This window comes from Lolium rigidum, chromosome 3, assembly GCF_022539505.1.
Source record: "Lolium rigidum isolate FL_2022 chromosome 3, APGP_CSIRO_Lrig_0.1, whole genome shotgun sequence".
Classification (NCBI taxonomy): Eukaryota; Viridiplantae; Streptophyta; class Magnoliopsida; order Poales; family Poaceae; genus Lolium; species Lolium rigidum.
The window spans coordinates 65,362,572-65,431,147 of NC_061510.1; the positions used below are offsets into that span (position 1 = coordinate 65,362,572).

General features: G+C 46.5%; 3 protein-coding genes and 2 long non-coding RNA genes across 5 annotated transcripts; all 5 read right to left on the reverse strand.

The window, feature by feature from the left end:
• Nucleotides 1-31,546: 31,546 nt before the first annotated feature.
• Nucleotides 31,547-32,920, reverse strand: LOC124701723. Its single transcript, XR_007002185.1, has 4 exons — nucleotides 32,903-32,920; nucleotides 32,672-32,792; nucleotides 32,403-32,572; nucleotides 31,547-32,312 (listed from the first exon to the last, which is right to left on the reverse strand). It is a non-coding gene; the product is annotated as an uncharacterized LOC124701723 (long non-coding RNA).
• A 150-nt stretch (nucleotides 32,921-33,070) lies between these two features.
• Nucleotides 33,071-33,796, reverse strand: LOC124701725. The gene is made up of 3 exons (XR_007002186.1): nucleotides 33,626-33,796; nucleotides 33,362-33,520; nucleotides 33,071-33,187 (listed from the first exon to the last, which is right to left on the reverse strand). It is a non-coding gene; the product is annotated as an uncharacterized LOC124701725 (long non-coding RNA).
• Nucleotides 33,797-33,811: 15 nt separating this feature from the next.
• LOC124701724 (putative disease resistance protein RGA3) lies at nucleotides 33,812-37,968 on the reverse strand. The gene is made up of 2 exons (XM_047233814.1): nucleotides 34,183-37,968; nucleotides 33,812-34,094 (listed from the first exon to the last, which is right to left on the reverse strand). The coding sequence occupies exon 1, from the start codon at nucleotides 37,966-37,968 to the stop codon at nucleotides 34,189-34,191; it is 3,780 nt and encodes a 1,259-aa protein (XP_047089770.1). The 3' UTR covers nucleotides 33,812-34,094; nucleotides 34,183-34,188.
• A 5,450-nt stretch (nucleotides 37,969-43,418) lies between these two features.
• Nucleotides 43,419-45,770, reverse strand: LOC124694940 (cyclin-A3-1-like). Its single transcript, XM_047227860.1, has 7 exons — nucleotides 45,591-45,770; nucleotides 44,776-44,993; nucleotides 44,606-44,681; nucleotides 44,436-44,512; nucleotides 43,788-43,962; nucleotides 43,570-43,710; nucleotides 43,419-43,490 (listed from the first exon to the last, which is right to left on the reverse strand). The coding sequence occupies exons 1-7, from the start codon at nucleotides 45,768-45,770 to the stop codon at nucleotides 43,419-43,421; spliced, it is 939 nt and encodes a 312-aa protein (XP_047083816.1).
• Nucleotides 45,771-58,161: 12,391 nt separating this feature from the next.
• On the reverse strand, nucleotides 58,162-60,624 carry LOC124696500 (cyclin-A3-1-like). The gene is made up of 8 exons (XM_047229223.1): nucleotides 60,241-60,624; nucleotides 59,303-59,535; nucleotides 59,144-59,219; nucleotides 58,967-59,043; nucleotides 58,762-58,792; nucleotides 58,525-58,677; nucleotides 58,314-58,448; nucleotides 58,162-58,233 (listed from the first exon to the last, which is right to left on the reverse strand). The coding sequence occupies exons 1-8, from the start codon at nucleotides 60,622-60,624 to the stop codon at nucleotides 58,162-58,164; spliced, it is 1,161 nt and encodes a 386-aa protein (XP_047085179.1).
• Between the last annotated feature and the right edge of the window lie 7,952 nt (nucleotides 60,625-68,576).

Below are 68,576 nucleotides of genomic sequence, written 5' to 3' on the forward strand. Positions count from 1 at the left end.
TTGCATTAAGTATGGTGCGTAATGTAATCAACAACTACATCCTTAGACATAGCATCAATGTTTTATCCCTAGTGGCAACAGCACAACACAACCTTAGAACTTTCTGTCACTGTCCCAGGTGTCAATGCAGGCATGAACCCACTATCGAGCATAAGTACTCCCTCTTGGAGTTACAAGCATCTACTTGGCCAGAGCATCTACTAGTAACCATCTACAATGGGGAGAAGACAACCATCTAGCTACTGCTATGGACCCATAGTCCAGGGGTAGACTACTCACACATCACACCGGAGGCGACCATGGCGGCGTAGAGTCCTCCGGGAGATGATTCCCCTCTCCGGCAGGGTGCCGGAGGCGATCTCCTGGATCCCCCGAGATGGGATCGGCGTTGGCGGCGTCTCTGGAAGGTTTTCCGTATCGTGGCTCTCGGTACCGGGGGTTTCGTCACGGAGGCTTTAAGTAGGCGGAAGGGCAAGTCAAGAGGCGGCACGGGGGGCCCAAACCATAGGCCGGCGCGGCCAGGGGTGGGGCCGCGCCGCCCTTGGGTTTGGCCACCCCGTGGCCCCTCTTTGTTTCGTCTTCGGACTTCTGGAAGCTTCGTGGAAAAATAGGCCCCTGGGCTTTGATTTCGTCCAATTCCGAGAATATTTCCTTACTAGGATTTCTGAAACCAAAAACAGCAGAAAACAACGAATCGGCACTTCGGCATCTTGTTAATAGGTTAGTTCCAGAAAATGCACGAATAGGACATTAAGTGTGCATAAAACATGTAGATAACATCAATAATGTGGCATGGAACATAAGAAATTATCGATACGTCGGAGACGTATCAGCATCCCCAAGCTTAGTTCTGCTCGTCCCGAGCAGGTAAAACGATAACACAGATAATTTACGGAGTGACATGCCATCATAATCTTGATCATACTATTTGTAAAGCATATGTAGTGAATGCAGTGATCAAAACAATGTATATGACATGAGTAAACAAGTGAATCATAAAGCAAAGACTTTTCATGAATAGCACTTCAAGACAAGCATCAATAAGTCTTGCATAAGAGTTAACTCATAAAGCAATAATTCAAAGTAAAGGCATTGAAGCAACACAAAAGAAGATTAAGTTTCAGCGGTTGCTTTCAACTTGTAACATGTATATCTCATGGATATTGTCAACATAGAGTAATATAATAAGTGCAATAAGCAAATATGTAGGAATCAATGCACAGTTCACACAAGTGTTTGCTTCTTGAGGTGGAGAGAAATAGGTGAACCGACTCAACATTGAAAGTAAAAGAATGGTCCTCCATAGAGGAAAAGCATCGATTGCTATATTTGTGCTAGAGCTTTGATTTTGAAAACATGAAACAATTTTGTCAACGGTAGTAATAAAGCATATGCATCATGTAAATTATATCTTATAAGTTGCAAGCCTCATGCATAGTGTACTAATAGTGCCCGCACCTTGTCCTAATTAGCTTGGACTACCGGATCATCACAATGCACATGTTTTTACCAAGTGTCACAAAGGGGTACCTCTATGCCGCATGTACAAAGGTCTAAGGAGAAAGCTCGCATTGGATTTCTCGCTATTGATTATTCTTCAACTTAGACATCCATACCGGGACAACATAGACAACAGATAATGGACTCCTCTTTTATGCATAAGCATGTAACAACAATTAATAATTTTCTCATTTGAGATTGAGGATATATGTCCAAAACTGAAACTTCCACCATGGATCATGGCTTTAGTTAGCGGCCCAATGTTCTTCTCTAACATTATGCATGCTTAACCATAGGGTGGTAGATCTCTCTTACTTCAGACAAGACGGACATGCATAGCAACTCACATGAAATTCAACAATGAATAGTTGATGGCGTCCCCAGTGAACATGGTTATGGCACAACAAGCAACTTAATAAGAGATAAAGTGCATAATTACATATTCAATACCACAATAGTTTTTAAGCTATTTGTCCCATGAGCTATATATTGCAAAGGTGAATGATGGAATTTTAAAGGTAGCACTCAAGCAATTTACTTTGGAATGGCGGAAAATACCATGTAGTAGGTAGGTATGGTGGACACAAATGGCATAGTGATTGGCTCAAGTATTTTGGATGCATGAGAAGTATTCCCTCTCGATACAAGGTTTAGGCTAGCAAGGCTTATTTGAAACAAACACAAGGATGAACCGGTGCAGCAAAACTCACATAAAAGACATATTGAAAACATTATAAGACTCTACACCGTCTTCCTTGTTGTTCAAACTCAATACTAGAAATTATCTAGACCTTAGAGAAACCAAATATGCAAACCAAATTTTAGCATGCTCTATGTATTTCTTCATTAATGGGTGCAAAGCATATGATGCAAGAGCTTAATCATGAGCACAACAATTTCCAAGTATCACATTACCCAAGACATTTATAGCAATTACTACATGTATCATTTTCCAATTCCAACCATATAACAATTTAACGAAGAAGAAACTTCGCCATGAATACTATGAGTAGAAACCAAGGACATACTTGTCCATATGCTACAGCGGAGCGTGTCTCTGTCCCATAAAGTGAATGCTAGGATCCATTTTATTCAAACAAAACAAAAAACAAAAACAAACCGACGCTCCAAGCAAAACACATAAGATGTGATGGAATAAAAATATAGTTTCAGGGGAGGAACCTGATAATGTTGTCGATGAAGAAGGGGATGCCTTGGGCATCCCCAAGCTTAGACGCTTGAATCTTCTTAATATATGCAGGGGTGCACCACCGGGGCATCCCCAAGCTTAGAGCTTTCACTCTCCTTGATCATGTTGCATCATACTCCTCTCTTGATCCTTGAAAACTTCCTCCACACCAAACTCGAAACAACTCATTAGAGGGTTAGTGCACAATAAAAATTAACATATTCAGAGGTGACACAATCATTCTTAACACTTCTGGACATTGCATAATGCTACTGGACATTAGTGGATCAAAGAAATTCATCCAACATAGCAAAAGAGGCAATGCGAAATAAAAGGCAGAATCTGTCAAAACAGAACAGTTCGTATTGACGAATTTTAAAATGGCACCAGACTTGCTCAAATGAAAATGCTCAAATTGAATGAAAGTTGCGTACATATCTGAGGATCATGCACGCAAATTGGCTTAATTTTATGAGCTACCTACAGGGAGGTGGACCCAGATTCGTGACAGCAAAGAAATCTGGAACTGCGCAGTAATCCAAATCTAGTACTTACTTTTCTATCAACGGCTTAACTTGGCACAACAAAACACAAAACTAAGATAAGGAGAGGTTGCTACAGTAGTAAACAACTTCCAAGACACAAAATAAAAACAAAGTACTGTAGGTAAAAACATGGGTTGTCTCCCATAAGCGCTTTTCTTTAACGCCTTTCAGCTAGGCGCAGAAAGTGTGTATCAAGTATTATCGAAAGGTGGTGCATCGTTATTATGAGCTCCCCCATCTGTAGTGGTACTAAGGGCTTTGTCAATTTTAGGCCTATAATAATACTTCTTCGGTTTAGGCACTTTAGAGTCATACATAAACTTTTGCTCCTTACCCACATAAGCTTTCTCCTTATATTTAAGAGAAGAAAATGTTGAACCCAAGGTTCCCATAGCCTTTTCAAGTTCATCAATCCTATCGATTTGATCATCATGGACAACACAAGTTCCTAGGACACTAATTCTTTCATCAATTCCTCCTAAGGATTTATCAAGTTCATCAGTTTTATCAAGTAACATTTCCAATTTAGCTTCAATACTTGGAAAATTTTTCTCTATGGTTTCCAACTTTTTCATAACATCTTCAAGAGAGATTTCAGTTTTAACTTTATCAACAGGGGTATTCCAAATAAACTCTCAATAATGCAACTAGCTTCTAATGCAGGAGTACTTAGGAAGTCACCTTTTGCGAGACTATCAAGAACATATCTATTCCAGCTAGAGATACCAACATAAAAATTCCTGAGTAAAATAATGGTGGAGTGTTTCTTAGTGCATCTATTATGGGCATCGCTAATTCTATACCAAGCATCTCTCAAACATTCTCCCCCTCGTTGCTTAAACGTACGAACTTCAACCTCGGGATTACTCATTTTAGTAGTAGTAAATAAAGCAAACTAGATAAAGTAAATGCAAGTAAACTAATTTTTTTGTATTTTTGATATAGCAAACAAGATAGCAAATAAAGTAAAACTAGCAACTAATTTTTTTGTATTTTGATTTAGTGCAGCAAACAAAGTAGTAAATAAAACTAAGCAAGACAAAAACAAAGTAAAGAGATTGAGAAGTGGAGACTCCCCTTGCAGCGTGTCTTGATCTCCCCGGCAACGGCGCCAGAAATTTGCTTGATGTGTGTGGTTGGCACGTCCGTTGGGAACCCCAAGAGGAAGGTGTGATGCGCACAGCGGCAAGTTTCCCTCGCAAGAAACCAAGGTTTAATCGGACCAGTAGGAGTCAAGAAGCACGTTGAAGGTTGATGGCGGCGAGATGTAGTGCGGCGCAACACCAGGGATTCCGGCGCCAACGTGGAACCTGCACAACACAACCAAAGTACTTTGCCCCAACGAAACAGTGAGGTTGTCAATCTCACCGGCTTGCTGTAACAAAGGATTAACCGTATTGTGTGGAAGATGATTGTTTGCAGAAAACAGTAAAACAAGTATTGCAGTAGATTGTATTTCAGTAAAGAGAATTGGACCGGGGTCCACAGTTCACTAGAGGTGTCTCTCCCATAAGACGAACAGCATGTTGGGTGAACAAATTACAGTTGGGCAATTGACAAATAAAGAGGGCATGACCATGCACATACATATCATGATGAGTATAGTGAGATTTAATTGGGCATTACGACAAAGTACATAGACCGCCATCCAACCGCATCTATGCCTAAAAAGTCCACCTTCGAGGTTATCATCCGAACCCCCTCCGGTATTAAGTTGCAAAGCAACGAGACAATTGCATTAAGTATGGTGCGTAATGTAATCAACAACTACATCCTTAGACATAGCATCAATGTTTTATCCCTAGTGGCAACAAGCACAACACAACCTTAGAACTTTCTGTCCATCGTCCCGGTGTCAATGCGGGCATGAACCCACTATCGAGCATAAGTACTCCCTCTTGGAGTTACAAGCATCTACTTGGCCGGAGCATCTACTAGTAACGGAAAGCATGCAAGATCATAAACAACACGTAGATATAACTTTGATAATCAACATAACAAGTATTCTCTATTCATTGGATCCCAACAAACGCAACATATAGAATTACGGATAGATGATCTTGATCATGTTAGGCAGCTCACAAGATCCGACAATGATAGCACAATGGGGAGAAGACAACCATCTAGCTACCGCTATGGACCCATAGTCCAGGGGTAGACTACTCACACATCACACCGGAGGCGACCATGGCGGCGTAGAGTCCTCCGGGAGATGATTCCCCTCTCCGGCGGGGTGCCGGAGGCGATCTCTCGGATCCCCCGAGATGGGATCGGCGTTGGCGGCGTCTCTGGAAGGTTTTCCGTATCGTGGCTCTCGGTACTGGGGGTTTCGTCACGGAGGCTTTAAGTAGACGGAAGGGCAAGTCAAGAGGCGGCACGGGGGGCCCAAACCATAGGCCGGCGCGGCCAGGGGTGGGGCCGCGCCGCCCTAGGGTTTGGCCACCCCGTGGCCCCTCTTCGTTTCGTCTTCGGACTTCTGGAAGCTTCGTGGAAAAATAGGCCCCTGGGCTTTGAGTTCGTCCAATTCCGAGAATATTTCCTTACTAGGATTTCTGAAACCAAAAACAGCAGAAAACAGCAACTGGCACTTCGGCATCTTGTTAATAGGTTAGTTCCAGAAAATGCACGAATAGGACATAAAGTGTGCATAAAACATGTAGATAACATCAATAATGTGGCATGGAACATAAGAAATTATCGATACGTCGGAGACGTATCAGGCGCCCCAAGCAGACAAAAGCTGATGCAAAGGTATCGGCTGATACAAACATGGTGTTCATACTCCCGTCAGAGTTTCATGCTCCGGGAACTGAAGAAGTGCCAGTGGCACAGTTTGACTGCGGTCCACGGCCAGTTATCTTTGAAAACCGCGAGAGAGGAGCTACAGGCACTTGAAGGCCCTGTACCTAAAAGGTTATATCAATGGGCAGCCTGTCAACAAGATGTTGGTTGACACGGGAGCGGCAGTCAATATAATGCCATACTCCATGCTACGGCGTTTGGGACGCTCTAACGAAGATCCGATCGGGACCAACGTCACACTAAGCGATTTCAACGGCCAAGCATCAGAAGCACAAGGCGTTCTGAACGTAGATCTAACCGTAGGCCGGAAAACCATCCCTACGTCGTTCTTCATCGTCGACAGCAAGAGCACTTACGCTATCCTGCTAGGGAGGGATTGGATTCACGCCAACTGCTGCATTCCATCTACAATGCACCAATGCCTGATACAGTGGGATGGAGATGAAGTGGAGGTCGTGCATGCAGATGATTCGGTCGAGGTCTCCATAGCCGGCATGAATATTTGGGACTCGGAAGACCAAGAGCCGCTCTCTGGAATCAGTTTGGACGGCTGTGATCACATCGAGGTTTCAAAAAACGGGGTGAGGCTGGTCTTATCCACCGGCCTGATGGAGTAGTAAGAGCAACACCAATCGACGCATGTGGCAAGGCCGATCCCTGCGATCGGCCCCAAAAAATAAAAAGCAATGACCTCATCTCAAGCATGTCACGTAGTCGTCGTAAAGCACAAAGAAGTTGTAAACCCTCATTGAGTAATGCAATGGAAAAGGAGGCCGATTCAGGCAATCGGCCCATATTATCCTCACCATATGTTTTGCCTGTGTTCAGCATTGATCTAGCAGGCGACGGAAAGCTAGGGTATGGGTTTACATCAGCTGATGAGCTAGAAGAGATTGACATTGGTCCTGGGGATAAGCCACGACCAACATTTATCAGCAAAAAATTAGATCCGCATCTGAGGAGCCTGATGATAGCTTTGTTGAAAGAATACCCAGATTGTTTTGCATGGGATTACACAGAGATGCCAGGGTTAGACAGGAGCATCATTGAGCATCGGCTCCCTCTGAAGAAAGGATTTCGGCCATTCCAGCAGCGAGCACGACAGATGAAGGCCGAAATTCTGGTAGAAGTCAAGAAAGAGATCGAGAAAATGCTGAACGCCGGATTCATCAGGCCATGCAGGTATGCTGAGTGGATTTCTAACGTCGTACCTGTAGAGAAAAAGGACGGCCGATGGCGTGTCGCCATAGATTTTTGGGATCTCAACAGAGCCACTCCAAAGGATGAGTACCCAATGCCGGTAGCAGAGACATTGATCAATGCAGCTGCTGGTCATAAGGTTCTAAGTTTCATGGATGGCAATGCCGGCTACAACCAAATTTTCATGGCTCCAGAAGATATACACAAGACTGCATTTAGAGTACCAGGCTCGGTGGGCTTGTGTGAGTATGTAGTCATGACATTTGGGCTGAAAAATGCCGGCGCAACGTACCAAAGAGCCATGAATTACATCTTTCATGATCTGATAGGCAAATTGGTGGAGATTTACATTGATGACGTGGTGGTCAAGTCTGTTGCAGTGGAAGGACACTTGGAGGATTTGCGGCACGTCCTGGACCGAACTAGAAAGTTCGGACTAAGAATGAATCCAAAGAAGTGTGCTTTTGGTGTAACGGCCGGTCAATTCTTGGGTTTCTTGGTTCATGAACGCGGAATTGAGATCGGCCTGAAAAGCCAAGAGGCAGTGCGAACAATGAAGCCACCTACCACGAAGAAAGAACTCCAGTGTCTCATCGGCAAAATCAACTTCGTCAGAAGATTCATCTCCAATCTGTCAGGGCGAATCGAGCCATTCATGGGCTTGGTGAAAATTAAATCTGATGAGGAGTTTCACTGGGGGGCATAGCAACAGCAAGCATTTGACGAGATTAAGGAGTATCTAATGAAGCCACCTGTGTTGGTTCCGCCACAGCAAGACAGACCATTCTACATTTACTTGTCGGTAGCTGACACCTCCATCGCCTCAGTGGTGGTGCAAGTCTATGATGGGCTGGAGAGAGTGGTTTTCTACCTCAGCAGAAGGATGTTGGATGCAGAAACAAGGTACCCTGAGATCGAGAAGTTGTGCCTCTGTTTATTTTTCACCTGCACCAAGATTCAGCACATCTTGCTGTCAGCAGAGATTATCGTCATATGCAAATCGGATGTCATCAAGCATATGTTATCGGCTCCTGTATTGAAAGGCCGACTCGGTAAATGGATGTTTGCATTATCGGAATTTGATATCCGGTATCAACCTGCGAAAGCAGTCAAGGGACAGGCATTGGCCGATCTTATTGCTGAACGAATAAACACTGATATAGCAGCACTGACTGTGCGTGCATGGGCCATGTTCTTCGATGGATCGGCATGTGAGGATGGTTGCGGCATCGGTATTCTACTCGTGTCGCCTCGGGGGGCAACATATTCCTTCTCCATCAGGTTACCTACCCCTTGCACCAACAATGTCGCTGAGTATGAAGCAATATGCAAGGGAATGGAGTTGCTATTCGAAGCTGGGGCAGAAGCAGTGGAAATTTTTGGAGACTCCAAATTGGTGATTTCCCAACTCACGGAGGAATACAAATGTGAGAGCGAGTCGCTCTTCCCATTATGGATGCAATGCCGTGAGCTGATGACACAGTTCAGGTATATAAATTTCAATTGGATCCCAAGGTCGCAGAATACCGAGGCGAACGATCTCGCACAGATGGCATCAGGATACAAGGATGTAGCAGATGGAACCGATGTCCAGGGCGGTTCATGGAACCAGATGATTGGAGAGCCGATATTTTCAATTACTTGAAAGATTCGGCTCGGGGGGCACCTAAACGGATAAGATACAAGGCCATGAAGTACGTCCTAATTGGGGATGACATGTTCTACAGGACATTGGAAGGGTTACTTCTCAAATGTTTGGGACCAGCCGAGTCCAATCGGCTCGTACATGAGGTACATGAAGGTGCATGTGGAACGCATCAATCGGCTCATAAGATGAAATGGCTGATCAGGCGATCGGGATTTTATTGGCCCACCATGCTTGAGGATTGTTTTAAGTACTATAAAGGGTGTCAAGCATGTCGAAGTTTGGGAGTATTCGGATGGTACCTGCATCGGCGATGAATCCCATCATCAAACCTTGGCCATTTCGAGGTTGGGGCATGGATATGATCGGCAAAATTCATCCTCCATCGAGCAAAGGCCATGAGTGGGTTCTGGCCATTACAGATTATTTCACTAAATGGGTGGAGGCCGTCCCTATGAAGTCGGTAGCATCCAAAGATGTCATCAGTTTCGTGAAAGAGCATGTCATTCATAGATTCGGGATTCCCCAGACTATCACGACCGATGGAGGTTCGGTTTTCGTTTCTAAGGAATTTAGAAAGTTCTGCGAGGACATAGGAATTAAGCTGATCCGATCATCTCCATACTATGCTCAAGCGAATGGGCAGGCTGAAGCGTCCAACAAGAGCCTTATCAAGTTGATTAAGAGAAAAATCGATGAACATCCTAGGCGTTGGCACGAGGTATTGTCAGAGGCTTTGTGGGCTTATCGCATGTCGTGTCATGGAGCAATAAAGACCTCGCCATACCATCTGGTCTACGGAAAAGAAGCTGTGTTGCCCTGGGAAATTACGGCTGGTTCAAGACGGACTACGTTTCAGAATGATTTAACCATTGAAGAATATGCAGCCCTGATGAGTGACAGCATTGAGGATGTAACGGAACTCAGATTATGGTCGCTTGAGAAAATCAAGGAGAACAAAGCCAAGGTAGCTCGCGCATATAATAAGAAAGTGAGACCAAAGGAGTTCCACGTTGGTGATCTGGTATGGGAAGCTGTGTTGCCGTTGGGGACTATGGATAAAGTGTATGGTAAATGGTCTCCAAATTGGCACGGGCCGTACAGAGTCGACCAAGTTTTGAAGGACAATGCATACATGCTCGAGCAGTTGGATGGGGTGAAGTTCCCAGTGGCCGTCAATGGCCAGCATCTCAAGAAGTATTTCCCAAGTATGTGGGATGATGGGCAGTAAAATATGGAGGCCGATGCACGAAATCGGCCAGTAAAAACAGTAAAATATGGAGGCCGATGCATGAAATTGGCCAGTAAAAAAAATTTTAATTTTCTTCCCAAGTATGGGGATGGTGAACGGTGGAATATGGGGGCCGATGCATGAAATCGGCCGATAAAAGAAATATACGTGCAAAGCAAGAGCCGATGCACAGTCATCGACTTAAGAATAAAACAGCCGATGCGCAGCCATCGACTCTAGAGATACAAAATATTATGAGCAGGTATCAAGTTATCATCTGAATTTTGGGAATGTCTGCTTGAACCTGTCTAATTTGGTTATCGGGTTAGCCTTATGGGCGTTTGATGGTGAAAGACCGATACGCTGTTATCGGTTCTTGGTGCGTTGACCTACTTTGACAATCGGAAGATTAGAATTGGACAAATTGGAAAATCAAATTGGAGGAACATTCTTCATTGATTAACAGAAAGATTTTACAAGGAAGAGCCGAGGGCTCTCAAAAGGATCATCCGATGCCTAATGCACTACCACTACTAGCCCTGCACTACTCCCTAATCTAAGGGCCCTCACTGCCCTCGTCGTCGCCGTCCTCGCCGTTGTCGGCGCTGCTGCCGGCGGCATCCTCGTCGCTGCTGATGAAGCCGTCGGCAGGGGCTTCATCCTCTTCGTCGTCGTCGTCATCGTCATCCGACCCGGTGCGGAAGCGCTTGGCCGGTGGGTACTCCGCGGAGGAGGAGTCCTCCTCCGCTTCTTCTTCCTCTTCGTCGGAGGAGAGGTCCGCCTCCCATGAGAAGAGGTCGTCGTCGCTTGCCGCCTCCAGCTCCCCGTCAACGAGGAACTGGAGGTCTTCTTCCCCGTCGGTGAGGGGCTCGTCGCCCTCTGACTCGATGGAGGAGTCCCAATCCCTCGCGTCCCAATACTCGGGGGCGAGAGCCTCGTATATGGCCATCAGATTGACTTCCGGCTCTAGCTCGCTGGAGGAGGAGGAGCGGAAGGAAAGGCCGGAAGAGGCAGAGGAGGAAGAGGAAGACATGGCTGCAGAGGGGGGTTTTTTGCCGATGGCTAGTACGGAGCAGGGGAGTGAAGAGATGAACTGCTCGATTCGGTTAAATAAAGGGGATATAGTGGAGATTTAAGGCTACGGCGGTTTTCGAGGACATGGTGCCAAAACTGTCAAGTCATGCAGAGAAGTTGAGAAGGCAAGGCATCATGATGAAAGGATACTGTGACGGTTCTGCTCTGCCACGACGTGACCCTACGAAGAAAAAACAGAGTGGTTTTGAAATTATCATTACCAAAACCAGGGGGCATGTGTTATCACCGGATTTTGGTCAAATCAGGAGATGGGCCGTAATTGAGATGGGCTTGGAGGATATACACGTGGAGTGTCTCTAAATCGGCCTTGCACGAGAGTTTGGGCTAGATTGCCCGTGTATCTGTATATTATAGTAGATTGCATCTTAGTTTAGAATTAAGAGATAGAGTTTAGCTCGTACACGGTTAGGTGTATTCCAAAGATAGAAAGTCTACGGTCTATAAATATGTACCTAGGGTTATTGAGAAAGGAGGACGACCACGTTCACAACAAACACAATCTAGGCGCATCGCCACCCCTTGTTTCGAGGGTTTCTTCCGGGTAAGCATCATGCTGCCTAGATCGCATCTTGCGATCTAGGCAGTATAGGTTTATTCGTTATCTGGTGTTGCTCGTACTGAAGCCTTGTTGATGGCGAGTAACACTACTTATCGTAGATGTTTTGGGGCATGCATCGTTGTTCTTCTGATATGCTTGCTTAGCTATGCTGCCCCTCGATATCTAGCCGCCCTTACACCTATCTTAGGTGTAAGGGTGGCATCTTGCTTCATCTTTATTTAGTAGATTTGATCTGTTATAGTTGCTCCTTGTTCTGCAAGGATTAGTTTGATATCCGTATGGTTAGGCCTTGCAAACGGGTTGAACGATCCGGTAGTGCGCTAGGTATGGCTTACCGATCCTAGAAGGGATGTTCCGGGAATCGACTCTACGTTGGTTTTTAGGCCTCTTTTAGGGTTAGTTTTCCACCATCTTTCGTATCTGCTAGGCTCAACTACGTGTAGGATGTTCCGGTTATACGGTGAAAACCCTAAACTGTCGTAGATCAATTTAGCTTAGTTTTAATGAAGCAGGACACCCATGTTATTGCAAGATCTAACATGAACCATGGGTCAATCGGCTCTTTGAGCCAATGAGCAAGGTAACCTGAGAGCCGATCGAGGCTCATTTAATGTTTACGTGTCTACCATGCAGGAAACTAATCGAAGCGATCCAACACCTCCCTGACCAGGTATAGGTCAGGTGGCACGCCCTTGCAACCGCCAGGACGTGTGCCAGAGCATTGCGGGCCGTCGACCGAGGGACCAGGGCCCACCAGCCGTCTTGGAAGCCTCCCGGCTCTTCGTGTTGCTCGTCGCTGCTCGCCGGTGGGTTTTGGCGGCAACAGCTACCTTCCAATATAATTGCTGACAAGCTTGAAGAGGATTCGAAGGTACCTGAAGAAAGAGAAACTCCACAAGAGTAATTCAGGATTAAGTTCTTATTGTAAATAGGCCACTTTATCCAAGCGTTTGGATTGCATGGTTGAAAATTTAAGTTCGGTAGATACATGTATATGTACTTTTACCGTATCGATGCCGTTGGCAAATTTTTTTTTAAGGAGCAAATCTTAATTGCCCGTTTGAACGTATGTGTACTTGTTGGTCAGCAAATTGTTTGAGTGATCAGCTCGTGTTGCAGGTCTTGCTAAACCCGTTGTATGCGCAACTTTGCTTTCAACCGATGTATGTTCTGACAGCAGCTCCCGAACATATCGGGAGCATTAACTCTGCCGATGAGACCGTTGTCCTTTGATATTTCCATAAGTAAAATATCGAACGTGGGTTGTATGATATATAATTCTAGAATCTTGCTATTTACGGCGCTCGTAGAGGCATCTATAGCAGAGGGAAAGATCATCATCCTTGTTTATTTTTGCATCCTTTAGCACTCGTAGAGGCTTTTTCGGAGCACAATCTTTAGCCGCGTACTACATTGCACCATCGTTCACCGAGGGGTGTAAGCAAAGGTTACGATGATGCGGATTAGGTGCTCCGAATTAAAATGCTTATCAAGGAATCAAAACTGAAGTTCTCATTAATAAGGTAAACACGGGAATAAAGGGCGAAAAAAGGGGGGAGCCCTGTTGAAAATAAAAGGGAGAGCTAAACATTATTCGACTATTCTAAGCAAGGAAAAGGTTCTTCTTATCTTCTTTCTTGTCCACCACGTTAGCGGTTTTCGAAGCATCGTTGATTGCAGTGGGGGTCTCGACAGCGATTGCCAATGTCTTGCTGTCTCCTAAGACTGTTGTGCCATCATCTGCCGAAATTTTTGCTGCTGAAGCTTCTGGAGCAAGGTCGGCTGGCTTCTTCTTGGTTTCCCTGACATGTTTCTCCTCCTTAATTTCACGTATCGATAACTTGGGCGGAGGATCGACAATTTCTTGTTTTAACCCAAACTTCGCAGCAATCCTCTGAAAGTCGCGATCACAATTGTCCGAGCATGAAAAATTTCCATAAACTGTGATGTTTGTCCAGTTGTTCCCAGGCATTTTCAGCTTGAGGTATGCGTAGTGCGGTACAGCCATGAACTTGGCATAAGCTGGTCTCCCGAGTATAGCGTGATACTGTGATTCCCAGTTCACTACTTCAAACTCAATCTTTTCCTTCCCGAAGTTGTCGGTTTGCCAAAGACGACGTTCAGGTAAACTTTGCCAAGAGAGTACGCCGGTGAAGTTGGGAGAATCCCATGGAAGCAAGTGTCTGTTTCTTCTAGCATCCTCATGGTGATCCCCATACTTTTGATTGTGTCGACGAATATCAGGTTTAGCCCGCTTCCACCATCCATGAAGACTTTGCTCATCTTGAACCCCCCGATTTGTGCCTCGACTACTAAGGCAGCGTGTCCTGGTTTTGGTATGGTCATCGGGTGATCTGCTCGACTGAACGTAATGTTCTGAGACGACCACTCGACATACTCAGGGATGTTCGCCATGATACTTTCTGCCAGATTAATTTCTCGGGTGAGCTTCTTCATTTCTCTTCTTGAGACACCTGTCCTATGGATCATGCTCATCTGCCCACGTGGTGGTGGAAACGCCTCACTGGGTTGATGAGGCTGAGCCTGCTGGACCTAGTGCTGGGGTGGTGGTGGTGGTGGAGGTGGTGGTTGCTGTTGCTTCTGCCGGATGAGTTTCTCCATGTCAAGGAACTGCCTACAATCTCTGAGCAGGTGGCTTGACTTTGTTTTGTTGTCCTTGGAATCAATGTAAGAGTGCAAGTAGCAAGGAGCGTTGATCTGCTCGGCGAAAGGTAGCTCGGGAGTCCTCTGTGGTCGCGGTTTGTAGTCGCCGCGGTTTCCAGAATTATTCCGGTTACCATCCCGCCGATCGTCTCGTCTGTCGTCATCTCGATCGTCCTGCCGATCAGAGTATCCTGCGGCTACCAGGTTACTGTCGTCATAGCTGCGGTTTTTTCCTTTTCTTGTGACGATCCCTTCGTCCACCCGAATCATGCTTTGGCTGGTCGTCATCTTCGTCATCACTGCGCTGTCGTGGCATTCGTACGTTGTCCTCGCCATCAGCCCAGTGCGTTGGCGATTTCCATTAACTTGGTTATTGTTTTTGGTTTTTTACGCCCGAGTTCCTCTATGTAGCTTTCACGTCGGATGCCGTCGCTGAAGGCATCAATTGCTCTGTCGACAGAAACGTCTTCGGCAGCGTTTAAGAGCTTGGTGAATCTCCCGATGTATGCACGCATCGATTCCTTCTGCTTTTGCTGGCAATGCCGTAATTCCTCAATCCCGACGGGCCTTTTGTATGTTGCTTGGAAATTGGCAACAAAAGCGTCTACTAGGTCGTCCCATGATTTGATGGAACCCTTCGGCAGACCTCTTAACCAAGCTCGTGCTGAGTCCTTTAGGTAAAGCTGCAAGCATTGCATTGCTGTTATCTGATTTCCTTTGTGCAGAATCACTGTCTGCAAGTAGTCGTCTATCCAGGACCTCGGCTCCTGCTGTCCATCGTATTTGGCGGCGTCAGTAGGAGTAGGTTTGAACTTTCTGGGGGGCATCGCCTCGCGGATTTTGTAGCTTAAACAATCGGCCCCCTTAGCTCGCCATCGTTCTCCCGGCTTTCATCCGAAGAATCACTGTCATATTCCTCCCTAGCGGCGCGTCGTCGCCTTGCTTTGTCGATTTTGCTCTAAGTGATTTCATCTTGAGCGTCTCTCGCATGATGCTTTGAGCCACTGGCCTGTAGCGTGGTCTTTTCCTTCCGCGGGACCAAGTTGTCCCCCAGTATCGCGAGACTTTCTAGGGCACCTCGATGGGCTTGGGCCATAGAACCTTCAGGGCGCTGATTGATGAGGTATGCCGCGAGATTGGCAGTTGCTCCTACAACGGTTTTTGGCCGTGGCATGCCCGCGGTGTCCGTGGTCATAAAAGACTTGGTCAGGTTCGATGTTATCTCCCTGGCGTCATCTTCCGAGAGTCTGGACAATCTTGATCGGTGCTTGCCCGCCCCTTGAGTGCTTCGAGAGGCGCTTCCTCGCGAGCCTCTCCTAGATTGTTCTGCAGCAGTTAAGCGTCTCTCGAGGGCGGCTTGCTCTTTCGATAGGTGTTCCCGATTTTTCTCTAGTATAGAGCGATAAGCGTTGAGGGTTCCAATCGAGGTTCCTGCGGGGAGCGGCGTGTTGTTAAGTACGGCTGCCTTGGCTACTGCCCACTCCTCGTCCGCGATGGTGTAATCGATGTTGCTGTTGCTGTCGCTATTTTCGAAACTTGCTCGTCAACTGGAACGAGGGGTGTGATCTCCGTCTCCCCTGTGCCTTGTGTTTCCCGTGTTATTGGCGACATAAAACTGGTGGTGTGCCGTTCTCCGGGTGGTACCTTGGACGATGCTGTCGACACTGTCCTCTCCCGACGAATACTGGGCATTGCAGATGAACGGTGTGTCGCTTGAACCTAGCCCGTGCCTGGCATCGCAGTGCAAGCAGTAGTATGAGGTTATCTCCGAAGATGCGGGATTGTCAGATCCAACCGACATGGAAGACGTTGAACGAGAAGTCGATGACGCAGGCGAGTCCGTTGAGTCCGTCAGACCAGCCGAAAGGTCGATTGATGACGACGTGCTTGGATCTGTCGATCCGGAGGTGAGTGGCTCCAGCAGTCGAAGAATTCCTTCCGTGTTGACGTTGTAGTGGACGCTGCCGAAGGTCATGTCCATGTTTCCTCGTAGATCTGAGAAGGTCGAGCGAGACGAGTCGCTGTGCGGGGTGAATTCATAGGAGCCGAATCGAATCGGGCTTCCCAGGCTTGGCGATGACGGTGTCGATGAAGTTGCCGATGACATGACTGGATCTGTCGGTGACCGATCTTGTGCCGACAGGGTTCCCACAGACGGCGCCAATTGTCGAGGGTGCTCCTCGGCAATGCCCTCCGATAGGGGCTTAGGGTTGATGGAATCCTGCAAGCTGACACGAGACATCGGTTCACAGACAAGCGGGGAGAGCGATTTACCCGAGTTCGGGGCCCTCAATGAGGTAAAACCCTTACGTCCCGCCTGTCCGATCTTGATTATGAGAATATTGGGTTACAATGGGGTGCCGAAGGGTTCGGCTGAGATCTCGTCGAGAGGCTAAGTGCTGCGGCGACCTAGCTCTAGACTTCTGGTGGCTAAGATTGCTAAGATTGTACCTGTCCCTCGGCAGCCCCTCTCCTGGCCTTTATATAGGAGGCCAGGTCTCAAGAGGTCTAACCGAGTACGACTAGATTTTACAATAGTTCTATCTCTAAACCTTCCTTGTTCGGCTCCTTCCTTGCCTTGCATGTCAAGGAATCTTCCGTTTCGCTATCCAATTGGCCCACCTTGTCATCGAATACCTTCATGGGCCTCCAGCTAGATCGTATAGGGTAGGGCAATGTCGGTTACCCGAAGGGTTATGCCCATGTAAGAAGGGTTTTCTCTGGTCAACATCAGCACAACAGGCATTTGATCAGCTCAAGGACGCCATGGTCAACACGCCGGTCTTGGCTCTGCCCAATTTCAGTCGTCCCTTCTCCATTGAAACTGACGCCTGTGACACAAGCATTGGCGTTGCTAGTTCAAGATGGCCATCCCATTGCATACTTTAGTAAGGCATTGTGTGTGCGCAATCAAGAGCTCTCGACATATGAGAAGGAGTTTCTGGCGTTGATGATGGGGGTGGACAAGTGGAGGGCATATCTACAGCATGGCCTATTTGTTATCGGCTTATCACCACTGATCACAAGAGTTTTTGTAACTTGGAGGATCAGTAGCTTGATACAAAATTGCAACGCAAAGCCATGGCCAAGATCGTGGGACTGCAATTCAAATTTAAGTGCAAGCGGGGCAAGGACAATGGTGCTGCAGACCCACTTTCTAGGGCGGGCCATCTTCTTACGACTAATGCACTGTCTCTCTGTCAACCGACCTGGGTTCAAGAAGTTTCCAATTCATACACTACTGATTCCGACGCTCAGTCCCTCTTGGCAAAGTTGGTTGTGCACAGTCCAGATGAGGAGGGTTTTGAATTGCACAGTGGCTTGATTCGTTTCAAAGGCCTCCTCTGGATTGGTAACAATACAACCTTGCAAACGTAGCTAATAAGTGCCATGCATGCTAGTGCCGTGGGAGGCCACTCGGGCGCCATTGCCACTTATCAGCGGGTCAAAAGGCTTTCTCCAGAAAAAAGGGTCAAAAGGCTATTTTGTTGGAAGGGCCAGAAATCTGATGTGGAAAATTTCGTTTGTCAGAGCACTGTTTGTCAACACTCAAAGCATGAGCACAGTAAACCTTCTGATGTGGGCATTACCCTTCGGGTAACCGATGTTGCCCTATCCTGTATTTCCTAGTTGGAGGCCCATGAAAGCACTTGGAGGCAAGGCGGCCCAACCGGATGGCACACCAGAAGATTCCTTGGCAAGCAAGGCAAAGAAGCAGCCGAACAAGGAAAGATTAGATCTAAAATTACTGTAAACCTAGTCGTACACGGTTGGACCTCTTGAGACCTGGCCTCCTATATAAAGGCCAGGAGAGGGGCTACCGAGGGACGATCAATCTTAGCGATCTTAGCCAGCATAAGCTTAAAGCTAGGTCACCTTAGCACTTAGCCATCTCGACGAGATCTCAGCCGAACTATTCGGCACCCCATTGTAACCCATTATCATCATAATCAAGAACAGACAGGCAGGACGTAAGGGTTTTACCTCATCGAGGGCCCCGAACCTGGGTAAATCGCTCTCCCCGCTTGTCTGTGAACCGATGTCTCGTGTCAGCTTGCAGGATTCCATCAACCCTAAGCCCCTATCGGAGGGCATTGCCGAGGAACACCCTCGACAATTGGTGCCGTCTGTGGGAACCCTGTCGGCATAGGGCAGGTCATCGGCAATACCAGTCACATCTGCGGCGTTCGTACTCGAGTCACCAACGCCACCAGATCCAAAAGACCCGATCCGCTGCGGATCCTTTGAGTTCATACCACATCTCGAGCCGCCACACTCGGTCTCTGCAGAGACGCGCGACGGCATGACCACAACTTTCGGAGGCGTTCACTTCATCATCGACTCCGGAGGCTTTCTTCGCCTCCCTAGGGCAGGAACATCTGGCTCAAGGGCCTCAGTCTCGACAGGTAACGATCCAGCAGCAACCTTGGAAATCCCGCCCAGAAACACGCAAGGAGGTATCCGAGGAAGTTTCGACCTCACAACGGGACGAAGGAAGAGACGAAGGGACTCGAACCGTGGAGAGGAAGAATGAACAGCGACCCACCCCCGCCAGTCCGAACGAGGGCAGCAGGACATGCAACCGATCCATGGCCGCACCCGCTCGCCGTATTTATCGGCTACGGAGCAACTCGAAGCACCATGCTACCTCCACTCTTACATTGATCCGAAGGATGGTTGAGAGAAATCCAGTCACCTGCTAAGGAACTGCCGACACTTCTTGGAGATTCGACAGTTCTGCGATGATCTTAGAGCCGAAGCCATATCAATAGTTCACATAATGGAGAAGAGGGCAAGGTCTTACAGCTATCCGCCAGAACCGTATGTACCGGAGCCGTACGAACCAATGGAAAGAGACAAGTATGTACCAGCCGAAGAGTTCCCAGAACCGTGCGGGCAGGTCAACATGATCCATAAAACCAGCTTTTCAAAAAGGGAAGTCAAGAAATTTTCGTGTGAAGTAAAGTATGCGGAAGTTGCTATGGTTGATACACCCAAATTCATCGACTGGTCGGAGCAAAGCATCTCCTTCGACAGGACAGACCACCCGAAAGCCGTCCCTAGACCAGGTCACGCAGCCCTAGTCCTTGAGGCGCAGATCGGAGGGTACAATATGAGCAAAGTATTCATGGATGGAGGAAGCGTCTTGAACCTACTATTCGCCAGCACAATGAGGGCAATGGGTTTAACAGTCGATATGCTAAGAGAATCTGACACAGGGTTCCATGGCATTATACCGACTTGACCCGCTTATTCTCTCAGCAAAACATCATTGGATGTAGTCTTTGGTACCCCCAGCAATTTCAGGAAAGAGAAGATCGAGTTCGAAGTAGTCGACTAGGAGTCTCAATATCATGCCATCCTCGGCAGGCCCGCGTTTGCCAAATTCATGGCCGTACCTCATTATGCGTACCTAAAACTGAAGATGCCAGGCAACAACGGGACCCCAATAACCGTTCATGGGAGCTTTGCTCGATCAGACACCTGCGATAGGGAGTTCCAGAAGATCGCCTCGAAGTTCGGTGCCAAGGAAGAACTCAATGCAATCAACACTGCTACAGATCATACGCAACCACCTGCCGACAATCAAAACGTAAGATCCGATGAGTTTGATGCTGCAAAGGAAGCCAAGAAGCTGCAGGTGCATCCCACTGACCCGAAGAAAACGGTCAATACGTCGGCTGACCTTACGGTCGCATAGGAAGGCGCGCTCATCGAGTTCCTCCGTGAGCGCCGGGAGATATTTGCATGGGAACCATCCGACATGCCGGGTATCCCCGGGGAACTCGCCGAGCACGCCCTTAATGTTGACCCGACAGCCAAACCAGTGCAGCAGTCAATGCGCCGATTTTCCGAACCAAAGAGGAGAGCAATCGGCGAGGAAGTCAATCGACTCCGTAAAGCAGGATTCATCCGAGAGCTCAAGGAATCTGAGTGGGTGGCCAACCCTGTCATGGTGCCCAAAAAGGACACCACCGCTCTGCGTATGTGCATCGATTACACCGGCCTCAACAAACACTGCCCGAAAGACCACTTCCCGCTGCCTCGTATTGATCAGATAGTCGACTCCACAGCCGGATGCGATCGCCTCTCCTTCCTTGATGCGTACTCCGGATATAATAAGATCAAGCTGAAGAAAGAAGACCAGGAGCTAACCGCGTTCATCACCCCACACGGCGTTTTCTGTTACAACGTCATGACCTTCGGGTTGAAAAACGCAGGAGCAACTTATCAACGTTGCATGCAGGCTTGCCTTGGAGAGCAAATCGGGAGGAACATCGAAGTCTACATTGACGATATCGTGGTGAAGACGAAGCACGCTGCCACCCTCGTCGATGATTTGAGGGAATCTTTCGACAACTTAGACAAGTATAAAATCAAGTTGAATCCCAAAAAATGTTTCTTTGGAGTGCCGGGGGACAAGTACTCGGGTACTTCATCTCAGCCAGGGGGATTGAAGCCAACCCTTTGAAGATCAAAGCTATTCTCGATATGGAGCCGCCAAAGAATCTGCACCAAGTCCAGCAATTGGCAGGACGATTGGCCGCGCTTAGCAGGTTCATCGCCAAGCTAGGGGAAAAAGCCCTGCCCTTCTACAATTTGATGAAAAAATCAGAAAAGTTCGAGTGGACAAAGGAGGCACAGGAATCCTTCGACAATCTGAAGAAAATCTTGTCGACATCTCCAGTCCTCGTAACCCCCGTGAGAAGGAAACACTGCTCATGTATATAGCTGCAACATCCCAAGTCTTTAGCAGTGTCTTGGTTGTCGAGCGAGAAGAAGCAGGGAGAGTTCATGGCGTGCAAAGGCCCGTTTACTATCTCAGTGAAGTGCTCACACCCTCAAGACAGAGGTACCCCCATCATCAGAAGCTGGCATACGCAGTGTGGAGGTCAGCTCGCAAGTTACGGCACTACTTCATGGAACACCCGATTATCGTCGTGAGCGAAGCGCCACTGAAAAGCATAATGACTAATCCGGAGGCCACAGGTCGAGTGTCCCAATGGGCTATCGAGATAGCATCACATGACATAACCTACATCAATCGAACAGCGATAAAATCCCAAATCCTCCCAGATTTCGTGGCAGATTGGATCCAGTCACAGACACCAGCAGCACCCGACATGTCGGGGTCATGGGTAATGTACTTCGACGGATCGAAACGGAGTACTGGTGCAGGAGCAGGAGTGGTGTTGATATCACCGCAGGGAGATAAGATGAAGTATATACTACGTATGAACTTCTCCCTGCCGACGAACAATGAAGAAGAATACGAAGCACTGCTGCGCGGAATGAAGATGGCAAAGGCGTGTGGGGCAACTCGTCTAGAAATCTACGGAGACTCAAACTTGGTGGTGCAGCAGTCAATGAACCTGTGCAACGCGGTCAGCGACAACATGATCGCCTATCGGAAACTGTATCAAAATATGGAAGCTAAATTTGAAGGATGTGAGCTCAAACATATCGGCAGAGCCAGCAATGAGGAAGCCGACACTTTGGCAAACATCGGGTCCATGTGCTCCCCCATTCCAGACGGAGTGTTTTACGAGGTGATCACTCAGCGATCAATAAAAGAGAAGACGTCGACACCTCCAAAACCGTCGGCTGACGAATTGGAGAAGAGCTCGCAGCAAGCTGCCGAAGAATCTCCAACCCCTCCTGCCGAACAAATCCTCCTCCTCGAGCCACTATGGACCAAGCCGTTCCTAGCGTATCTAACGAAGCAGGAGTTACCAGAAGATCCAGTAGAAGCAAGACGAATCGTTAGACGATCAAAAGCCTTCACTATAGTAAACGGTGAACTTTACAAGCGTAGCATTTCTGGTATTTTCCAAAGATGTATCGCCATCGATGATGGAAGAGCACTGTTGCGCGAGATACATGAAGGAACCTGCGGGCATCACGCAGGAAGCAGGGCCCTCGTGGCGAAGGCCTTCAGGGCAGGATTTTACTGGCCAACAGCGGCATCGGATGCTCGAGACCTGGTCATGAAGTGTGACCCCTGCCAACGGTTTTCACCAAAACCGCACGCCCCTGCAACGGATCTGATGACAATACCGCTGGCATGGCCCTTTGCTCAATGGGGACTCGACCAAGTTGGACCATTGCCAAGGTCGTCACCCGGAGGACACACGTACTTACTGGTCGCAGTCGATAAATTCACCAAGTGGATCGAGGCAGTACCTGTATGAAACCAAAAAGCTAAAACAACAGTTCAATTCTTCAAAGGAATAACCTGTCGATTTGGTATGCCTGACAGTATCGTCACAGACAATGGAACCAACTTCGACTCCAAAGAGTTTCGAAAATTTTGCGATGATGGAGGGATCAAACTAAAGTTTGCATCAGTGGCCCACCCAGAGACCAATGGCCAGGTTGAAAGGATCAACGGTCTCAGAGGGGATGGCCTCAAGAAACGCCTCACAGGTGCAGCTGGAGCCTGGGTCGAAGAGTTACCATCCGTACTCTGGAGTTTGCGTACTACACCTAACAGGTCGACTCAGTACACCCCATTCTTCTTGGTACATGGAGCCGAGGCAGTCCTGCCAGCCGACGTTCGGTTTGAAGCACCTCGGGTGACAGCATACACGGAATCCTCTTCCAACATCGCGCTACAGGACGACGTGGACCTCCTCGACGAGGCACGGGACATTGCCTTGGCAAGAGCGACGGTATACCAGCAGGCGTTGAGAAATTATCACAGCCGACGAATACGCAGTCAAAGCTTTAATGTCGGGGATATGGTACTTCGGCTGAAGCAAGAGAGACCCTTGAAACTTGAATCCCCTTGGGAAGGACCATATATCATCACTGAAGTGATACCAGGAGGAGCCTATCGGCTCAAAAACCCAGCTTCAGGAAAAGACGTTGAGAATCCATGGAACATCGCGCATTTGCGACGGTTCTATACATAGGATACGATTGTTTTTAATTACTCGACAGCCCTTAAGGTTGCTTTTGCACTATGAATAAAAGTTCTAATCAGGTTTTCTACCTTTTTTCTTGCTCCAGGCCCTATCACCCGAACATACCGTATGGGGCCCTACCATTGGCTCTTACTCCCATAGGGAGCGCTGGCCTAAAGAAATACGTTTACACAGTGTCATTAATTAAATACTCTCAACGGGAGCTAAGATTAATGATGCACAAAAACAACCAATCCAAGCCTCGACAAAATACACGAGTGCTGCAGTCGATGGTTACATTATCGCAAAATAAGGCTCAAACCGGTGCACCGCGTGACGAAGCTAAGCGTCTAATTCCCTCGACTAAGTCGACGGGTCTCGCTCTTACAAAACTTACGTATCGGCTTCGCAATAACATTGCATAATCCAACGAAGTCGTCGAGAGAGCAGGTTGAACTGATAACTCAGCCGCCCTCGACAATAAAATATCAATCAAACTAACATAGCTTGCAACGTACGCAGTAAATTTGTACAAAACAATCTTATGCAGGTACAAAGTTATTACATTCATGATCGGGCTCCTTGGTCCCAGTGGGCCTTCAGATCCTTCTCAAGGCATGACTTCATCCGAGAAACAATGGTATAAGCAGGGCCTCTAGCAACATCATAATATTGGCCTAAACTCCTCTCAGTATTTGCTACGGCTCTCAAGTCTAAAGACGGATAGCATGCCAATATCGAAACAAAGGCAAGCTCAGCACCAGCCAGGAGTTCTTTCCGCACCAACTGTCGAATCCTTTCGAGAGACTTGAATCGGGTGAACAGGGCAGACAAAGTTTCGGGTGCTTGGTCCAGAGGGAACAAGGTCTTCCAAACCATCGTGAGATGAGCGTGGAACTTATCAAAGTAATAATACGCCTTCCCCACCCGATACTTAAACTTCGCCATGATAACAGCCTTCGGACGATACAGCCATAAATCGTGCTTCGGGTGAGCAACGTCAGTCATCGCCTCGACCTCTTCATGAATCTTCTTGTCCTCTTTAGATTTATCTGAAGATACGACTGAAAAGGAACGGATATCAGTTAGAAATATCCAAGCTACGTCAGCAATACTTACAGCCCAAACTTTCGGTAGCAACGTGAAGACCATCGAGAGCGTACTGTTCGATAGCGGTCGCTATCTCCCCTTTTTTCTTCACCAAGGCTGTCATCACGCGAAGAGAAGTGATGTCTTTATTTAGACAAGACACTTGGTTACGTAAGCGGCGAACAAGGTCCGATTCATCATTACTCGAAGGGTTTGGAAAAAGCTCGGCACGGGAAGAAGACGAAGGAATCTGCAGTACAATTCCCAGTTCAGACCAGCATTAACATAAAAACTCCCATCGGGAGCGCCTGGCATATATGTTACATACAAAAGATGGTTTGAATTGACAAACAGAGCCGAAAACAACAAAGGACTAAATCAAATTGTGATTGGTCTTATTTACAATAAATCAAGCAAAAGTTCAAGGTAGCGCCGACGACGAGCCAGGGGCAGCTTCAGGGATAGGCTTGGCTTGTGCTTCATCCACCAACTTCAAGAGTCGATTGGCACATACCACCGCCGAGCGTTTGAAGGGTTCAAGGTCGACTAGGCGATCATCATCATCCACAGGCAAAGCCTTAGACAATTTCTCTAATTCAGACCCCATCCCATGGCCCATGAGTAGTTGGAAAGTAAGGACCGCCCCAAATAAGCGGTTACGACGTTTTAATACCTCCACAGGCTCGGAAGGATCAACAAGGAAAGCATCCGCCATCTCGTCGAGAGTCTTGTCCAGCTTCATCTTCGGAAAAATCATCGAGTATAGCCTCGACAACGCTCATTTGGTCTTTTGCAGAAGTCCAAGGACTTGGACATTAGACTCAGCGGCAAGTGACAAGGCATCGGCTGTAGAGTCCTCCCGAAGCTGATGACGTCGAGTGACAGTTATGTCGGTGGCCTCTGAAAGAAAGATAGGTCAATAATCAGTGAAGAAACACCAAGAAAGAAACTGCGTGCCATGGATTTTACCTAATAAATCCTTGATGGATTCGCGGAGGATGCCTTCTTTCTTGTCGACTACAGCCGCCGCCGCATGCCTGGCATCTTGTTCATCCTTCATCTGCTGCTTCAGCTTCTTCACCTCCTCCTTCAGCAAGGCGTTCTCATTCTTGGCGTCGGTAGCAAGCCTGTTGGCTTCAAGCACCTGGTCAGCCGAAGATCTGATAGTCTTTCGAAGTTGGGAGTTTTCAGCCTCAAGTCGGGTGAATTGTTCGGCGAAATCCGCTACAGCATCGACTGTAACGTAAATCAGCTGCAGCAAGAAAAATCAAGAAGACTCAGTCGACAGAAACTCGGCGAAGCAGAGCAGATTAAATACTTACATGATCACGACCAGCCGACGGAGTGGGAGCATCACCAGGAGGAATAACTTTCGACACTGGAATCTTCTCTACACCCGTTCGCGAGGGAGGTGTCGACTTGGCGGGAGAGGGATTCGATTCCTTAGCCGATGCCGCTCTCCCAGAGGCTAATTTGGCCCTCTTCGCGAGAGGAACTTCATCATCATCATCATCATCAGAGCTACTTAAGTGCAGTGCACGGTTAGCATACAAAATGATAGGAAATAAATCAGGAAAAGAGTATAGATGCTCACGGAGTCCGGATCATCTTCGCTCGCGAAGAAACTTGTTGAACTCTTCTTAGCGAGGAGGAGGCGAAGCGGTTCCATCGGCATCATTATCTCCTCCGCTAGGACTTGATTCAGCCGTTGTAATGAAATCGTCGTGTATCTGCTTACGGCGCCTGCTCCTGACGAAGGCATCATCCTCGGCAGCTTCTTCCTCTTGGACATCGCTGTCCTCGAGGGCATGCTGAGCGTCCTCGGTCCCCTCAGAATCATCATCGTCATCCTCTAGTACCACACCGCTTTCGGGTGTAGGAGGATAGCATTGAGCAACGGCGGGGGCCTGTCGAAGAAAAGAAATTTGTGAGACACAACGGAAAAAGGAGTAACAACAGCAAGCGAAAAACAACAGAGGATTACCTCGGTCGGAAGATGGTCAAAATCATAAGGAGGACGAGCCGATGTCAGGACGATGTTGTCCTTCATGCTAAGGCACGTCAACCGGCGGACTTCATCTCGGAGGTCTTCAGCCGAAAGGTCGGCAGAGCTGACTCTAGACCTATCGTCCTTGCCCGTGTAAAGCCATAGTTGATGGGGTCGAGACATTAACGGTTGCACTCGACGTTGTAAAAACACTGAGACTACCTCAGTGCCGCACATCGTTAAGCCTCCCGTATTCTTCAAAATGACGACCTGGTCGAATAGCTTGTCGGCTGTCGCTCTCTCTTCGGGAGAAAGGGCGTTTTGCCAGGACTTCTTTGGCTTAGCTATCAGTTTATCTTCAAAGGAAGGGAGATTCGAGCGCCGTCCAGGCACCAAAGGGTCTCGCAGATAAAACCATTTGTTGCGCCAGCCTTGGACGGATTCTTTCATCGGGTAGTCAAGATAATCGACTTCTTTCCTAACAACAAAGCCGACACCGCCTACAACGGGAGGACCATTGCTGTCGTTGTGACACTTTACATAGAAGATCTTCCTCCAAAGACCCCAGTGAGGGTCAATGCCAAGGAAGGCTTCGCAAACAGTGATGAAGATAGAGAGATGAAGAATCGAATTAGGGGTCAGCTGCCAGAGCTGAATCCCATAGAAGAAAAGAAGGGAACGCAGAAACTCGTGGGCAGGAAGAGAGAGTCCACGGAATAAGAAAGCAGTGAACATAGCAGTGAAGCCCTTCGGAGGTCTTGGGCGAGAAACGGCACCTGGTAGACGGATGTCATCCTCAGATGAGGAGATGAGGCCAAGGGCTCGCAGCTTGTTCACATCTCGGTTGGAAATGGCGGAGGCGCTCCAGTCACGGCTGACCCTGGTTGAGTCGGAGGCGCTGGCACCCTTCTTCTTGCCCATGGCGTCTGAAGCTTTTGAGGGAAGAGCAGAGGAAGCAGGAAAGGACGGGCGAAGAAGATGAGCAGTGGAAGGCGTAAAAAGTAAAAGCAAGAAGGCCCCCTATTTATGTTGTAAAAATTGAGGCGAGATAGTGGCCATAACTCCACAAACGTCGTGGGAGGTGGAGCAGATCTGACTGTACACGTGGCGCTTAAAGAAGAAACGAAACCGGCGGCCCATTATTCCCACGTTTGCGCGAAAATCGAGGAGACGCCTCGGACGTTGCGCATGCACTGGCAATTCCTAGAAAACTGCCCGCGCAGAACTAGGGCGGGCCCGTTGGGTCAAGTCTTGTCAATCAGGCCACGGCAGTAGCACGTCATCAATGACATCATGGATGCTGTCAAAGGCAGTCGAAGGAATAAAAATATATATATCGGATGGTGAACTTGAGTCTACGCATAGATTGCAAAGCATCTGCACCTAGACTCGGGGGCTACTCCCATCGGGAGCGCTGGACGCGCACCTGATAGAATGAAAACTCAAAGAAATAAGCCTTGAAAGAAGAGATAGTTGCTCGACTCGAGTCTGCACTCGGTTGCAAGCACCCGTGCCCAGACTCGGGGGCTACTCCCATCGGGAGCGCTGGACGCGCACCCGACATAAACTTTTTTGCAATCCAGGATCATGCCCAGGGACTTGATTCTGTGTAGGGTAACATTGTTTTGCCATCGGCAGTTAACCAGCAAAAGTTGGGCATGTTACTCATTATCCCTTGCCTGAGGAAAATATATCGGATGAACTACGAAGACTTACGAAAAACTTCGGCAGAGTAAAATGTTCGAGTGGTACAACTTGAGTCTACGCACGGATTGCAAGCATCCGTACCTAGACTCGGGGGCTACTCCCATCGGGAGCGCTGACGCGCACCCGACAGAAGAAGATGATGCAAATTCAGGAAGAACAAGAACAATCAAGGAGAAGAACAGTTGGTGAAGGCATGCTTTAGTCTCTACCCGAACTATCTTCGGCTAGACACTCGGGGGCTACTGACGTGGGCATTACCCTTCGGGTAACCGATGTTGCCCTATCCTGTATTTTCTAGTTGGAGGCCCATGAAAGCACTTGGAGGCAAGGCGGCCCAACCGGATGGCACACCGGAAGATTCCTTGGCAAGCAAGGCAAAGAAGCAGCCGAACAAGGAAAGATTAGATCTAAAATTACTGTAAACCTAGTCGTACACGGTTGGACCTCTTGAAACCTGGCCTCCTATATAAAGGCCAGGAGAGGGGCTGCCGATGGACAATCAATCTTAGCGATTTTAGCCAGCATAAGCTTAAAGCTAGGTCACCTTAGCACTTAACCATCTCGACGAGATCTCAGCCGAACTATTCGGCACCCCATTGTAACCCATTATCATCATAATCAAGAACAGACAGGCAGGACGTAAGCCCCTATCGGAGGGCATTGCCGAGGAACACCCTCGACACCTTCTGGTAAGCTTCAACCCCTGCTCGTGCCAGAAGTGCCCGGGCAAGAAATTTTCTTGGATTTTGTGGAGGGCTGCCAAAATCTGAGGGTTTCGACTCCATCTTGGTGGTCGTCGACAGGCTGCCGAAATTTGCTCATTTCATTCCTTTGCATCATCCTTATTTAGCATCTCAAGTAGCTCGCGCGCCCTGGGACAATGTGATTAAACTGCACGGAGTACCGCTCACTATTGTCTCTGATCATGATAATATATTCACCAGTGTTGTTTGGAAGAATGTGATGCAGACTGCCGGTACAAAACTGCTTTACTCCACGGCCTATCACCCACAAACTGATGGACGGACAACTGAGCAGGTCAATCAATGTCTGGAAATGTTCGTAGTACCATTCATGACATCCCTGTCAGTGGCGTCGTTGGCTTCCAGCAGCTGAGTTCTAGTACAATTCGAGTCTCCATGCTTCTCTGAACTGTTCCCCGTTCAAGGCACTGTATGGCCGTGAGCTCAATTTGGGTGGTATACTGCAATGGGAAGGAGCAGCGTTAGGTGATGGTGGAGAATTCAACTGGCCAGCACACACTGCAGCTCCGTGCACAACTGGGACAAGCTCAGTTCAGAATCAAGAAACAGGTAGGCCGTAACAGAACAGAGCGCTTAGACTACTGTGGCCAACCGTCCTTGTGCAAAGCTGGCTTACAAGTTCTACGGGCCGTTCAAGGTTGTGCAACGCATTGGCGCGGTGACTTACAAACTTGCCTTGCCCGAGGACAGTCACATTCATCCAGTGTTTCATATTTCCTAGGTGAAGCCATTAACTCCTGATTACACTCCGGTGTTTGATCAGCTGCCCTGTCCCCCAGACTTGTCAGCTTCGTCATTGGTTCCAGTAGCTATTCTGGATCGTCGGATGGTAAAGAAAGGGCATCAGTCTCTCGTTCAGCTGAAGATGGCAATCTCTCTCTCCTGATGACCCTACATGGGAGGATTATCAGGTGCTTCACCACACATTTTAGGAGGAGCGATCTGGCAGGGAGCTTCCATGGGCTGTAGGTGTGTTTAGTTGGGCCGCACCGTCGTGTGTGAAGCCAGGGGTTAAATACGAGCTGCTGTAATGTTGGAACCATCGATGAAATAGAACCTGAAAATGGAAACTCTCTCGTCCTCGTTCGCCCTTCTCATATTCCTGCTTGCTCCTCCCACCTCAACTCTGATTCATCGTCTGATCTTGCTCAAACCAAGTGGAGGTCGTGACAGCTTCGTGGAGTGTGGCGAAGACGGCATCGTCTTGGTCGATGAGATCCTGCTCATCCATGGTTGGCGTCTCGTCCACAGCCGAGACGGTTTGGGACTAGAAGGCCGTGTCGTAGTCGGATACCAGAAACCCTACCTAGCCGGCAGTATATATAATCGGGGCCTGGGAGGGCGGAGGTAATCATCAGAAGAAGAGGATCAAGGAGCTTAAACAGACCCGTTGGGAGAGAATAAAACTAGAGAGATTTCGAACTGAGTAATTGATGGCTCGGCGCTTCGATTTACGGCTAGAAAGATGTGCGACCGCGCGTTTCAGCGACCAGCGCACACGTATTTCACGGCGGGCGGGACCTCCGTTCGCCGGTTCTCCTCCAAATCACCAAATCTGGTGAACAATAATAAGGCATGCCTCGTTTCTGAACTTGTTGAACTTGCAAAATCAGATCTAGTTTTTCTGTTCAGTATCCGCAACTACTAGCCAAAAGATGACGGCACCAAAAAAAAAACATACCTAGATTTAGCTACACTGCACATATTCGCATTTTGACTTTCTTTTTTTATTCAGATACTTCCATGCAGACCCAGCCAAACATTGTATCAGCACCCCTTGCTGTCACTGCTGTAATTAACAAGAATTGTCTAAATTCTTTTGCAGCATCGACCTAATAACTCCGCCGCAGGCGCAGCCGAGACAGAACCCACATCCCCTCCACCACCATGGTAATTATAAAGTATGGCTTAATTTTTAAATGTTTTCTTGTCAATTTATAATTTGTTTTTTAACTCGATTTTCGTTGTAGGTCGCCTAGGAACAAAATGTTCTTACCCCTTCTCTGGGGTTTTTTTGCAGCATGCTATGCAGTAGTTTACGTTGAAAACCGACTGATGGGGGGCCCTTTTGAGTGGAAGGAGCAACCATCTATCACTTGGGAGGAGCTCTATGCAACGGAGTTATCAGAATAATTAAATTGGTGTTGCGTTGAAAAGTGTCTAATTTCTATGTATACTTATAGTTGAACAAGTTATAATTATTATTTAGCCTCAGTCTGCTACTTTCTTCCATATTCGCCTGATGTGTTGATGCCATATATTTTTGAAAGAACAGTGCATCAGATTGTTAGAGTAAGGAGAACCGAGATATAATAAGAGTAAAATGACCAAACATGTATGATGGTCAACCTGATGCAAAGTACCAAGTGACGTTGACGAACATGCATGCCCTTGTTTTTTTCCTTGTAGCCCAATACATGCCCTTTTCCCCAGACTGTACAAGAGCTTTATCCACGTGACTACGTCTCATATACTAGACAGATTTAGACATAGGTACCCAAATTAGAGTTGAAGAAGACTTTGCACCTGGTTGGCGTGCGTACACTAGAACTGTTTCTCAACTTCTTGCTGCAACTGAACCGATACAAATACAGAAATCCACCGCTTTAAGAGTTTACAACAGGAAGCATGTTCAACTGATTGGCAGCACTAAAGAAACACAGAATTTTCCAACATTTCATCATCAATCATGTCTTGTATATCGAGTTCTGTCCAAAGCCGTACACCTTCTCCCGGCGGCAGCTCGATCGTGAGAACAATCAGTAGACGGGAGGTTTTATCACATTTTGAACGAATAATCTACTGATGAACGCCCCGGTAGGTGGTCTTACAGTACGCTATGTGGAAGGAGCCAGGGAGGATGAAGGAGCGTAGGTAGCAGGAGAGGGCGGGAAATCCAACACGATCTGTGCCGTGCGCAAGGACCAAGTGTTGTACACCAACAAAGAGTATGAAGAAGAGATGATGAGAAAGAGGGAGTGTGGGGGAGCTGGCCAGTGGCAGTAGCAAGCACATAGGCTGCCTGACAGGTAATGAGCGACCAAGTGGTCTTAAAGGAGTGCCTGATCAGGATATCGCAGTGGCGGCAAATCTGGCCAGAGCAGATGCAGGAGAGATGAAGGTGACGAGTTGAGGACTGGGCAGTACCGAACGCATGGGGTGCCAGCAGGTAATGAACACCATGGCGGTCTTAGAAGAGTCCCTAGTCAGGATGTGGCGGCTACAACATATGTGGCCAGAGTAGATTTGCGAGAGGAGATGGCGACAAGACGTCAGACCAGGAAGATGGCTGCGGATGCTCGAAAGAGATGGCGGTATAGAGATGTGACGAGGCAGGTCGTGCCCAGCGCCACACGTTGTAGTTGCTTTCGTATCTTGATTAAAAAATTCACCAGTATGGCGGCACGGGTTCGTCTAGATGAAGGCTACCTGAAAGAGGATGCAACATACAGGAAACAAATCAGTATCGAAAAAACCTGAATCATCGATAATGTACTAACTTCTGTAAAGTGTAAGCACGTGAATCACCACTGTATGTAATTAACTTTGAAATGGACGATGAAGAAAGGGGCAGCTCCTTCCAGACATCGAGGACAGATGCTAATTCCGTTATTGCCATTGTTGGATGCAACAACAAACTTAGCTTCTGAATAACAACTTCTGAGTTCAGTGTTGGCCATGAGATTGTTCTGCAGGATCCAAGTGATGATTGTAAAAGTCAGAAAATGAACCTCCAAATACACTCGTGGATATAACTGCTTAGTACTTTGAGTTGGTCATAACCGAACCTGCTGGGTTGGAACTGAAACTCCGAGGGATGCCGGCAAAAGATCACCATATATGCAATTTCCACAAGATGCAGTATGCACAGTTGGTGGTACAGTGGACTGTATGAAACAAATAATCAACCTGTTCCAGTATTGCATGAAGCGTGCATTAGTATTGAGATATTCAGAAGGTGTGTTAACATCATAAACGAACACTCTAATCATCAAAAACTGCTTAGATTTTGAACCTACCAGATCGAGCATAAAGTAACATAGCTCTATGATCTGAGACCTAAAACAGTTCCATAGAAGAAGGTTAGGATAATCTGCCGAATTTGGGTGATGAATGTCAGAAAACTGAAAATTGTAAAGGGAACTCACAAACATAAAATGCTCAATTGAGTTGGTCAACAGGTGAACCTGCTATATTGGGGCTGAAACTTTGAACCAGTGAAACATCACCAGATATGCAGTCTGCAGAAGATGCAATTGGCAGTTGCTGGTAGCATGCACGCACTGTATGAACAAACATTCAGCCTGTTCCATTATTGTATGAAACGTGTTTTAGCATTGAGATATTCAGAAAAGACTAAGGAAGCAGCGTTACATTAAACAAATAACAGAGCGCATCAAAGAAAGTGTTCTAATACACCATGTACATAAACAGGCACTCTTATGATCAAAAACTGCTTAGATAGACGATGGACATACCAAATCAAGGATATAATGCTTTCCGCCCAAATCGATAACTTCACGAAATACAAGCTGTCCAACCACAACGACTTAAAGCAGAGAATGCGTGCACAAGTGAATATATTGCCCAATACTCCAAGGAAGGAACACACAGAACCGAGCTTTCTGATCTGAGGCCTGCAACATTTCCATAACGTGAAGGTTAGAATAACCATCACACTCAGAATAAGAAGAAACCATACATACATAAGAACTATGTCAGGAAAATAAATTGTTATTCACCTCCAGGTCCGTTGATCAATCAGTTGTCACATTAGTCTTTGAAATTTACCATGCATATATGCACCTGCTACATGCAACTGCAGTACTCCGTTTCAGATACCAGTGTGTCTGACGTAATATGAGAGACAACAAATAGCTGCGTACGAAAAGAAGCTAGGTATAAGAAAATATACAAGTTAGGCTGAGTATCTGCCACATGTAAAATGCAGAAAAAATAGAATGATGCACGCATGCCATGTAAAGGAAGCAATCGAAATTTATATATAGAATTATAGATAGCCAAAGTGGAGCACAGCTTAATTATAACCTGGTCGAACAAGATCACATAAATCATGTACTAACCTGGAGATGGCCAGGCTGAAAGCATGTACATGCCACATGATGTATCCAGGATTCATAGCCTATATACATATATTGCAGTTCGAAATGAGAGTATAGATCGATGGGTCTGTGCGGACAAGTTAGACACCTGTCAGATTTCACAAGTTAGTAGCATAAAGATTAGGGGCTCGATTTCCTTGAGAAAATGAAGGAAAGTGATATGAATTAACTGTTACCATGGGCTATGCTCCGTATACCATCCGTAAAGCTGGGTTTGCTGCTTGTACTATCTTCATTCCCTCTTGTAGCTCGGCACTGCAATGCTCTGCACGCAGCAGTTGCAGTGAAGTGGGGAGGCCTCCCTTGGGAAGCGAAAGCAATCGGACTTTAGGGCAACGGTGGATTTCTAGTGTCCTGAGTGAAGAAAGACTGTGTAACCCTTGAGGGAGAGACAACAGACCCGAGCAGCTAAGAAATTTTAGTGATTGGAGAGAGGCGAGGAGCTGGAACGCCTTATTTTCCTCTTCCGTCAAGCTTTCCACATGATCATCATAGCAAAAATGTAACGTGTGGAGGGTAGCAGCGATAAGGCTGCAGATGGGAGAAACAAGCACCGCTGAGATGCTATCCACAGAGAGTGTTGTCAATTGGTGGAAGGAGCCCGGTGGCAATTTGATCCTTGCCACCTCTGAAAACAGATCCGCTGCTATAGAATCAGAATGATAGTTATAGATCGTCAATTCCTTGAGGTTGACTGTGATGAGAGGATTGAACCCATCCACTGTAAACTTGTGGCAACCCAGCAGTGCTATACTGGTGAGAGACGTGAGCGTTGAGAGGAGAGCCATTGACTGGCTTGACCACATGCTTGAATCTCGTTCAATCAAAAGGTTCCTTAGACAGGTTAGCCTTTGGAGGTCTGTCCATGGGATTTTTGATCCATTTGTAAATGTGACACTCTCTAGTTTCCCCATATTGTGGAAGGCTAATGCATGTTCATAGCCTGACAAAACCAATCTATTTTTTGTGAAACGCACAGACCAAACTCGCCTCACTGACCTTGGCCTGGCGGCCTTAAGCCTATAACCCACTTCAAAATGTGTTAGTGCGGAAGTATGGGGCATGGGTGGAAGGGACAACTTACGGCATTCATAAATAATAAATTCAGACAGGTTGGGATAGTGTGTGTCTTGGAGAAGGTGCTTCGACAAAAAAGGCAGTGTACGGAAACTAGGACACTCACTGCACTTGATGCTTTCAAGCTTCGGAAACTGATGGCAGTTAGGTCCCATGACCCACTCTTCAAGATCTGGCATGTTACTAAACTCAACTTTTTTCAGGTGCATGAAACTAAGGTCGGGCCCAATAAGACACATGCCAGTAATATTCTTCAACCGTAGTATCTTGAGATATGATAGATGCCCAAAAGGTGGAAGATTGCCCCAACACACACCATCTAGAGTGAGAGACTCCAAATGCTTAGTGGTTATGTCACGACACAACCATCTAGGAAATGCATAATCACCTTTAATGACAAGTTCTTTGAGATTATCATGTGGCTGGAGGCCATCAACAACATCAGTTGCAATCAGTTGCCCTCTTCTGCAAACTAGTGTCAATTTTTTCAGATTCTTTTTCAAAACCAAGTTGGCTTTACTGGCTTCTTCCTTGGTAGTAACCTTTTCCACATTATGCAAACAGAGTTCTCCTCCAAGATCTGTCAATTTCCCCAACTCTTCCAGTTCAAAACCAACACTCTTTTTCTTAACATGGAATTCTTTTAGCTCCTCTAGATGTTCTATCTTCCCAACCTCGGGAACATTGGAGTGGAGTTCATTGTTAGCAATGAAATGGCATAAATTAACAAGGCGGCTAATGTACTTAGGCAAACTAGAACTACCATGCCAATCTTGTAGGTCTAGGAATAGCAAGTGATAAAATCTTGGTAGTGTAGTAGGTAAAGTCACTTCTAAATGTTTGGGCGATCTAATTCTTAGATATCGTAGGTGGAGAAGTTTTGAGAAGTTTTTTGGCAAGGAATTTTTAGAGTTCATTACTATAAAAAGGACACGGAGACCCTCTATTTCCTTGAACGTATCCATTAAAATCTCAGTGATATGTTCTTCATATTCTCTGAAAATCATTAAAGTCCACAAATTTCTAATATTTATCCTGTTCTTCAGTTTATCCATTTCTCTCCTAAAATTTGCATCATATGCATCTCCCATTGTGATGGACAAGTGTTTTATTGACTGTGGGATGTCGTCCTCACTAAAACTTATGCCATTACTTATATTGACACATTCTTGTGATGATACACTCCGAGATAGGTCATGCAACAAATCATGAATAACATAATAGTGATCCTCCAGACCATCCATTTCCTTCATGAGAAAACCACTGTTTACTAGTTGTTCAAAGTAATTATTATTTTTGCAGCTGGAGTCTATTATGCCTATTGCAGTCCAAAAGCGAGTAATTTCTAAATTTGTAAACCTATGATCTTTAGGGAAAAGGGAAAAATAAGAAAAACATTGTTTCAGGTGGAAAGGAAGGTAATCATAACTAATTTTCAGGGCTGGCATAATGTCATCACTATTTTTTTGATTATTCCACTCATTATTTTCAAGAACTTTCCTCCAATGTTCCCGAGAAAGGTTTTTCTTTAGTAACCGAGCAACTGTTTTGGCTGCTAATGGCGAACACTTCAATCTCTCTACAATCTTTCTTCCAATATCAATTAATTCACTGTATTGCTGATCATGTTTATATTCACCAAATACACATGTCTGAAAAAAATCCATGAACTCCTCATGCTCCAAACCTTGCAGGTTTATTGGAATAGTTGATTTCTTCATACTTTCTTGTATTTTTGGAAATCGAGTTGTGACTACAACCATGCTGCCTTTGACTCCCCCATTTATGAAAGGAACTAAAAAGTTGCTCCACTCAGAATCACTATCACATTTCCATATATCATCCAACACAATTAAGAACCTTATGTACTTCAATCTATGTGCAATGGACATTTGAAGCTGATCTAAATTGGCATTGGTTGTACCACTATCAGTGTACCTGTCCCGATAGTACTCAGATTTACTTGCGGGAATGCAGTTATTGATCTGTTGTGTAAGCTTAAGCACATCAAAATCAGTTGAAACACGGACCCAAACCCTAACATAGAAGTGTTCTTGAGTTCTTCTATCATTATACAAGTGTTGTGTGAAAGTTGTCTTTCCAATACCCCCTGGACCAACTATAGGAAGAACATAAAGAGGTTCACTATAATATGCACCACCAGTGATATCTTTTATAGTTTGCTCAAAAATGATACTCCTTCCATACAACTTATTTTGTTCAGTTGTTGATCCCATGATAGGCCGTTCTATGGTGACTAATGTGCCTTCTGTGCTGCTATCGTTTGGAATTTTGAGCAAATCCGAGACATGAAGGCACTTGGAGTGTATGACCTCAATCACTGACTTGATTTTGTTGGACATGACCATTGTATCAAATTCCAAGTGATCTTCATGCCCACTAACATTAGCACTATCAAACTTGGCACTGCTTTGTGGGTTATCAGCAACAGCAGTAGCAGCAACACAAACATCATCTTTTCTAGATGAACAAGAGAGGTTTGAAAGCCAGTTACCGAAAGTATGGCGAACATCCTTACGACCATGTTGAACCTTTTCTTCGATGTCACCTGCCAAAAGTGGCGCCACATGGTGCGTGTTGTCGAGCTTGTCCTGGATCATGAAGTAGTGGAGCTCGTCCAGGGCATCCTCGGCCTCCTCGGCCTTCCTGGCAAGCTGTTGCAGCAGCCCCTTGAGCCCAGGGTTGTTGTCGTCCCTCCCCTGGGCCGCATGTAGGAGTGCTTGCATGTACAACAAGTCTTCTTTGATTTGCTCGGAGTTGAGGCCAAGCTCTTTGCTGGACACATACGCAGCCACCAAGTCATTGGACAGCTTATCCAGCAGCTTGCCGACGAGCCAGCTCGCGACGCCGGCCGCCATCTCCATCTCCTCAGGGCACAGAGGCAGGTGATTGGTTTGTGAGGTTTGAGTTTTGTGGATTGCCAGGTAGCAGCAAGTATGTGCGCATACTTCGGGAGACACCTTGATGGATCCTTTTATAGAGTTGGTGGAAGGCTGTATTCTAACAAATTTAATCTAGGTTCCGTTTGATCGTGTCGGCGTCTTCAAGGAAGAAAAGGATGAGACGCAACTTTGCTAATTCCAGTTCGTTTTAATTATCCAAATGGCCATCCTTGACATCTATGGGGCCTCCAAGATGTTCTTTTCCTTAAAAAAAATGAATGTCAACTTGAATGATTAAGCTAACAAATTGACAGGAGCACTGGCGGCGCCTCTTGGAGACCATACCAGGCCATGGCTCGGTCTTCCAAAAACGGAAATCACAATTAGTGAGGCATTTTGACTCATCAGATTCATTGAGGCCTTGATTCCCATCATTTCTTACCCCTATAGCTCTAAATGGCCCATGCTAGTTTAGTCGTCCCCTCCTTCAGTGGCCGCACGCTCCGCCACTCACAGGAGGCTGGAGCTGTACAAAGCCATGTGAAGGTGGTCGTGGGATGCAGTTAGCGATGAACAATTAAATACACAAGGGCTTTTTCATACTGGGAAATGTATGGCAGATTGACCGGTGACTCTGCAAAGTAGATGCTTCGGTTGTTCAATTATATGATCAACTTGAATGAGAAAACAGATATAAATACATACCAGACCGTGCCCTCTTCCCCGTCGCAGTCAGCCCACTCTTGCCACGTCTGCCTGGAGAAAAAAAAATGAGGCCATTAACCAGTTTTGGGTAGCCATGAACTCCAGAACAATAACCAAACAAGAACTTACATCGCGATTTCATGTGAGTGATGGCGCGATCCGATGTCTCCTTGGACCTTGGCAACAAGAAGAAAAATAGTAATGGCTGATGCATTCTAACAGTGACCTTCTGTGCATGGACCACGGAGATGACCCGCACACGGACAACGACCTTATATTTACGGGAACACGACGATGTGCTGAGCGATCGCTCGTATAGATGATAATGAATCTAGCAGATGGAATGTGGACTCACCTAATTGACGAACCCGACAATGCGGTCGGCCGGAGTGGGAGAAGACGAAGGCAATCGATCTCCCTCGACCTCACATGAATCTCGAGTTAACTCCTTCGTAGATAACTCTTGGCGGCTAGGGTAAGTTGAAGGACGAGGAAACGCTGTCAATATCACGAAATGTGGCGCCGGCGAGCTTCGCGGCCGCGCGCTTACTGGAGCTGCGGAGACTAATGGTGCCCCGAGAGCTTCCGACAGATCAAGTAAGGAGGGGTCCACAGGTGAGTTATTGAGAGGGTGGAGGTATGTACTCCACGGGGGCGGAGGGGTGAACTCGTCGCCGACGAGCAGCTCGCCGTTGCGGGGGAGGCTCTACAACCTCGTCGTCGTGTTCGTGTGACCAGTGGAAACTGGTGGCAAGGGACGACGGGCCTGGACAATTTTGTGAACGTGCACCGGCCCAGCCCGTGCACAGTACTCAGGCCAGCTTTCTCTATTTAACGGCCATCCCGGCCCAACCAAACAAACCAGGGACTATTACACGGAACATTTACCTAATTAGACTCAAAACCTACCTGAAGGCTGCACGTAGGAATGTAAACGAATTGGATCGGATTGGATAATGCTATTTTCATATTCTTTATTATATTTTTTAGAGGATTTGGATCGATGCGGATTCAAATGTAAATTATATAGGATTGTGGATATAGAGTGGATTACTCAAATGACGCTTTATTACTTAAAAGAGAGAGGATTTGGTGACTAGGTGTATACGTGAGCACCCTCTAGATGCCACACGATCTGTGTTGAGATCCGGTTCTTGTCAATTGGATCTGTTGCCTTGACGCTGTCTTATCCATTGCTAAACGTACTTGGCGTGGGCTGCAGGTACCGCGTTTCAATGATTGGTACTATTTGAGTTCAAAAAAGGTGGGTCGTACGTGATTTCGAAGTGTTGCCAGTGCTGATGTGGTTTGCTAACCCAACAATGATGGTAACAGAGGATTGCTAGATGTGACACGTGTCAACCAACAGATGTGTGCTCACGTATACACCCGGTCACCAGGCTTCTTTTGTTACTTAAAAGGTGAGCATTACACTCAGGGCCTGCATAGCTTTTTTTCGAAATGGGGGTATTCCCCGGCTTCTGCATCATGACGATGCACACGGCCATTTATTAAACGAAGGTTCAAAATAGCATTGTTTACAACCCACGCCAACCTTGAAGATCGATACAATAATCAACCGTCGATAAAGACCCAAAAACGCATACTATGACTACACATCAACATAGCCTTCTAGTATGCCGCCAACCAGCCTGGCACAAGATATCCTGAGCGACCATCAGGAGCCGTGTGCATCCAGAAACCATGGCATCCCGCTGCCCCTCCGGAGAGAGTAGAGCCCACAGTTGGACCCAGTGGGAAACCATATGGATAACCTGCAAGAAATGAAAAGAGGTTTTTTTATTAAAAATGATATCATTCCTGACCCTCCAGATAGACCAACATAAAGCAGAAACCCCAATCTGGATAAAAGTCTTAGATTGTCTATCTACTCCATTTAACCAATTACCAAACATATTAGTAACATTGGTGGAGGTGGAAGATCATATGTAAAGTTAACCGTACGCCATAAGAGCTTAGCTAAGGGGCATTCAATAAAAAGGTGCTGAATAGTCTCATGTTCCCCACAGAAAACACATTTGGTACACCCATTCCAATAACGTTTAGCTAAATTGTCCTTAGTTAATAACACCTTATTACTTAAGAACCATATGAAAAAAATTATCTTTAGTGGGATTTTAATCTTCCATAGATATTTTCTGAGGAAAGGGGTATGGTCACACATAAGATCTTCATACATCGATTTCACTGTAAACAATCCATTTGTTGTCAAATTCCAGACAAAACGATCATCCTCTTCACTTAATTGTACCATCATAAGTCTCCGACATAATTGCAACCAGAAAGTCCATTTATTACCAGTCAGCACAAGGGCCTGCATAGCTAAGATGCATATAGCCTCCATCCACGATAATAACGAACAAAAGTCTGAACAAAACGAACACTAAGAAAATCTTAGCAGCCATCTAGACAAGGGGAGTTGCAATCCTATGATTATGTAGCCACCCATATCGGTTTATAAATTTCTTCGTCGTATCCTTCAACTATGTAGACACCTTTGTAAAGAGATTGTGGTCCTCCGTGCACTGAAACGACGACCATGAACGGACAAAGTCATACAACGGTATATTACCTTCATAAGAGAAAATCTTTTATTGTTAAAAACCTTATCATTTCTACGTAGCCATAGCGACCATACAATTCACCCCTTTTAGCGAATTTCCAAATACATTTGCAATACTTCGCGGTGTGTATAGGTAGAATATATCTGAATGATTGATCATATAGACCTAGCGAGCTGGCATTGAAAGAAAAGGTGTTTTATTGTCTCCTTGCCGTGTCAAAAAACGCACTTCACACATCCATGCTAATATCATTTTACAAGGTTGTCTTTAGTTTGAATAACACCGCGAAGAAAATACCATGCAAAAAAAACCTTAATCGTCAATGGTTCCTCATCTTCCAAATAGCCTTATCATTAATCACCGGCTGAATGGGTTCGATTAATGCTTTATACATGGAACCTATCGAAAATACACCATTCTTGGTAAGTCCCTATTGAAATTCTATCGACTGGGCTGAAGCTAAGCGATGTATAAAGCAATTCATTCCATGGTGCTAACCGGGGTCCAACCAAATCACGCCTGAACACCACAGTCAGTGGAGATGTTTCCATCACCCTCTCTAAGGTAGCATCTTAATTTATAAAGTATAATATTGTGCAAAGATGTATATTGTTCTCGAAGGGAGTTGCTCCCAACCACTTATCCTCCCAGAACCTTATCTCCAATCCATCTCTAATGGAGAAAAAACCATATGGAAAAAAGTACTTCTTGGTTGCCATAATACTAACCCAAAAGTGAGAGTATCCCGATTTCCATATAACTTGAGAAATCGCTTTTGTGCCAACGTACTTTTTCCGCAACAAGTTTTGCTATACACCGTCCTCACTTAACAACGTGGCCAACCATTTTGCAAGTAAGGCCCTGTTTTTAACCTCTAGTAGCCAACCATTTTGCAAGCAAGGCCCTGTTTTTAACCTCTAGATCATGGACACCAAGTCCACTCTGATCCTTTGGATGGCAAATAGCACTTCGTATAGTTAACCGGTTTTTTTTCCACTATATCATTGCCAAAAGAATCTGGAACGGAAATAGTCCAGTTTCCTCAAAACTCCTTTAGGAAATTGGAAGAAAGAAATCATGTATAATATCATATTTGTAAGTACTAAATTTATGAGAACTAATTTTTCGCCCAAAGATAGTAGTTTTCCTTTCCCACTACTAAGGCGCCTTTCCTCGACGAGCTTCCCTTTAGCAAGCGTGAGCCTCCGATGATGGATCGGAATGTCCATAACTGATTAGAAAGTTGCCCAACCTACATCCGAAAAGTTTGGCATATAGGTTGGCCTCGTTTTGGGCCTCACCAAAACAGAAAATTTCACTTTTATGAAAATTTATCTTAAGATCTGACAATTGCTCGGACGCTAATAGGATTAATTTCAGGTTTCTCACATTTTTCAAGCCATGCTCCATAAACTGAATTGTGTCATCGGCGTATTGAAGGATAGACAGCCCACCATCAACCAAATGAGGGACTACTTCTTCAATCTAGCTATCAAGTTTAGCGCAATCAATAATAATAGCAACCATATCCGCCACGATATTAAATAACATCGGAGTGAGGGATCGCCTTGCCTCAAACCTTTTTTTGACTGAAAGTATCTACCAACATCATCATTGACCTTAATGGCGACACTTCCTCCAAAAACAATGTTATTAATTAGGGCGCGCCACTTTTCAGAAAACCTTTTATTCAAAGAGTTTATTGAATAAAGGACCACTTAACTTTGTCATAGCCTTTTTCAAAGTTGATATTGAGATAACCCATTCAACTTTTTGCGATGCATTTCATGGACGCCATCAATATATGTAGATCACAACTAGTAAAAGGTAAGCATAATTAAACCAGTGAGGGGTCGTTAGTGAAGGAGAAGTAAAAAGGGGAGAAATGTTTATCTGAAAGGTTTCATAGAGCCTCTCTGCAAAAAGAACTACTCTGGTTGCACACTACCAAAATATCAATGCAGCTATAGCATAACCAACTACTCCGTACTTACAAAAGTGGGCATACAAATTCTTGCTAGTTTAATTCAGTCTATTTACTACATTACGCTTGGTCACTAATGTCTGCACGAACCCTTATTCTACTAACATTGTGAAATCTGCATCGCCTGCAAAAATGTTGCGAGAGCAAGTTCACGCTTTTCATTGTTTGATATCTTCTAGGAAGTACTCAGGGATCTCTTGTGGTGGAATCAATTCCGACACACGCTCAAGCTGGATAATGATCAAACAAACAAATATAAACAAAAGGTTTGTATGAGAAAACCAAAAGAGTGGCGAATCCGGATCTTACCTCGCAGTGATTGTACTTGTCTTTTACGGAAGCTGGTTTCAGGCCTGGATACGTTCCAATCGACTGCAAACAGTGTATCTTCAAGATGCAACACTTGAGATCAGAGACCTTGTAGTCCATTTTCCATTGCAGCATCAGGTTCTTGAGAATCAACACAAGCTAATTTAGAAAATCATAAAGCATAATGTAAAGTCAAGCAAATATTAATGTCTTCTTACCCAAGGTCGGGTATTTGGGTTGATTGTGAACCTGGCCACAAAAAGGCAGGCAGCGGCAACAACTGATGGCTTGAACTTTGTGCAGTCATAGTCCAACAAGCTTAAGTCCGCAAGGTAGCTACACAGAAACTCCAGCTTTTTTGCATCGCCTCGACGACAAGTAGCTATGTATCTCCTACAAGCAGACAACTTTAGATTTAAGACCTTTTGGAGCCCAGTGCAGCAATAATCTTAAGACAACATACTATTCTAAGTATGAACATGCCTTGGCTGTGGGATATGGCTTGACAATCGAAGCTGCGTTCAGCCCACCACACTAATCCCATAAAAATAAAATTAGTTTGTGGGATGGCCTGACCAATGAAACTGTGTTGGGCCACCACTAAATCCCATAAAAGGGAAACTAGTTAGAGACTGCATATGTGCTATGCTAGCAAGACAACATGATTTGGGTCCGCTTTTCACATAGCAGAACCAGGATCCAGGATTTACTACGGTTTCCTTTGAGAAAGATTGTTTGGCGCAACGGACATGTGCCGAGTGTTAGGCTTAAGAATGTTTCAAACAAATATGGCAGTTCATAATACTACTGTTGTATGTGACTGAGACATTATAACTATTTGGAAAAGTTTCAGAAATAGCAGGTACCGTAGAAAAGTTCTTGTAGTGGGGCTCCCCATCTCAAACTTAAGCAAATTCAGTATGTCAGACTCCATCTTCACCACCTGCAGTGCATAAAAAGCAGAAATGTTTCTCCGCCATTCAAGATCACCAAAATTTACTAAGAAACGGGAAAAAATAATTAGAATAAAGGCTACCTGCTGTTTGGTGTATAAGTTGTCGGTAATGTAAGTGTAATCCTCCACCTCATGTATATATCCATTTTCATATTTCCTGCAACATTTCACTCATACTAGTCAGATGGTCACGCGCGCTAACAGATAAACAAAGCAAAAAAATGATAAACAGCAGTTTAGTAGTCCCCTACGCAGCAAGAAGCATTGCAGCCACGGCCAGTAACTGCAGCTCCTTCCGGACAATGACACCCACTGAGAGGAAGCGGTCCACGTATGAAACCGCAAGGTGAAGTGTGTCAGCCGGAAACTTAAATGCATCAGCCACTCTCACGAGCCAATTCACCACGGCTGCCCTCCGAGCAGGGGTAACTAGGGTCTCCGGCATATAGTCCCTCGGCCTCCTTAGCTCCTAAAATTTTGACAAAATTTAGACAACACAGTCACACATAATGCATCCATTAACAAATCATGTTATGTTGATATAAGATCGTCGTAAATTCAGACAATCAAGATGGTACTACATCCTGAAGAATTCATAGCTTAAGATTCGTAATCAGGCCAGTGAAGTTAACGTAGCAAGAAAAAAAACGCGCATGGATTCTGACTTAAGTCTGAATGACTTTGGTCACCACACATGGCAGGGACTCAAAGTCACCTGAACTTAAGATAGTGGATTCGTGACGTCAAAAAATACTTTCGTTTGCAATAATAGATGGAAAGCTTAATTATACAGCATCCTAATTTCATCATTAGCTTAACGAGCAGTAAATAAAAACTAGATATAGATAGTGTCCCACGTCCATAACCAAACACGCTGAATAAATACATCGAGATTTATCCACAACACAGTAATCACCTAGTAAATTCCGGAAATCCATGAGTGCGACGTGATCACGCCCAAAAACTCCCCAATTCTACTCAGTATGATCTCACCTGAACAGGCCAACATGAACTAACCCCACCGCAAAAACACAACATTTGAGAAGGGGAAACGAAAAACCCTCACCTCCAGGGACCGCATGTAGCTGTCGATGTCCTCCAGGTACGACGCGATAGTCGCCCGGACGGCGACAGGGTCCGTCTGCTCCGGCTCCGAGTCTGCGTCTAGCAGACGGGCGCGGTCAGCCGCGCAGCCCACGCTCTCCTCCATCCTCTCCGGCGACTGTTTGGTTTCGCCTAAAGCCATGACGTAAAACTAGATAAAAACACACTCGCCAGAAACTTTGTCCAAGGTAGGGGCACTTGTCGTGCTCCTCTGTTTTCTCTTTATTCTTCTCAATATCACGGTCATACATTGATGCACATCCTGGTGCATCTTACGTAGCATAGCCAGCTTATCCTAACTCGAGAAGGACACGGACTAATGTTATGCCGAGTACGACTTGCAAGCTAACTCAACTTACGTACCTAGCTAACTGCGTGCAAATACTACTAGGACACTGACATGCATGCATGCACAACTCAGCATGCGAACCTATTACAAATAACACTTACCTAACCTAAGCAGGCTTAAGCTATGGAGACTGTACGTGTCTCCGACTCAAACTCAGCTAGACAAGATTGGATTATTTCCAACAGCTTGGAAGCCCTCGGCGACGGTTGAAGCTAGCGATGGACACCGAAGCATTGTATGCGATCAGGAGCTTGGCTATTTCTGGAAGCCCGGCCGTCCTAATTTTCTGTCTGATTTTGTCTTCCCCCGACAGGATTTTGGGGTTGTTTCTGTTAGACGCTAGAGGTTTAGTCAGATACGATCTGTTTAGATGTAACCGTGTCGGTCTCATATACGATTCAATCTGTAACCTGCCTGGTGACGCATAGCACCACATCGATATAAATATGAACCTCCAGGGGCTCGGCAGATTATCCGAGTAGACCCTAATACCAGTATCCCTAAACTTTTACATGGTATCGAGAGCAGGCTCTTCCGCCTCGTCTACCTGATCGCAGCTTCGACGGAATTTTCATCCCCTGTGCCGTTCTAGGATCGGCATTGCCCTCCACCCACCCCGTTGCTATCCTCCAGCTCGACCGCCATGGCGTCCTCGAGCAGCCTCGCCCCGATCAACCTCGGGAACCCTCCTTCTGAAAAGCTTACCAGGAAAAACTTTCCCCTATGGCGTTCCATGGTGCTCCCTGCTATTCGAGGGACAGCTCGTCGGACTTCTAGATGGTTCCGACCCAGAGCCGCCAAAAGAACTTGCGCCAACCGTGGCCGAGAAGACCGCAGATGATCAGGCGAAACCGTTGCCCAATCCGGCATACGCAGCCTGGCTTGCACGGGACCAATCTGTCCTGTCTTACCTACTCCAATCTCTCTCCCTTGAGATCTTGCCCCATGTCCACCGGATTGAAAGCGCCGCCGGTGTCTGGCGAGCTCTAGCGGAGATGTTCGCGGCTCAGGGTGAAGCTCGTGACACCAATCTGCTCGTGGCGCTCGCGAACACCAAGAAGCTGCAGATGACTACTTCTGAATTCCTTACCAAGATGCAGGGCTTCGCCGACGAGCTTGTCTCCGCTGGTCACCCCCTGCCAGATCGCCAGCTCGTGTCATATATACTCGCCGGGCTTGGTGGCAGCTACAATTCTCTTGTCGCCGCTCTGGGCATTGCTACAACGCCGATCACGCTGAGCATGCTCTACTCCCAGCTTCATGCATACGATCAGCGCCAAGAGATGCTCAATGCATCGTCATCTGACAAGTTTGAAACTTCTGCCAACGCCGCATCACGCCAGCGTCGCCCTCAGTTCTTCTCCAACTCTGGTTCTGGCAAACCTCGTGATCGTGGTGACTGACGGGACGACCGCCGTGATGAGCGCCGGGATGGGCGTCGTGATGAGCGTCCTAGTTATCAAGGCCGTGGAGGCGGCCGTGGCCCTCCAGGAGGGGGTCGAGGACGTGGCCGTGGTCGCCGCCGGAATACACCCTGGGTCAATGCCACTTGCCAAATCTGCAATAAGGAAGGACATTATGCAAAAGATTGTTGGTCCCGTTATGAGGAGGATGATGGCTATGGTGAGAAGGATCAACGCCGTCTATGGGGTGGACACTAATTGGTACCAGGATTCTGGTGCAACTCATCACATCACTGGAGAGCTCAATAACCTGTCTATGAGGGACACCTACAAGGGCTACGACAAGGTCAACACTGCCAATGGACAAGGTATGACTATTTCCCATATTGGTCAATCAATAGTTCATAACCATGCTCGAAATTTTCATCTTCGCAATGTTCTATATATCCCCAATGCATCTAAGAATCTTCTTTCCGTTCATCGTTTCACATATGATAATAGAGTGCTCATAGAGTTTCATACTTTCTTCTTTTTATTAAGGATCAGGTCACCAAGAAAATAATTCATAAAGGACGGTGTGTTGGTGGACTTTATCCCCTTATTTCCTCATTGGAGTCCTCAAGTTCTCAGAAGCATGCTTTTGTTGCCACTACGCCATCTCAGTCTCGGTGGCACAATCGTTTAGGTCATCCCTCGTTCGTCATAGTTAGGCATATTGTTAGCACAAATAAACTTCCATGTATTCAAGAGTCTAGTCATGAGTTAGTGTGTGATCCTTGTCAGCAAGCTAAAATTTACCAGTTACCCTATCCTATATCAACTAGTGTATCTACAGTACCTCTTCAGTTAGTGTTCTCTGATGTATGGGGTCCTGCACCTACTTCTGTTGGTCGTCATGATTACTATGTAAGCTTCATTGATAATTATAGCAAGTTTACTTGGATTTATTTGCTTAAGAAAAAATCAGATACCTTGGCTGCTTTTGTGAATTTTCAGAAGCTTGTTGAACGAAAATTTGGTAGAAAAGTTCTTACAGTACAATCTGATGGGGGGGGAGAATACATCAAACTCAACTCTCTCTTCCAAACACATGGAATTTCCCATCTTATGTCTTGTCCCCATGCTCACCAGCAAAATGGAGAAGCTGAACAAAAACACCGCCACATTGTTGAAGTTGGTCTATCTCTTCTCGCTCAAGCTGGCATGCCCTTAAAATTCTGGGATGAAGCTTTCCTCACTGCCACACACCTTATAAACATGCTCCCCAGCAATCAATAATGACACACATGTGCATCGTCTCCTAGGTACACATCCAAATTATTCATCTCTTCGAGTTTTTGGCTCCGCATGTTGGCCAAATCTTCGTCTATATAATAAGCGTAAACTCGCTTTCCGCTCTACGCAATGTGTCTTCCTAGGCTATAGTCCACATCATAAGGGAGTTAAATGTCTTGAAGTGTCCACTGGTCGAGTCTATATATCTAGTGATGTTATCTTTGATGCCCTTCAAAAATTTACATCCCAATGCTGGTGCCCTTCTTCGAAAACAGATTCTTTTGCTTGATCCTTCACTCAATAATTTTGAGCAAGGGCATGATACTATGGATGATTTACATATGGAAAATACTCATGCTATTGATCTGTCGCATAGACCTGGTTTTGTTGTTCTGCAGGATACAGCTCGCCAAAATATTGCCGCAGGCGAAAATCTCGCTCAAAACAGTGCATCCAGCAGTTCTAGAGGCTCTTCTGAAATTTCAGGTGGAAACAGCAGAAGCACTGGATCCGATGCTGATTCACTGCCAGAATCTACGTCGGGATCGGAGCAAATCCTATCGGATCGTGCGCCTGACAGCAGCAGCAGCGCTGCGCCCACGACCGCGTCAGGCCACCGCAGCGGCAGTCCTGCGCACCATCGGCAAGCATCCACGTCGCGGAAGTCTGAGGACCGAGGCGGAGATTCTCCCGCCCACTCTCCGGATCCTCTGCATCCGCGTCCCCGCCTGCGACGCCCAGGTCCTCTCGTTCGGCCACACAGTCGGCCACAGATATTCCGGATCCGCCTGGTCCCTCGCCAGCAACAGCAGGTTTTGTCCCTTCTGCCGCTCCTGCTGCAGGATCCTCTGTGCCCCCTAGTTCTGCTCAACCTACTGTGGCTTCTTCCACACGTCCTGCTACACGTGCGATGGATCTTGTCTTGTACATCTGCTGAGCCAACCAATGTTTCTGATGCTTTGCAAGATACAAATTGGAGGCATGCTATGGATGAGGAATTTTATGCTATGCACAGAAATAACACATGGAGGTTGGTTCCGTCACATGTTGGTAAACATGTTATTGATTGTTGATGGATTTATAAAATCAAACGCAAGTCCGATGGTTCTATTGACAGATATAAGGCTAGACTGGTAGCCAAAGGTTTTAAGCAGCGCTATGGGATTGACTATGAGGATGCTTTCAGTCCTGTTGTCAAAATTGCAAATGTTTGTCTTGTCCTTGCAGTTTCTGTTTTAAGGGGATGGAGTCTGCGACAGTTAGATGTTAAGAATGCGTTTCTTCATGGCGTTCGGGAAGAGGAGGTCTATATGCGACAGCCACCATGGTATGAAGATAAGGACAAGCCCACCTATATTTGTAAATTGGACAAGGCGCTTTATGGGTTGAAGCAGGCACCTCGAGCTTGGTATTCACGGTTGAGTAGTAAACTCATTACTCTTGGTTTTGTTGCTTCCAAGTCTGATATGTCTCTGTTTATCTATCATAAGTGCAAAATTACAATCTACATGCTCATTTATGTCGATGATATTATTGTTGCTAGCTCCTCTCAAGCTGCAACAGATGCTCTTCTGATGGATTTGCGTCAAGAGTTTGCACTCAAGGACCTTGGTGATCTTAACTTCTTCTTGGGCATTGAGGTGCAGAAGGTTTCTAATGGATTGGTCTTGAGTCAGTCCAAGTATGCTCAGGAGATTCTCACACATGTTGGCATGTCCAATTGCACTGGAATGCCTACACCTCTGTCCTCTTCAGAGAAGATTGTTGCTCAAGGGGAATTACTGGATCCTGAAGATAGCACCAAGTACAGAAGTGTTGTGGGTGCATTGCAGTATCTTACACTCACCAGACCAGATTTGTCTTATGCAGTCAATAAAGTATGTCAGTATCTGCATGCCCCTACTACTATGCATTGGACTGCTGCTAAGCGTATTCTGCGGTATGGCAAACATACTATGACAGTTGGGCTTACCTTTATGAAGTCCAACTCTACACTGGTTAGTGCTTTCTCAGATGCTGATTGGGCTGCTTGTGTTGACGATCGTCGCTCCATAGGAGGGTTTGCTGTGTTCTTTGGACCCAACCTTATTTCTTGGAGCGCAAAGAAGCAGGCAACTGTCTCTAGATCAAGCACTAAAGCAGAATACAAGTCTGTAGCAAATGCAACTGCAGAGGTTATTAGGCTGCAGTGTTTACTTGCTGAGCTAGGTTTGCGATTGACACAAGTTCCTTGTTTATGGTGTGACAATCTTGGAGCTACTTACTTATCAGCAAATCCAGTGTTTCATGTAAGGGCAAAACATATTGAGATAGATTTTTATTTTGTCAGAGAACAGTGATGAAGAAGCAACTAGAGATTCGGTTTATTCTCTCAAGAGATCAAGTTGCAGACGGGTTCACAAAACCACTTCCTTATCAAGCCTTTGAGAATTTTAAACATAATCTCAACTTGCCCAAGTTGTGATTAAGGGAGGGTGTTAGACGATAGAGGTTTAGTAAGATACGATCTGTTTAGATGTAACCGTGTCTGTCTCATATACGATTCAATCTGTAACCTGCCTGGTGATGCATAGCACCACATCGATATAAATATGAACCTCTAGGGGCTCGGCAGATTATCCGAGTAGACCCTAATACCAGTATCCCTAAACTTTTACAGTTTCCACATGTACCTAGCGGTGTCTCTACACCCAACCACGGCTCCCAAATTCCATCTGCTCGCCCCTTTTGCCCTATTTTTTCATTGTTGTCCATTTCTCATAAAAAAATACACAATTAAATTCAACATCACTCAAAGTTTCAATATCAAACATGCTTCAACATAAATAGCAGCAATTCAGATTCAAATACTCGACATCGGGCATAGTACCAACTCCAAAAGAACGGCAAATCCCGCAAAGTTCGAACAAGCACATGAATTGATCAATCTTCTCAATTGATGATCACTTGCTTGTTCTTCTGAAATCATGCTTGTGTAATGTCGTTCATGTGGCTAAAATCGGCCGTCATCACAAGTGTCTCCTCCATGAACAACTTAAGATCAACTTATTTCACCCTCGCCCTTGTCATTTCATCCAACTTAGCAAAGACAGCAAGATCGTCATAAAGGTGAAGCTTCTCGGCTTGGGGGCATCTTGACGGTAATTTTCTTGGAGGATATTCATGAAGCCCTTGAAGTGCTCTTTTTCATGGATTCTCGAATTTTCCCTCTCTTTCCACTTGAGCTCTCTTTGACGGATGTGATCTTTTCTAAAGATTCTTGCAAGCCGAGATAGTGGACGCCTCACGCTTTAAGTCTTCCTTTGAGAGATTTTTTCTGCGGGGCCGATTTGAGCGTAAGCCGAAACCACCACTTGTTTCACCTTCTTCAACATCAATGCTAGATTGATCGTTGCTCTTTTTCTTTCCACTATTGGTTTGGTTCTTGGCTTGTTTCTTGAGTGGTGCAAGGAGGTCAATCCATTTGGAATCATTGTGAAGCTTGAGCCATGCATGAACCAAGTTGAAACTCCAACCTTCATTTTGGGACCAGAATGCATCCAAAGCTCGTGGGACTTTGGTGACCACGCCAACACCACTCACCAGACTGCCCCTTGATACCATCGTATGCACTATGAACTTGTTGCATTCCGCTAGTATGATATACCCCACCTATGTTGCAATGAATTTGCATTGCGATCACTTGCAATCTTGTAGGGAGCATAGTTTTTGTATTCATGGAAATGAATATGAACATGCTTTCAATAAGTTTGTCCCTTTTGCTCTACTCAAACTATTGGGTCATGACCAATATGTAGCCATGCCTCGCATAAGATCTCATTTTCTTTGTTGGTGAATGACCCGGTCCTCTTGGTGCGGTGTGGTGCGGTGGCGGAGCGTGATCAAAAGCAGAGCAGGGACGAAAATGAACCTTTTAAAAAATGAACCATGAACCCAAAATTTTGCTGCAATTTCAAGGTTTTTTCATGTCAACAAGATAAATTCTCAACCTTGAAATGCACTTAGCTTCTTAATTTACGAAGCAAGTACGTGAGAAAAAATTTGCCAAGATCCACCGATATGGCCAGTAATGATTTCTTGATTCACATGTGAATTGGCATGGCAAGAAACTTCTAGTTCCATATTTGTGGCGAAAAATAGTATCCGCTCACCAATATGGCCAGCAAGGAAAGGAAACTAGATATGGCCAAGATTTGGGCACTACGCCCCAGCAGGACGCATCCCATCACACAGCCAACAATGTGGCGGGAAGTAAATGAGGATGAGAACCCATGCCTATTTCTCCATTGCTTCGGTGTGCTTGATTGCCCAGGAAACAAAGAATGTCGATGAGAAATATGCGTAGAAAAATGCATGCGCTGCTTCGGAAAGGGGGGCCGTCGCCCAGTTTTGTCTTCAAGGCGCTCTGCCAGTGGTGCGGTGTGATGCTTCTGATTTCATTGCTCGTGACCTTTGCCATCACCATGCCCACCACCAAGGTCATCACCATGCACATGACCAAGGCCATCACCATGTCCACCTTGCATACCATATATGCACAACACCTTGCATACCACTCATAACGCCTTGCATACCTTGATGATCACCTTGTCCATCTTCATTACTTCATCATTGTAGTATGCTGAGTTCCCTGGCGTCAATCTGGCAAACACATTGCATGCATCTGGCACCATGGTCATCAGCGATTTACCACCAAAGAGGTTTGGGTTGTCAAAAATCAATTGTGGGAAGCGTTGGTTGTTCTTTACCGGTTACGTGTTTATATAGGCCAATTGTGCCAATGGTAAAAAATAGATAGAATCAAGGGGACATAGACACTGACTCCATCATAGCATGCCATCTATACTAACCTCACCTACCGAATTCCCTTGATTGAATCAATCATAGTTTATTAGGTTTACACAAATATGGTAAGGTTGATGTTCTCACACCTCCCTTAATCAAAACTTGTACAATTTTAGATTAATTTTAAATTGTTCTAAATTGGGTCTCTAATAATCTTGGTCCGGCGCCAAGGATGGTGACTGCGTCCCCTTCCGGTGCCTTCCATGTCTCTCGTCTCTTCCCCATGCAGACACATCCGGGAGTGTCATGAACGCAATTGATGACGTGTATGCTATGGAATGGAGTTGGGTTGTGGACGTAGCCGTGATGTCGATGTCGAGGTAGCCGACAATGTAGTATATGTGGTCGAGGTAGTCATGGACGATGTAGTACTCGTCGTAGTCGATGTAGCTGCAATTTTCGGAGGTGCAAAAGAATGTGTGTTTTTTACGGAGATGCAGACGTGGAAGAGGCACCTTGCAAATATCAAAGGGTGCATTCCGGGGACGTCTTGTAGATGTGAGGACGCGGTCATAGGTAAGACTACCAGTTTTGCCAAGACTCGAGGAAGCTCACGGCACAACGATTTGACAGACTGTGTGAGTCGTGTAAGGGCTATCACAATAGTGATGTCGGTATGTCAATGCAGTTGCCTAACGTAGGACGTGGTCGATGATGTCGCCGGTGTCGCATCATGTCTCAGATGACGTGTGTCCATCCTTGCGGCGATGTAGCAGTGGCATTGTGTTGACAAGGATGACGAAGAAGACCATCAACCTTCTCGCCCGGTGCTGAAGTTTGTGTCGGCGTCGCGGTCGTGGTGGCCAATGCTGATGCCATCACCGAGGCAGTCGACATCGTCGCAGACACTATCACCGGGGTCGTCGCAGACGCGGCTGCTGATGTTGTCACCGTCGGCGCCCTACAAACGACAATTTCTTGCAAAGTCATGTCGGGGTAAGAAAAAATGTGCCTCCTTCACCTCAGTGTCCATTGTCGAAGTGTCGGTGGTCAAGATCCTAAACTCCTCCTTCGTTTTCTTCACAGTGGCTCTCTCCTTCTCTTCTTACTTCGACAACGAGGCCTTCCACCTCACGTTACTCTTTCCGCCTTGTATAAAAAAGTCCGTAGAGTCATTGGCGAGGCATTTGTCAAACAACACATGTTCCCTATCGGAGGATGTCGCTTCAGTCGCGGCTAGATTGGCCTTCTTGTTGATGATAAGGTGTCCCACCGAGGATGCCAGTGGCGCTTCCAAATGAATGACGGCGTTGGATGACTTGGCCAATTGAATGCGCATTTTCCTCTACTTCTCACACATTTTGAGATTGGTATAGCAATGCAAAAAAGTTAAAGTGTTGCCCTTTGTTTTTCCAACGGTACAAGGCTATTGTGTGGTCTAAATAAAGCAAGAAAACAAAACAAAAATGCATAGCCGATCAAGATGACATACACAATAAGGATGGCCAAGAGCTTACCATATTGCCATTGTTCATGCCACTTTTCGGTCTTTGTTCAATATATTTGTATGGTATCAATGGAATAGGTTCACCCCTAGTTGTATGATACCCCACCGGATTGGCGTAGTCTTTTGGCTCCTCTTCATTTGCTTGCAGAGTAGTCCTTGTTGTCGATGACCTTGCGCTCATCAAACTCTGTTTTGACCATCTTCTAATATGCGCCACCTTTTTGATTTGCTATGGTAATCTGCTCATCTTCTTCCAAGAATCACACAAACACATATCTTCCAATGTCTTTCATTTGGGCGTGTGCTGGCCACTTGCGGTTTCTTCTTACCATCTGCTGGCTCCTCCCCTTCTTCCTCTTCCTTGTCATCTTTGTCATAGTATTCCTCATCCTCTTGTTGTTCCTCATCATCTCGTTCGTCCTCGTCCTCCGCTTCTTCTTTCCACGCGGACCAGGTGCATGTGCTCCCAGGCAGGCACGGACCTTGGTCCAAATCCCAGGGGGTGCGAAATGGGCCGTGAGGACGAAATGGGCTGCTTTTGGTCATTAGATGGGTCACTTAGTGGGAGAGACTTTTGGTATTTCCTGCTGGGTTGGGGGGCGACAGCCCATTTCGCCCCCGAGAAGGTCTGCAGTGCTCCCAGGCATTCCGTCGAACGGTCTTCCGGCGCCATTCTCGAACTCAAGTGGACCACGCCGTAGAGGCAGTGACAAAGAGCCTGTGTAGTGAGGTTGGGCCAGGCGTTTGGGACCTGTTGCCTCCGCTCGTTGTGCGCCAGGGAAAATTCGGCATTGGGGTTGAATCTAACATGCGACTCGTTGTCGGTGTACTGTGGCGAGAACTTTGGCGATGATGTCATGGTGGCGCCTTGGTTGAAGAAGGTCGACAAGGACGGCAAGGCACTCCCGACACGTATGTGCCACTTCTATGCCCCCTCCCCTCCGATGGCGCCCGAGGTCAACATGGCGACGTGCACCGCATTGACGGTCGCCTCCTCTTGATGCTGGCCTTCACGCGCCATTCTCTCCGTGTCGCTGCATCAAACCGGTGGCGCAACATGTCTCTGACCCTATCTTCTTGCGACCATGAATCCGGCTTCAACTTCGCCATCGGCGCCTTGTGGCTTTCTAAAGGGAGCCGCCGCGCCCTCCGGGGCGACCGCCTTCGTCTTTGATGCCGGTTTAGGAGCTTTCTGGCGAGGTTTGGGTGGAAAAGCCTAGCAACGGGCGGGATAAATGAAAGATGGCGCGGGAGAATGAGAATTGTGAGACATATGGCTCAACCGTTGTGCCAATGATAGGGAGGGATCGCCACGATGCCCATGTTGCGCTGTGGCGCACCAGCAAGGAGCCCTGTGTACTGGGTCACGCCATATCGAAAAGGGATTATCTGTCTGCCGCGCTCAAAGGCGTTTCGTGGATCGTTCGCGGGATGTGACTAGAGATGCTCTAACGATCTACCGAAGAGAGCATGGTAGGCTTGGCGGGAAGCTCCTGCACCGCAGCCATGTTGTCACGCGGCATTTTCTTTGCTAGGCGCGCGCTCGGCTACGGCTTTGCTCCGGAGAGGGCCACCGCCATGCATGGTCCTGAGAGGAGAGCAGTGGCGCTTGCAGCGGCTTGGCAACCGCGTTGATGAACTGCGCTTTAAGGTCCATGAGTCCAGCACGTCCGCGTACATCTTGGGCGACGTGGTCGAGCCATGCGGCCTGCCCGGCTGGCGAGCGAGGTGGGCTCGAGATCACCGGAGTAGCCACACCGAGAGCGACATGCAACAGTGTCTTAGGGCACCCGTAGCCGTAGCGGCGTGGGGCGTGGGTTGGAAACATGTGAACGTGGCGGAGATGGCGGCAATGGAGACGTCAGACGTCGCAGGGCAGAGTGTACTGGTGGCGCCGTCCATGACGTTGGAGGAGACGGGCAGAGCCACATTTTGGGGCATCCCTAGACCCGCGAGACGTGTTCCACAGAAGGCGTCAGCGTCAGCGTCAGTGAGACGTGTTCCATGGAAAGCGTCGGCGAGACATGCTCCATGGCGGTGAGCGTCGGCGAGACGTGTTCCAGGGAAAGCGGCGTCAGCATCAACGCGACATGTTCCATGGAAAGCGTCAGCGAGACATGGTCCACGGCCGTGAGAGGCATGCGGCGTCATGAGGACGAACCATGCCAGGAGAGGGCGGAACAGAGACGAGGTGCCCATCCAGACACATCAAGTCGGCCTCTCCCCGCATAGCAGCATGACCGCCGCTTCTACACTGGCTTTTGAGCTCTGCACAAAGGAGCTCTCCATGCTCGACGTCCGTGGTCAGCATGCCCTGCACCTCCTCGGCGAGCACAGCCTGCCAAGCCGGCAGCACCATAGCACCGAAAGCATGGGCAAGGGCACACCATGGCCGAATGGGCACGAGCTTGCCTCCCACCTTAACCCTGCATCTCCTACAGTCCTACACACGTTTCCTTGCCAAGGACAAGTGCAATATTTCCTGGCAACATTTCAACATGAGATTATGCTCATCACATCAATAGTGCTTTCCTTAAGCAGAATATATGCAACAAAAGCATTAGAATTGCCTGAAAGCTTTCAAACAGAATATCATTGACTACAGGCCTACAGCACCACCGTAGTGCTAAGAGCATCCCCACTCGTTGGCGCTCCCCACGCCCAAATCCGGCGAAATTTTCGTCCGGATTGGAGGAAGATTTGGCGTGGGGAGGAGTAGTTTCCCAGTCGTGTGCTCCCCAAGCGGCGTTTCTCGGGAAAAAGAGGATGGCTCGGGGAATCCGGACGAAAGAGGAGACACGTGGGCGTGGACGGTTGGTTTAGCTTCATCCGGAGTCCCCGGGAGACCCCCGGGAAACCGAGGATGGCATGGGGAGTCCGGACGAAAATAGGCTCAAATCCGGACCAAAACGAGGAACCGGGGGCCTGACTGGGCCGTTTTTCGCCATCCGGATGAAAAAAAGTGGCCGTGGGAGGCTCTGTGGGGAGACGAGTGGAGATGCTCTAACCTCTGTACAAGAAACCACTCATGGCCGCACACTACCTACCCAAAATACCAATGCAGCTAGCTGCACTGTCAATGCAACCTAAATGGCAAGACCAATTGCTTACAAGTGGGCATGCAAATTCCGCTAGACTAATCCACTCTACTAAGACTGAATTTTCTGCCTAGCCTACAAGAAGATGCTGCGGCCTGCGAGAGCACATCAGCCTTTCACTTGCTGGTGTCTTCGAGAAAAGATGCAGGAATTTCTTCCGGTGCAGTAACTGTAGCCACACACCCGAACTGCACAATAATCGAACAAAGAAACTTGATCAATGCATGTAACAGCCAAAAAGAAATACAATGGGCAGAACAGATCTTACCTTGCGGTCACCATACTTGCTTTTGCTGGCTTTCAGGTTTGGATACTTTCTGCCCAACTGCAAATCATGTATCCTCAAGATGCAACTCTTGAGATCAGATACCTTGTAGCCCGTGCTCTGTTGCAGCGTCAAGTTCTAGCACAAGCAAAATGGCAGAAAATTAGGAGCCAGAGCATAACTGAACATTCAGCAAAAAGTCGATGTCTCTTACCCAAGGACGAGTCTTTGGGCTGATTGTTAGCCTGGCTACAAACAGGCAGGCAGCAGCGATAACTGATGGCAGGAACTTTATGCAGTCGTAGTCTATCAAGCTCAGTTCCGCGAGATAGCTACACGTAAGCTCCAATCTTTTTGCACTTGCAGACTGAAGTTTGAAGGGGGAAACATATTATAAAAATAGCATCAAGAGAAGCAAATAAATGTCAAGGGTTCTAAAAATTGTGCTTACATTGCCTCCACGACATGAAGTTAAGAATTTCCTACAGCAGACATGTATCAAACATTAGGCTTGGGATTTTTTAGCCCATTATGGCGGTAATCATGGCACAGTACTATTTTTTTAAGTGATTCAATCATGGAAACAACTTGACATGCCAATGATAGGTATCTGTAAAGTTATTCTAAATACCCAGAAAAAAAGATGAAGGGTGTACCGTAGAAAAGTTCTTATGGTGGGCCCCCCAACCTGAAAGTTGAGAAATTTCAGTATGTCAGCCTCCATCTTCACCACCTGCAGTGCATAGCAAATACAATTTATAAAAGAGTGCCTCACCATTCAAATCACAGTCCTAGAAAAACATAAGGAAATGGCAAGTTTAGCAGAAGGCTACCTGTTGTTTGGTGTATGTGCCATCAGTAATCTCACTGAACTCATTCACCTTAGGAAGATAAATTTCTTCATACTTCCTGCAACATTCCATTCATGCTGGCTGAACAATCATCCTAATAGATAACAAAGAGACACAGGAAAAAGGGACAAGCGAACGTACGCAGCAACAAGCAACGAAGCAACGCCCAGCAATTGGAGCTTGTTCCGGCTTACGACACTCACTGTGAGGAAGCGGTCAATATACGAAACCGCAAGGTAGAGTGTGTCAGCCAGAAGCTTGAACTCGTCAGCCACATCCACCAGCCAATCCACCAGGATCCCCCTCATGTTAGCGCTGATGTCGTTCTGTATCGTCCCAATATAGTCATCCCTCGGCCTCCTCAACTGTTCCGCCTGCAAGCCATGTCAGAAAATGCACCAAAGTCACACAAGATGTCCCTTATTTTCGTCACTGTAACACTGATATATAACACATTTCATTCGCGGCAGAGCTAGTAACTGCAGACAGTCAAGATGACATGCACAATTTAGTTCCAAGGAGTTGTTTTTCTGCTAGTACAGATGGGAAACACCTGGAAATGTACCCCTCTACCAAATTGCCCCAATATAGTCACCCCTGGGCCTACTAAATTGTTCGTGCTGCAATGTCATACAATGCAACAACTTCACACCAAATGTCCTACATTTTCGTCGCCATGACACCGGAATGTACACATTTCATTCGTGGCAATGCTAGTAACTTCAGACAATCAAGATGGTATGCATAATTTTAGTTCCAAGGAGTTGTTTTTCTGCTAGTACAGATAGATAACACCTAAAAAGATACAGATAACACCTGGAAATGTCCCAAACCGGCAACCAAAACACCCAGTAGAAACCCCCAACTCAATGAAACAGCCCACACATTGCAGAGTTCATGCGTACACCATGATAAATCCCCAAAAAATTCCCAAATGTGCGATGGCATTTATCACCTTGCAATACGGACAGGACCAGATCCCACCAGAAACCCGCCGAATACGCCCCCTAACACTAACAGGCCCCCCTCTGAATTGACTCGGCGTGGTCGACCGAGAAATGGAATCGAGAAACCCTCACCTCGAGGGACCGCAGGTACTGGTCGATGTCCCCGACGTACGGGGCAACCGACGCCTGCGCCGCCCCGGCGTCAGGCTGCTTCGAGGGCGCCGGGCGGGGGGCAACGGCCGCCGCCTCCCGCTTCCGCGCCTCCTCCTCCACCGCCTTGGCCGCGGCCTCCCTCGCCGCCGCGCGCGTCGTCCGCTTGGACGCCTGAATCGGCGGCGCCGCCGCCGACGCCGAGGCGTTGTTCGCGGTGGTGGGGAGCTCGGCCAGGGGATTGCGGCCCGTGCGCGGCCTCTTGGGTGGCGGCGCCGCGCTGGCGCTGTTCTCCTTGTTCCCCATCGCCTCCTCCGGCTCCGGGTCCGTCGCCTGCTGCTTCCGCCGGCGGCCGCGTGGCTCCATCGCTTTGGTGTCGAGATTTCGGTTTGGGAGGGTTTGCACTTTGCGGCCTGGAGATTTTGAAGCGGTCGGTGACGCGGTTCGGAGTTTCAAACAGGCGTCGAGCGGGAATTCAAAATCGTCGTACTAGCGTTCGACGTTACGACTTGCTGCCTGCCTGGTAAATGACATTTAAGCTCGCCGTCTTTTGTTTTGGAAAAACCGACTACGACGACCGACGCCACGGCGCGTGACATCTGGCCATCGCTGCCAGTGGGAGTCATAAGGAAAACTTGGAGGGTAGTAGGAAAAAAGTTATAGTGGAAAAGAATATACTCTTCCTCAGATTACTTTTTGCAAAAAATAAAAATACATTGTAGTGGAGAAGAATATACTCTTCCCGTCGTAAAATCAACTACCTTTAAAAAAAGTGCATTTTAGTGAAAAAAAAATACTCCCGCCGTCCTCAAATAAGTGGATATCTAGCTTTAAACTTTGTCCATAAAAGAGTGTACTCTTATCTTTTCGATGCACTTTAATTGCTTCTCTCTTATCTCACGTAAATCAAACTCAATAATATTGAGCACATGTTCTCCTTGTTTTCTACAAGCACTTAACTCATTGAAGGTAAAATAATTAAATAGGAGAGATGTATCTTCCCAATGCATTTTTCACTTTACTAATTTATCTTGAAAACCTCGCATGTACACTTATTTATGGACGGAGGGAGTATACTCTTCCCATTGTAAAATCAGATTACCTTTGCAAAAAAAATGCATCGCAGTGGAGAAGAATATACTCTTCAAGTCGTAAACTCAGATTACCTTTGCAAAAAAATGCATTGCATGCAGTGGAAAAGAATATACTCTTCATGTGGTAAAATCAGATTACCTTTGCAAAAAAATGCTAGACGATGTTGGCATCTGAACCTAAGGGCATGGCCCCGCAGGGCCATCTAGGCTCGAATGACGTATTGTCAGTAAACTCGTTATTGTCAGTAAACTCGTCGCTTGAAGGTGGTAGGTATATAACTTGATACAAACAAGCAAAAGAATTTCGAATATAAATCTGGTAGAAGTGAAGGTGCAAATTCTCAATTGCACAACTTGTTAGACATACGATGTTAGGTGATTAGTTAGGTCATGTCCTACATGGACACTAGGTCGGGTTCGGCAGAGACTTGATTCCTTTGTAAACTCCTGCACCGCGACATGCTTTATATATGTCAAGATTAGGAGCTCGGCCTCATCCGACTAAACCCAACTCATCATTTTTACACGGTATCGAGAACCAAGCTCTTCGGTACGTCGCCACTGCTAGGCCTCACCCTTGGTGCGCACCCACCCACCCACCCACCCTCAGATCAGCATCACCATGGCTTCATCGAGCTCCAGCCCCATCAATCTCGGCGCTCCTCCCTCTGCCAAATTGATGGGATCCAACTACCCAATACGGGGGCACAAATTCTGGCTGCCATACGTGGCACCCAACTCGTCGACCTCCTGGATGGATCTGGCGCTGCCCCAGCGACAATGTTGGTTCAACCAGCCGCAGGAAAAGATAATGAACCCATGCTCATTCCCAACCCCGACTACGCGAATTGGCTCGCTCGAGATCAAATAGTGATCTCCTACATCCTCAACGCATTATCGCCTGAGATCATGACGCATGTTCTCCGCTTTGAGCACACCACTCCCGCTTGGAAAGAGATCGAATCCATGTTCGCCTCAGTAAGTTAGTCCAAGATTACCAAATCAGGTTGCCATTGAGAACACAAAGAAGCTAGACATGACCACCTCGGAGTTTCTCGCCAAGATGCAGCGCATTGCTGAAGAGCTTGCGGCTGCCGGATGTTCCGTTCCTGAAGATGAGCAGGTATCCTATATTCTCTTGGGGGCTCGCTACAATTCCTTGGTTGCTACCCTTGGCGTGTCCAAGCCGATCTCTCTCAGGGACTTGTACGCCCATATCCATGCCTATGATGAGTGCCAGCTAATGCTTCAAGGACAACCTGAATTTGGTTTCGAGACCTCGTGTAAGGGTACATTGCCCCTATGCGTGGTTTTGGTAATTAATGACAACCCCTATGGACTAATGTTTTTCATTGAGTTTATATGAAGGAATATTCCATAGGTACTACTTGTACTCCATGTGTTGGATTCAAGTATGAATGCCATGAAGATAAAGGTATTCCTTGTGTATTGACATCAAGATCATCGGTATGAATATATATATATGTGATATGATCAAGAAGAAGAAATGAAGATGGAGTTCTTATGTGGAACTCAATATTAGCCATGCTCTATCTTAAGTGAGTATGTGAAGATACAAGGTTGAGTTGGGCAAGTTCAAGATGAGCATCTCAAGTGAATCACATACTTGAAGCTTGCCATCCATTTGGTGATAATGGACTAGTGAAGATGTGCATCAATGGAGCTTTCCCATCATAGTGTATGGGGGAGCATTTGTGAGTCTTCACGAAGCAACATTGGTCAAGTGAGGCATTCCGGCTTGAGTGAAGCTTGAAGAGTTATCATCAAGATCAAGCGGGATGCGCAAGGCAAAGGTATGGCCTTGCTAGGTTTTCCTTTTACCGGTCTCAAGGTGGATGTTGGGGGACCGGATTATAGGATAGATAGCCGCACTATTAAGAGGGGCTTTCGGTTGAGTAACTTGATCACATCGTCTTAGGGAGCTCAATCCTTTGCATACTTTGCATATCCTTATTGCTTCTTGGTGTTTCTCTATGTGAGGTTCTTGAGCTTGTTGCTAGCTTTACAACAAGCCCAAGTTCATCGAAAACGGAGTTCGCATGCATCTTCTATGGCGTTTTCGAGGTTGGGTAATTTTACCGGTTATTCATGATATAAGGTTCTACCTTTTATATTCATGATAAAATTCCCTTCTACAGATTCTTGAGTTTGCACTTTTTATAGGATAGCATTTTTCGTTATCTTCCAAACGAAATTAGTTTCATGTCAATCGGAGTTCGGGAGCAATAGTTATTAAAGAAAAAGGAAAAAGAGAAAATATAAAAGGAAAAAGAAAAAGAGGAGGAGGGGCCGCCGGTTGGCCGCCCGGCCTGCCAGGCCATGCGCCGGCCCAGCCGGCCAGGTCCGGGCGCCAACCGGACCGGGCGCCAACTAGGCCAGGCGCCGACCCGCATCTCCCCAGCCCGGCGTCCTCCCCGGCCCAGCCGGATTTCTGACCGGGCCGCCTCACCGCGCTCGGCCCACACCGCGGCCTGGCGCCCCCGCGCGGCCTGAGCGAATCGCTGCCCAGTGCGGCGTACTGCCCCCGCCCGGTTGCTGGGCCGGCCCGACTAGGCTGCCGACCGGGCTCCTCAGCGCCCAGGCCGGTCGGCCGGCCTGGCAGCCGGCTGGGCTGTCTTTTTTGCCCGTTTTCCTGCGATTTTCTTTGTCTTTTTCCCCCCAACGATTTTATTTGCTCCTAGCTATAAATAGACCTTTCTTCCACCTTGAGACTATGACTTCTTCCCTTTTCTCTCACCTCCATTGTTGCATTTGAAGAAGTTGCTCTCTCTTGTTCCCCCCCCATGATTCTTGCTCATTCTTGAGGGATCTAAGAGAGGAGATCTAGATCTACACTTCCACCAAACCATTTCTTCTCTAAGTGTATAGATGGGATTTGGTTAACCATTCATGTTTTGGGTACAAACCTATTTAACCATTTTGTAAAAAAGGTTTAAATGGTTAACCATTTTGTAAAAAAAGGTTTAAATGGTTAACCGTTGGTTATTTAGGGTCGAACCATTTTTAACAAGTATGTAACGCTGGCAAATATTTGGAATGCTTGATTTGAAACTAGAACGCTGATTGCAAAAGAAAATCCACCATGACCTTTGCTAAAAAAGTTAAGAATTCACAAGAATATTCAAAATGAAGGACAAGTTTCAAGTCAACTTTCAAAGTGACGAGACTTGACATCAACAATCCAACATACTCATGACAGACTAGTTTTAAAATGAGAGATTACACATCAACAATAGCCCATACACATGACAAACAAGTATCAAAATGGCAGGTCAACTTTTCCATGCACAACTCGGGGCTTGAAGACAATTCAATAAAAATGAACTAGAACTCTGTAGCTCCATTACTGGGAATGCTCATGACATCAGTTCCGCACCTTTTCCGTGCACCTTATCAACTATTCTCTGCATCATAAAAGGGCAATGAAAATAAGAAACCAAACTAGCTACAAGTTACCCACGAGTTCCTCACCAAGTTAATTACCTGATGAAATTGAGAGGCCTTCCTCACCAAGTATGTCATACACCGATGCTATGCTAACACCATTTGCACCTACACGAAATAGAATGGTAGGACAACTGTTACACTTGTAAACTTTAGTCGTTCCGATAGTTAAATAGAACAACATAGCATGTATAAGAGAAGTGCTAGATTCAATAAAATATAACTAGACTGGGAGATTTCTCACTTGATGTACGAAACCAGTCTTGTAAACAAATTAGAGCTTCCGCTGTGTCGGGGCTCAATCTACTTCTGAAATCAGATATAACTCTACGCCCGATGCTAAATGCCGACTCCGATGCAACTGTAGAAGCGGGAACAGCTAAGGCATCTCTAGCCATGCTAGCAAGTATACTCAACTGAGTTTGTTTTCCACCAATCAAGGATATCAAAGTTATCTTTTCTAGCTATTGGAGGCTTTAACCAGTAATCATCAAGCTCAGAGGACCCCACACTTGAGTTGATCCTTAGGCTAAGATGGCGGTCCCCAGTCCGACAATGGATCATTATTCTCCATCTCCATGTCCATATCATCACCTCCTGGGTGTGTTTGTGTAGCTTCTGAGAGGTTCAATTTAGCATACTCCTCAAATAGCTCTCTAAATGTCTTCTCCACTTTAGCAAGCTTAGTTTGTGCACTATTCTCAAACACCCGAGGGTAACGGAACTTAAGATAAGTGAACTTGAACCTCGGATCAAGGATGACAGGTATTGAGAGTGCAAGCCAAGACATCTTCCAATACTTGTTAAGTTTTTTTTTGCATTGGCAAGATCATAGTAGGAAATGGAGAGTTCTCCCGAGCTGCCTCCTTGTCCAAAGCTTCCTTAGCTTGCCACATTTGTTGAAAATAGAGATTTGCAGTTGGATACTTTGAGCCAGATATCACCTTAGTTGCCTCATAGAACACTACAAGCAACTTGCGGACCGCTTTTGCCTCTTCCCATTCCTCGGCGGAAGGTGCATATATATATCGTGGATCTTGCCTTTCTAAGGCATCAAATGCTCTTCTGTACCTCAATGCTATCTTTATCATCGTGAAGGTTGAGTTCCACCTCGTGGGAACATCAAGGCAAAGACTCTTTTCACAAGAAATGCCATTTTGTGTAACAATATCCTCAAATATTTCTTTCCGATTCGGGGTAACTTTAATGAACTTCACGGTCTCACGGATGTTTGTCAAGATTGGATCCAAATAGTCAATCCTCTGCTTGGCATACCAAATTAAGGATATGGGCAGCGCACCGTTGATGCAAGAATTTTCCCTCCCCAAGCAACATATTCTTAGCAACCAGATTTTCCCTCAACATTTGGACCATTCTGCCATTGTTAGAAGCATTATCCAATGTTACGGCAAACAACTTGTCCTCAAAGTTCAATTCGCGGATGCATTTTAGAACCATAGTGAACATGGATAATCCAGTATGTGGTGTTTCTAGTGCATTGAATCTGATTATTCTCTTTTCCAACTTCCAGCAGTCATTAATGAAGTGTGAGGTAATTACCATGTACCCAATAGTTTGATTGGAAGTCCATAAGTCCATGGTCAATGATATCCTTGACTTGGAAGCACCGAATAGCTCCTTCAAAGATTTTTTGTGCTCATCGAATGCTTTGGTGATATCATTCTTCAAAGTCTTTCTGGTTATCATGTGAAAGGATGGATTCAAACTAGCAACAAACTTCCGAAAGCCGTCATACTCAACAATGGACAGAGGAAACTCATGGAGCACAACCATTCTCACCAACATTTTTCTTGCATTGTCTGGATCCCATTTCCACAAGCGGCTTACTCCATCCGGTGTCATGAGGGTTGCATTCATTTGACTCAAAGCTGCAACCACTGTTTCCCTAGCTTTGCATCTCGTTTAAGTGATTTCGCAACCCACTTGTTCCATGCCCCCGCTTTGCACTAATTAGAGCGCCGCAATGCTTGCACTCTCCTTGGGTTACTTCGCCATCAACATGTATTGGCGCAAATTCTCGCCAAGACTTAGATCTGAATTTCCTTCCTGGAGCAACTACATTTGACCCTTCAACGATGTCCTCCTCATCAAAATCTTCTTCTAGTTCATAGTCCTCATCTTCATCATCCTCATCTCCCTCGAATGGAATCTCTTCATCACGAACCTCATCATCCTCTTCTCGTTCTCATCCGTGAACTGCCAAAGTCTTTAGATTTTAATTTCTCCAAGTATCTTGACACTATTGCTGCACCTTCATCCATACAAGTGTATCGCACGAACTGAAATATTAAGCAATGTCGGAATATACACCGATTCTCTCGCTTTCATACTAACTTATAACTAAAAGTTACGGAATAAAATTTACTAGTGATTAAAGCAAGATGGAGTAAGGAAACACAGAGAAGTGATGATATGAACACTCATGCATATAAAATATTCCGGCAGCAAGGAAACAGAGAGAAGTGATTATGAAATGAACATGTATTACAGAGCCAACGCGGCTGATCCATATACATCGTGTTAATGTGTTAAATTGACTAGGACTCAAAAGACTTCCAAGTAAAGACTATGCATAATTTCAGGTACGTGTATCCAGACAAAGAACCATATTCATCTAGAACAATGACCCACAATAAATCTCAACCTTGTAGTTTTACAGTCATGCAAAGCTCTATAATTTGCACACCGACTTGCGTACCAAAAGCAGTGAAAAACCTACATTTGCAGAACGGAAGAGTAATGAGCTAGATATTTTATTACTAGAAGTTCTAGGTGATTAATAATATAAGCAAAACGCATGAGTAACAAGCAGAATCCATATCTCTTCATGTTCAAAAACAATCATGTGTACGTTTTGGATCAGTACTATAAAATGTCAATATGTCAGGCATAGCTAGTTGTCTCTAAAGAAATTACTTGATCAGCCTTAGGTTAATTTGTACCAAATCCTTGCGCATCTAATTGCAAAAACAAACTATACCGATGTTCAATAGCACTCACTTTCAAAATGTCAACTTAAACAAACCACTTATCTACAAGATTAGTGAGGTGCAAACAATAAAATTTCTAGCGGTGACAATGAATACTGGCATGGATTGAGTAGAAGAAAAGGATGTCCTTTACCCGAGGTGGTCGCCGGAGCCGGGAAGGACCGCCGGAGAAGCGGCCGTACCTTCACGGGAGAAGTCTCGCAGCCACCGACGCGCTCCACTGCTCCAAAATGAGGTAGGTGTTGGTTAAGGTCGGGGAAGGGGTGGAGGATCACCGGACCGCCGGGATGAGGGACAACGTCACCGTCGCTGTTGGGGATGCCGCCGGCGAGTCATCCCAAGGGGAGGAGATAGGGTTGGTACATCAGCAAGATTGAGAGAGGCAAGAACGCGCGGCGCGAAGGCGGAGGGTAGGCGAAGGCGGAGAGCCGGAGACACGACGGACGACGGCGGGCAGTCGGGCAGGTCGCCGGTAGCGAAGGCGGAGGGCGAGGCGCGCTCGTGAGGCGGAGGGCAGGCGGCGCTGGGCGTGAGGCCGTGACTCGTGAGGAGTTGTGCTAAGGTGAGGGTTAACCTTTGGGCTATTTGGACCGAACCTAAAAGACCATTTGGGCTTGGAGGTTAACCGTTCGGCCCACTGGGTTCTATTTTAGGTTAGGTTAACCTAACCATTGGTTAAATGGGAACCAAGTCCCATCGATATCTAAGTGAGGGAATCTCTTGGGATCTAGATCTTGGAGTCTTTGAT

Coding starts and splice junctions, on each gene's coding strand:
- LOC124701724 (XM_047233814.1), bottom strand. CDS start 37,968: ATGGAGATGGCGGCCGGCGTCGCGAGCTGGCTCGTCGGCAAGCTGCTG.
- LOC124694940 (XM_047227860.1), bottom strand. CDS start 45,770: ATGGCTTTAGGCGAAACCAAACAGTCGCCGGAGAGGATGGAGGAGAGC. Junction 44,682..44,775: donor GCTGCAATGCTTCTTGCTGC/GTAGGGGACTAC, acceptor GAAATGTTGCAG/GAAATATGAAAATGGATATA. Junction 43,711..43,787: donor ACCCAAATACCCGACCTTGG/GTAAGAAGACAT, acceptor TTGATTCTCAAG/AACCTGATGCTGCAATGGAA.
- LOC124696500 (XM_047229223.1), bottom strand. CDS start 60,624: ATGGAGCCACGCGGCCGCCGGCGGAAGCAGCAGGCGACGGACCCGGAG. Junction 59,536..60,240: donor AGTACCTGCGGTCCCTCGAG/GTGAGGGTTTCT, acceptor CATGGCTTGCAG/GCGGAACAGTTGAGGAGGCC. Junction 59,044..59,143: donor GCACATACACCAAACAACAG/GTAGCCTTCTGC, acceptor TATGCACTGCAG/GTGGTGAAGATGGAGGCTGA.